Source organism: Lathamus discolor, chromosome 3 (genome assembly GCF_037157495.1).
Source record: "Lathamus discolor isolate bLatDis1 chromosome 3, bLatDis1.hap1, whole genome shotgun sequence".
In the NCBI taxonomy this organism is placed as follows: Eukaryota; Metazoa; Chordata; class Aves; order Psittaciformes; family Psittacidae; genus Lathamus; species Lathamus discolor.
Window position 1 is genome coordinate 58,563,382 of NC_088886.1, and position 54,901 is coordinate 58,618,282.

Below are 54,901 nucleotides of genomic sequence, written 5' to 3' on the forward strand. Positions count from 1 at the left end.
CAGTAACAGTTTAGATGGGGGAGGCCGTGTATATGTGATAAAAGCATGATGTCTCTGCAGTTACACTCTGTGCAGACTTGGCAAGGATTGAGAGAAAAGTATCTTTCTGTACCTCTTTTTTTCTGTAGTCGAATTCAGGAAGCGGTGGCCTTGAAGCAGATCTTGCACTGTTGTGTGTTGATGGTAGTGTTTGTGCCAAAGCACGTATCATTTAGTCACCTACATTATGGAAATTTGCTGAGCACTCATAATTCATAATTTATTTTTTCCATTATTATCCCTTAGAAGACAGTACAGCTTAGAGAGAATGTGTACTTCTAAATATTTGGTTTCTTTGGCCAAGCGTCTCTTGTGCATTTAGCAGAAGGCTTTCTTCTTTTTGAGCCTTGCCAGCACAGTCTTTCTCACAACAGGCTCAGGTCTTGAAACACCAGTTTGGTTATGCTAAAGCCTACTGCAGTGCTGCCAATGGTTTCTAGACTACGGTTAAGCAGTGGTGTTAAGCATTTGCTTTCTCCTATGTGAAATGTGTGTGGCATCCCACATGTCTGTGAATCATAGAAAATAGTCTGCACATTTTTGTTTCCTTTTCACACATTTATAATTTGCTTACGTTTGATGCAGTATTTTTTTGAGTAGGGTGTTTTTTTCTTTTTTTAGATTTGGCTGCTAACAATTTATGCAGAAGCAGGTCCAGTCCCTCATTCACTTCATGTTCAGATGAAAGGCAGAGGAAAAGGAAGATTTCTGATAGCTTTGTGTTCTTTGTCACTGTTGCCATTTAGCATATTAGGTACCTCTGCAAGAGCTGGTTTCTGACCTGCTCTCTCTTCTCAGAAGAGCTACTGTGCGATAACTACATTTGGGTGCAGAAAGAAAACTCTGAAATTCCAGCCCTATTTTGAACACCAGTTCTTTTAAAAGCTTTTGACTGATGGAATAGACTAGACTATTTAATTTGGAAGGGACCTACAATGATCATCTAGTCCAACTGCCAAGTCAAAGCATGTTGCTCAGGGCATTGTCTAAAAGCCTCTTCAACACTGACAGTCTTGGACCGTCAACCACCTCTCTAGGATGTCTGTTGCAGTGTTTGACCACCCTCCAGGTCAAGAAATGCTTCCTAACACCCAAAGACTCCCCTGATGCAGTTTTGAACCATTCCTCTTGTTGCATACCAGGGAGAAGAGATCAGCACCTCCCTCTCCAATCCCCCTCCTCAGGAAACTGTGCAGAGCAATAAGATTGCCCCTCAGCCTCCTTTCTTCCAAATTAAACAAGCCCAAAGTCCTTAGCTGCTCTGTGTTAGGACATTTCTCCTCTGAATGTGTTCAAGGACCTTCACATCCTTCTTAATTGGAGAGACCCAGCACTACATGCAGTATTCACTGTGAGGCTGCATCAATGTTGAATACAGCGGAATAACCACCTCTTTCAACCAGCTGGTTATACTGTAATGCACCCCATGATGCAGTTTGCCCTCTTGGATGCTAATGACTTGTGGACATCTTCCCATTGCCTGGCATCGAGCTTAATGGAAGGATTTCTCCTTATGGGATGGGGCAGGGAAGGTTTCTTCTGCAGCTCACGTGGGACAGGAGGCAGGGACCCTGGCACATGTTGGCTAGGACTCTGTAAGGGAGTTTGAACAGTGGTCACTGGCTTGTTCCTACCCTGCAGGCTGGCACCAGTGCTTGTTGTAAACCAAAGCAGTGGACTAAAGTACCTCAAGAGGCTGGTAAATGAGCAGCCCTATGGTTCAACATTGTGAATAAACCCCTTAGTGTTGGTTGACCTGTAAAATGAGGAATGTGTGAGGTTTAATGTTTGTGGGACAATTATGTACAGAGTAGTTTTGCTTAGAAAAGCATTTGTTGAACCACATTCAGCACATAACCGAAGCTTCGAGGCATGTTCAGAAAACTACTCAGCAAGTGGCATGTTTAGTCCTCTGAGTCCCTTGTACTGCAGGGTTTGGGGAGAGAAAGAGTCAAGCATTGTTTCAAGAAACAACCTGTAAATAACATGATTTAAGGGAAAGCAGTTCTTCCCAATACCTGTTGTTTTGCATCTGTGAGTTGTTCCATTGAATCCTACTAAGTTCCTGGCTTTGAGACAAAAGCTGAGATTTAATAGAATGTATTTTCCTTTTTTGTTTGGGTTTTTTTTTTTTTCCCACTGTGGAAGTGGTGGGATTTGATCATGTTTGCAAGTAAAGGCTGATATTTTCATTATGCTTTCTTGCACCTCTAATTGTTCAGTGAGGCCGAATTTCTTACTGTTTCTTCTCTCTAAGCCAGAGCTGCAGGAGGCTGATGCAGACAGGAGTGATGTAGCCTCTGCTTGCTGTCAGTCTGCACATATTCATGGGGACAGGCAGGAAACAACGGGAGGCAGAGGAAAGGGGAAAGGGGTTTGATGGCCTTTTCACTTTTTCATGGGGATTCAGTGGAATGTGCTTTCTATATGTTTTCCATCTGTCCTCACTGGAGGTGTGTACAATATGTTCCTGGCCTGCAGCACAAAGGCAGGGAAAGGTTCATGCCACTTGCACTCTGTTATGTATACTAACTATACGGTATAGTATGTATGCATAGTTAGATGTGTAGTTCCTATTGAAAGGAGCTCATGTGGCACCACAGCCTAGGTTTCAACCAAGTGAAGGGAGAGCCCCTGCTCTGCCATTTCCTTCATGCCATCCTCCCTCTTTCCACCGGCCATCTCTTGCTTTCCTCAGAGGGCTGAGGCTGCACCTTTCTGTGGCTTTTGTCTCTATTTTCTGTGCCTTCAGTGAAAGGTTTAATGGGCTTTTGGTGACCAGCATTTGCTGTGAGTTTAAAAATGTCTGTCTTCCTGCCTGAAAATGGAGCTTATTGAACTGGTTATTTTATAATGTGGTATGCTTATGTTTCAGACTCCTCACACTTATTAATTCTTACTGAAATTGAATTGATTAGAATAAATACGACACTGATGAAGTTGTTATGAGCATTTATCAGGCCACATCCTTTTCCTGTTGTTTTCCTGGTATGCAGCTCTGAAGTCAAGTATTCAAACATATTAGCATAAAATTTTTCTGGTCTTGAGCATTTCTTTGTAAATAACCACAACCACTGAAGCCAAACTAAGTAGGCCTGTAGCTTTGATGCTTATTTAGCAGTTAGGCTTGAGAGCTTAAGTACGGGGGGAGGGGGAGAAACTGTTAAAATACCTTTTTCTCTAACTACGAGATTATTCCTGACATAGTTCAATGTTTGCAGAGTTTTGCAATGGTGACACCTGGTTCTTCAAAGTAAATTGTTCCAGGATCCAGAATATTGTTTCTTGCATTCCTCTGTATCTCATAAACTTGTGAAACTTAGGTCAAATTCAATATTGAGATGAGTCGAAGTTTCTTAAACTGTAGTTTAATAGCATATACATAGCCTGTCACATTTCAGACAAATCTCTTCCTGAAGCTTCTTTTAAACCGACCTGGTTTATCAAACTAAGAAATATTGACCAGTTTTGTATAGGATAACTCTTGCTTTCGATTCTGGATTGAGGGGAAGCCCATCCATGCTGATTTAATTGTATTTCCCCCCACAAACAAATGTGGCTTCCCACTCTTTTGCTCAACAGCACCTTCCACACCAATCTCCAAAGGACCCATGGTGGAGGGAGCTACTACTCAGCAGGACAGAGATTTACAGGCAGTGCATGATGTCACTGTAAAACCTTTAGTTTTTGTCACCTTGATGCTAGTTAGACCATGGCACTTTGTGTACAGATGAACCACAGAGTGAATGTGAGTGCTGGGTTTTGGTTTGAGTTCAGCTGAGTTTTCACAGCCAGGTTGTGCCTTGCCATGCTGTGTGGCTGTGGAGGAAGCACAGCTTCTGTTTAGTGCCCTCCAGCTTGTAGGGGTTCCAGGGGCCAGTTGCTATTCAACAGAAGGGCAGGAAAATCAGGCAGGGCCTCAGAGCTGGCAGCCTAAAGATTGCCACCTTGTGCCTTCCTTCTAGTGGGCCATGCTTGGTGGTGGGTGATCTCCTCTTCAGATATCTCTCTGCTTGTAGTAAAAGGCTGTGTTTTAAGGTGTCTTCATTACTTACAGATGTTCCATTCAATTTCATTACATTTCAGATAGGTCCATCTTCTATACCAAGGTACAGGAGACACCGAGGCTGCATCATGCTGCTGAAGGTGAACCTGGGTGAGTGACTGAGAAGGGTCTGATCGCTGTGCAGCAAACCTCCCAGCAAGAAGGAAACCCAGGCAGTATTTTTGTGCTCATGTCGTTTTCATGTTGTGCACCAGTTACTTCATTACCCTCTGTTCTTCACTTTTTACTTAGCACCACATTTTCCACCCTGAGGCACACACAGTGTTCGGGACTCCCAGCTCACAGAAATGAGAAGACATATGACTCAATCCCACGCTTTCCAGTGTACAGAAAAAAAGCAGCCTTTTCCCTCTGCTGAGGGAAATCTGGGGCAGATTCTCTGAAGAGTCTCAGCTGTGGCTTTCTAGCAAGTGTCAAGCAAGGGAAAGAGCCCCATGGCCAGGCAACTCCCTCAATGGGCAACACGAGGTGGAGGAAGGCAGAGGATGTCTGTGGGGTAAGAGGGGGGTGACTGCTCAGGGTCACCGTCATGGGTGCTGGAGGGATGTTGTTTCTTTTCCCTAGCCTGGAGGATACCTTCCTACCTTAGGTGGAGGTGAGAGGACAAGCAAAGTTAGAAAGTTTGGTAAGGAGCCTTTCAATTTAAGCAACCCAGGAACAAACCAGTTTTGAGAACTGAAATGTAAAGGTTAAGAAGCGTGGAAGGCTTGGAAATGGAAGAGGGTTTGAATTTCAGCTGAGGCCGTGCTCAGGGACAGAAACAGATTGCCTGGAATGTTAAAATTCGAATAACTGGTATTACCTTAGGGCCTGGAGGAGGATTGTGATGTATCTGGTACTCTACACGGTACAGCCGCTTACACATTAAGAACTTCTGGTCGAAGAGCATAGCTAGCCCAGCGTTTGTGCCATAGGAAACTCTGCACCTGCTAAGAGACTGAAAATGCTTCTGGGATCACTCTACCAGTGTGCTGGTATCTTGGCTGTCTGTGGTGATGGGGAGCAGACAGTGGTTTATTTATATTGTTGTATAATAGGCATACCATCTGACTTACTTGACCTTTGCAAAGCAGCTGGTTTGAAGCTCTGTGCCAGGTCTTGTAAATGCAGCAAGTGTGTGTTATGCGTGCTGTCCTTTAGGGACTTGCCTTTCAACATGCCCCTACTTCAGTGCTGTCTCCAGGCTGTGCTTGTGTTAAAGAACTATGCAAGCACATCACAGGAAAAGAGTGGAGCTGAAATCTTTAAAAACTTGAAAAAAAATCAATACTTTGTCATTCATGACAGCTGCTGTTAGGGAGGTTTCTGGCCACACAAGAGAGTCACAGATGACAGACAACAGCTGTATGTGATGCACTAGCAGGTGTATTTAAAAGGACCATACCTCAGCTGTGAGCACCACTGTTGTGGCCCTGTGTGCACCAACGGCCTCTGCTGAGATGCCTCCTGCTAATGTTATCTCTGCTTTTTAGGCATTTACAGATCACACTGAAGCTCATGGATGCACTCTCCACCTTCCTTCCAGTCAAACAAATTGAAGGAACAGTGATTACTGGAAAAACAGGGACCAAAAGGCAAAACTAATGACGGTGAGTCTGTGGTGCAGATGCTAACTCTGGCACTGACAGAGATTGGCAATGCTATTAGCCACATTAAGTTCTAATTCATTTAGAATAAACAGTATTTGGTGTTGCCATTGAAAAGGGTTTTCATCAGTGGGTGCACTGGGTGCAAACACGATGAAAGATTTAGCTGGTCACACCTCTTGTTATGTCCAGAAGTCAAATTGTAGGAAGAATGCACCAGAAAGTCAAAGACAGCAGCGTAAAAGGAGACAGAAAAACCAAGCCATTGATGCCTGACCAAGGGTGTTTCAAGGGCAAAAGGCTGGAAGCAAGGTGGAGCTAAAGGCTGAAAGTAAGGAAATGTCTCCCTGCTAATTCTCACCTACTGGATGCTGGGAGACAGAGCATGATGCATGTTCTCTGTTTACAAACTAAGGTTAAGTCTTGTCAGGTTTTCACAGGAGAAAATTCTCACTGGTTGGTTTGCTGAAGGTGGTGATAGCAAATTCTGTCTCTAAAGAGCTACTTGGACACCTTTTATGTGCAATAGACTTGGTACTTGGTGCACTTGCAAGATACTTTTATTGATGGTAGGACTTTTTTGCTTCTGTTTTTCTCCTGTCTGCAGTATTGAGCCAACACAGGGGCAATTCCCACTGAGTTAGACTGAAATCCACAAGTGATGATACCAGAAGCATTAGGGTGTGTTCTAAATGAATAATGGTGTAAGAGATAGCAGGGGTTTGCTTTCCAGCATGAGCGTGGAAATGGAACATGTGCTCATTCTCTCACGTTGTCAGCATCCTTGCTGGTGAGGCTCTGGCTGTAGCATCAGCTTTGGTCCCTTCTTATGCTTGTGTGTTGCCGGAAAACATCTGTGAAATGGACTTCTAGGGAGTTTAGCCAGCACAGAATTTGTTTGACAGGGATGTGTAACTAAGAAATAATCCAGCTGAATTCCCCAAGCTGAATTTCCAGTGCTGGAAGTCAAAACAGGAGAAAGAACAGCTTTTGCTATGTAAATCGGGCAAATGTGGTTTAGATTCATTTAGGGAAGTTTGTGACTCAAAATGAATCACACTGTCTACTTCTAAGAAAAAAGATTTAATTCTCAGGATGCCTTTGTGTTTTTACTACAAGAGCCTAAAGAGAAACAGGTTTTGAAGGTGTTATTTCCTGGTAATAATTTTACTGTCTTTATTGAGTTTAGTGCTTGTTGTTACATGGAAAAAAGCCAAAAGAATCACAGTCGTATTTAAACCAGTCGAGTGATCTCCTATGGTTTAAAGGCAATTGTGTCACAGGCTCTACTTTGCAGTATGATTTCAGTAAGTTAGAAAGAGATAGCTGGAGATATTCAGAGTTCTCTGATTTTACTGAAACTGTAATGTGCTGAGCACACTTAAGATGCTGCAGTGCAGTGGAAGCAGAGAAAAGGCAGTGTTCTGTAGAAAACAAAAGCTCAGGTATGAGGATCATTTTAAAAGAAGTGGTATATTCCACAGGCATTGATATAATTGTAGGAAATACTGAGCAAAATTCCCCAGCCAAAGTATACTCAAGGAAAGGAGAAACAAATCACAGTTATGCGTATTTGGTAAATAAACAGAAGGTTTCAGCAAAACACTGGAATCTTAATTTTTCCCAGTAACACCATTCAATTAGTCGATTTAATAGAGATACTAATGACTGTTTGGATTCCTATTAACCTACAAGGGTAGTCGTGCATGATCTCCTTTCCAGAGCTCAGCTAGCTTCTGGAATAATTGCTAGCTACATCTTTACCAGTAATGAGGTGACTGGGGTGGCAGAGATGCCTAATAAGCAGCTGTATGGTTTCATCTGCAACATACAGATATGCAAGGGTCCAACAGATGTGGAGGACACAGATAGGTGATCTGAGAGCCCAAATGTCCAAGTAGCCTTTTGTCCCGCAAGAGGATGGAGTGACTCTTGCTGAGGACAATCCAGACACTAAAAAGCTGACATGCTCACTGGAGATGCCACAAGCTCTTCAGTGACTGTTGAGGGAGCCTCAATAGTTTATTAGGCATTGCAGGAGAGGGTGCTTTGCTTGAGGTCGGAGCAGTTCACTCAGGAGATAGTGTGGTAAAATGCAGCTAAGAAACAGAGCTGCTGGGAGGACCTCTGAGGAACCGAAAAGTGACACTGAGCCCTGGCACTGCTCTGGGGGGCCCAAATGAAACCTTACTCTCATTTCAGCACATTGTACAAAAGATAAGATATCTCTATATCTGTAATATATATATCTGTATCTCACATAACCAGACAGCCTACAGCCTTTCTCTGCTCTTTCTATTAGCTTTATCTGGAATGTCTTGTGTTTACTTAAAGCTGCATTCTTTTTAAAAGGAGGACAGTTTGTGGTGTGCGATCTTGATGTGGTGTTCATATCCATCAATGATGTTGTTTGCAGTTTCAGAACTGCAGCAGCCCTTTGCCCATGCACTGAACTAAGTAAAGGCAGTTTTGATTGGAAAGAAGATTAACTGTGGAGCAACATCTCTTACTCACAAGAGTAGTTTGCCATGTCTCAGGAAATATGAAAAAGGAAGCAGTAACTATGGGCTTAAAAATGAGGAAGAAAAGCAGATTTCCACTTTATTCTTTAAATATGGACATCTGTCTGTCCTTGAAGTTGTTGTGCTTCAGGAAATGGGGGGGGGAAAACCAACTGATTTTTCAAATCTCCTGCAAACCTAACAGCTCACAAGCAGCAGCCTGACTTTGGCAGCACTTTTGGGTGCTATGGAGCAGGCTGCGAGAGGGCTGACATGGATAGGATCTCTCATACCTGTGGGATGATGCTCCTTGACCCATGGGAAGCTGACCACAGGGTCCAGGGCTGGGGCCCAAAACGCTGGCTAAAAGAGGACTTGGTGAGGTGGGGTGAGGAGAAGATAAATGGCAGGACATAGTTGCTTCAGGACACCTGCATCTTGCCACAAGGCCTTCAAGCATGTCTTGTCTCACCACGGCACTGCCTGTTGTGGCTTAAATGAGTAAGCACTGTTCAGTACAGGCAGTGTATGCAAAAGCAGCTGGCATGGTGTGGAGGAGGTTCCAGCCACTGGGCGAGGGCTTATTTTTAGAGTCAAGTATGTCAGTTGGTATAGATCTGGCAATGTTGACGACATCCTGGTGCTCCAGAGCAGATTTACGGCTGGTCTGTTTGAGCTGGGTGTGTGCAGGCTGTTGGTGGCTGAGTTCACTCCTGAACAGACGAGTCTTCATCTTGGAGTAATGGGTGCTGGGGAAAGCAGTGCCATCCCTATGACCTGTTGGTGAGGTAGAAATGGCAGCAATTTAAAACACAAGGTAATTAAAAATTCATGGTTGCAGCATGAATTTGACTCTGGTGATTACTCTGCAATGCACTATGCTGCAGTGAGTGCTGCCAACATTTTTTTTGTACATTTTTTAAAGTTAAATAAATAAGAGAAAAACAAATAGGGCCAAAGGCAATTAACTGTGCCGATCCAGGGACACAGGATCGCTTCATGGGACCAGAGCTACACTGGCTGCTCAGCCAGCACCTGTCACCATTTTTGCTTCTCATATTTCCAGCACTAGATGGAGAGCAGTCTGTGCAGCGGAGGACTGTGTGTCTTGTCTTCAGTCATTCTGACTTCCTCAGATGAAAAACAATATACAAGTACAGCTATTCTTAGGCTGGCGAGGTTTGTTTCAGTGCTAACGCTTGCTTTAGTCTGTGTATTGGCCTGATGTCAACAAGATAAACAGAAGATTGCTTCTATGAACTTGACATACCCATGCTGAAGGGATGAGTTTTATCTCTCTGGAGCTTTCTAGCTACTACTGAGGTAACAACTTTAAAAACTCCTCATGCAGTGAGAAAGTTGGGGCTGTTCATCCTGGAGAAGAGAAGGCTGCGCGAAGACCTCATAGCATCCTTCCAGTATCTGAAGGGGGCCTATAGGGATGCTGTGGAGGGACTCTTCATTAGGGACTGTAGTGATAGGACAAGGGGTAATGGCTTCAAACTGAAACAGGGCAAGTTTAGGTTAGATATAAGGAAGAAGTTCTCTACTGTGAAGGTGGTGAGGCATTGGAATGGGTTGCCCAAGGAAGTTGTGAATGCTCCATCCCTGGCAGTGTTCAAGGCCAGGTTGGACGCAATCTTGAGTGGCATGGTTTAGTGCGAGGTGTCCCTGACCATGGCAAGGGGGTTGGAACTAGATGATCTTAAGGTCCTTTCCAACCCTAACGATTCTGATTCTATGATTCTATATTACGTGGCAAACAGTTCCTACGAGTGATTCCAAAGCAAATAGCTCTTTTGCCAACAAAAACTCATGTCAACAACAGGTTTAGAAGTAGCACAGATTCCCTCACATGACACTGTCTATAAAATGATGTTTTCTAACTTCAAAAATACAGGTGTGTTTTAGTTTTGGATTTGTGTTCTTCTTGCTCCCACATACCTTTACTGGAGAAATCATTTTAACTGTTTCAGAAGTGGTCACTGTAGCTGAAGGAAGCCCCAGCCTATGCAGACCTCTCTCAGCATCCATCCCTTGCTACTCCACTGAGTAGCTAGATGGGCACCATACAGTGTTTCAAGCACCCAGTCCTGCCCTGCCGTGTCCTGCTGGAGCAGCAGGGTCTGTCTCCTGTGTGAGGGCCAGGTGGAAGCTGCAATGTGAGATGCAGTGGCAAAGAGTTTTAAGAGTGCTGAATGGGCATGCACATGCAGGGCAGCTTGGGGACACTTATGGGGAGATGCACAAAATCTTGCCTTGGGCAGGGGTAGGTGTTGACAGGGTTTTCTGTGCCTCCTATGGTTTTTATTTCAGGAGCAGGTCTGCATCTTTGGACTGAAACCATCTTGAGCTGCTCAGGCAGAGCCTTCTCTTGGCAGTGGGCTCAGCTCTCCATCTGCAGTAACCACTTTCCACCTCTGCTGCAGCATCCTCTTTTTATCTTCGTCTTTCCCCGTACAGAGACAGAGAGCTAGGGAGTGAGAGAAGAAGCCACCACCACTTTTGATAACTGAGCTTTTGAGCTATTCTCTCCATGCTTTGTATTTCGGCAGTGTTAGGAGAGCAGCCAGAGCAAAGCATGTGTGTAGCTTGTCTCTCTGTTTCTCTACATGCTTTGCAAACACACTAACTTGAGAATAAACCAAGACAGCTTTCCCATAGGTACTCTTGTATAAATAACAGGCATATTTCTTTTGATTTTGCTCAGGGCAAGCACATGTCTGCCTCTCTTTGTAAAGACAGTTCCCCTTGGAAAAAGTTAAGTCCCTTTTGGTGTGTGGCAGCTAAGGTGTCATTGTCCTCCTGGCTCCATAAAGGATTTGCCTGAACTATCGCCATTTGCTGCTCTGCTATTGAGCAGGTGTCTGCAGCCTCTCAGGATAGCTGCCAGGGACATCTCGGGAGGTTCACACGTAGGGCTCCTACTAGACTTGCCAGATCCTCAATGGATGCTGCCTTTTCACAGCTCCTCTCCTTGTGCTTGGGTGCAAGTGTGGAGAGCACATACAGATTTGTAGGAATGAAGTAATCTAAAGTGGAAAATATCCTGAATGTGAGTGAGGTAAAAAACCCTGCAAAAGCATTTTGCTCAGAGAGGAGGAAATGTGCACCCTTGAGTAGCATTGGTCTATCTTTTGTTTGTGTGCATTTTGGGCAGGTCAAGTTGTGGTGTTGGAGAATGACATTTGAGTGAAATATTGCTTAGAGCAGCACACAAAGATGTCAGGTTTAGAACGATCTCTCTGAAGATCAGTTTCGGTCTTCAAATCCGTTTCAACATCATTTTAAGATCTGCAGGCTGCCTTAGGCAGCAAGGTAGCTGCTTTTCTCACTTCAGATTTCTGAACACTTGAAACTACTTGATATGATAAACTGCTAGAGTGACATTTATTAGGCTTTCTTTGTGAGTAAAACTTTGGAAGAAATGTGGCTGATCATTCTCACACAGAAAAACTGTCTAGTTAATGTTTGTAACTAAAGTATTTAATCATAATGAAATGATGTTAGACCTCTATATGGTGCGTGTCCACCTATGCTCACCATAGCACCTTGCTAGAAGGTAGGAGACTATTGGTGCTTCAAGCTAGGGTTTTCTAGCTTGTAAATTATATACCCTAAAATCAGTTTTATGAAGGCTATAAGATGCTCTGTGACAGATTCTCTACTTGTTATTAGATCATTTTAATTTACTTTTTTTTTTTTTTGTTAAATATCATTTAGATATGTTATTTCAAAGAGATTTCTGGGACAATATTACTTTTTAAAAGGTTTGGCATTGTTCTGATGGTACTTCTATATATACTTAGTGGAGTGGCACTGAGCTGAAGTGAAGATAGCATAACCCATCAAACAAAGGGACACAAAAAGAGTTTGAGGAATAAACTATGGAGTTGTTTTGTTTTTAATTGGATTGTATTTCTTTTTCTTTTGTCCAAACTACATTTATGCCTTACAGTCTTTAAATTGCTGAGTGAGTCTACAAAATACAGCTTGGGGATCATATTGCTTGTTGCACAAATGCTACTTGTATGATGTTGGTGGACTAGTCTTCTATTGATAAGAATGCCCCTGAGAGCAGCCAGCCCTCTTCTGGGTTGGAAAGACCTGCAGGGAGAAGTTTGACTGGATGAAACCTGTGTGTCCTGTAACAGCCCTGTCCAGAAAATATAAAGTTAAATATAGCTTCTCTTTAAGGACAGTGTATATTTGCATCTGGTTTTGTTCAATTCGTAGAAGAGAACGGAACTGAAAATGTAACTTTGAAAGGCACTATTTTGGGTGGTTTTGGGTAGTACTTGGTGGTTCTTTATTTTCTTTACCTATTTTTGTTTTTTTCCTCACTAGGACAATGCTGCTTTGACTTTAAAGTGCAACTGAGCTCCTGGGAGGAGACCTGGGTATGTGAGGGGTTCACATTCAGGTCCTTACCATTTTTCTCTGTATTAATAACAACATCAAGAGGGCAGAAACATTTTCTGTTGTGCAGTCTGAAAACAGAAACAGTGAACTTGTGTATTGACACAGAAAGGCTTTTGTTGTTGTTTTTAAAATATCAGATGCTCTTCAGCTTTGTTATTGACAGAATTGTGCACCTTCTCAAGCTGCACAAAGCTTTACATCGATTTTTGTGTCCTGGTATAAAAATAACACCAACTGGATATTCTCCAGAGCTACGAGTAAATTTCACAGAGGAGCCTGCATGTAAAATTCTGATTTAAAAAGACCTGTGATTTTAGCTGCAGGTTAAAGGAAGAATTTAAGTGTGTTATTTAAATGTAAGTACATCTTGAAAAGCAGCTAGTTGAAAATGACACCTTCTTGCTCAAAAGATCTCTTTTTGTGTTAAAAGATTTGACTGTTGTAATAGCCCTGTAAAACCAACATGGATGGGTTCCCCTCCTCTCCCCACACTCTTTCCCTCAGATTTCAAGAATGCTCAGACAGTTCTTATTTACATATGTAACAGGCAAAATGTAGACAAATTGAGTTATATATATAATCACTTTTGGTCAACAAAGAAGTGGCACTGGTGGCAATAAATGGGAAGAAAGTAGTCCAATTTAACTTTTGGATTCTGTGCTATGAGCCTGCTGCTGTGTATGGTATGAGCAGACTAAGTCTGTAGAGCAGCTGTTAGTAGTGGGCCTCACGACTCCCCATTCTTACAGATGATTTTCATAAACTGACTTCTGTTTCCTTTATTGATAAAATCACTTTGATTTCTGTATGTAAGTGGAAGTCTCTCCCTGCCTGAGTGTGCTGGGCCTCTACTACTGACCAAGCATTGGCATGAGTGAATGCTGTCTCCCTAGCCCTGGCAGATCAAACTTCTCACTCATCCATGCATAGGAGAGTCCCTACATGCTTTTCCTCTCTCTCTATTTCATATGTGCACTTATTCCTTTGAAGTTCAGAATATGATCTTTTCCAGACTTCTGGGTGCGACCATCTTTCCTGTTCTTACCTTTTCTGTTTATTATTGCTTAATCAGTTATTCTTGCTTGCCAGACTTACAAACCTGATGTAGTTTCTGTGAAAGAAAACCTCCAACTAAGTCTTGGAGCTTTTTTAAGGAGAAAATGGTACAAATTTGTGATGAAATAGGTAGATAATAAATATATACTGCAGTCTGGGGAATTAAAATGTATTTTCAAATCATACACTTCATATATACGCAGCTTATTTAGTAGGACATGTTCTTTTTCACACATGTTTCATATGCAAAGTAATGTGAAAGGTGCAAAGAAGAAAGGTTAACTCACAGAAAAGGCTGCAAGTTTCTTAATGATTGAAGCACTAGCAAATAATGTTTTGAAAACAGTCTTGTAAAACTCTTTCTCTTGCTCCTCTGCAGATAATGGCAAAGATGAGGATAAAAACCTTGCTTTGCTTCTGAGCATTTTGCATGCCTCAGCTGCCGTCATAGCTTTAATACTAAAAAGTTATAAATCACACATTTAGGCCCAGTATTAGATATGTGCAGCTGCCCACTTGCACAATCTATCATTTCTATGGAAGTTAATTTGTACTCTCAAATGTGGGAGTATGAATTATACTCTCAAAGCTGACCCCTTTCTTTTTAATTTGCTCCACAGAAGGTACTTCCTTTTCATATACTGAACGAAGGGAACATCTGCCCCAGAATGAAGACTTGATTACAAGAAATCTTAGACCATTTTTACAGCCATTTTTGAAAGGTACAGAAATGGATTTCTTGATGGGAAATGTTTCTGGCTGAGAGCATGAACTGTGCAACATAATGGTATGAGAAATTGTAGGCTTGATTGCAACAAGGAAACCTTGAGTTTAGACTCAGAGCCAAACTTGCAAACGGTGTAAGAGTGTTGACATACCAGAAGTGCTGACAGAGAAGGGTTGAGGCATGTCCAGAGATGTTTCATGAGTGCAGTGCAGGCTAGATGCACTTCTCTAAGGAATGAGTTGAATAGAGCTAGTTCAGAATTCCAGCTGAGGGTAAGGAGTATATCAGACAGGACCTCCCTGTTTTAATGTGATGCAGGGCTTACTTCCCTAGTTCCCCTCCTCCAAGAAAGAATGAAAAGACAGGCAGAATGGTTTTGTACATCTGTCATGTTGTATCTTTGCTAGAAATACAATTATGTAGAAATACAGTTCATCACTTACACTCTTTCATTAAATGCCATATTTGAAGGGGTTCTTTTGGTTTTCATATGCAAAAACAGATTTAAAATTGAAGCAGAAAACCATGCTGACTCCTCAGCAAAGATATTCAGAGATGTCTGTTGCTCAAGTAATTGCTGGTACCAAGACATTCTCTTGGGGTTGTACATTTGGCAGCCTGTCCTCCATGAAAGAGCAGAGGCTGCTGTCCCATGTAGCAGCCCCAGCCAGTGTGTAATGCTTACAGGAGGTAGGATTCACTGTTATCTCAGGCTGGTCAACCTGTTTAGAGCAAATGAGCTCCAACAGTGACCTTCTGAAAGATTTGCAGAAGGGAAGAGCAGAGTCAGACTTTTGTCTGGGTACTGCTATTCAACTCTCAGACACCTTCTAAGTTAGAAAGAAGGATTTGAATAGTTATTTCTCTATCTGGCTCTTAGCAACAACTTTCTGATCACACTGGCAAAAAGAAAATTGGTGCAGCAATGACAAAGGCTGATTTTCAGTGGCACTGCAGTGATCTGGGTAGTTTTCCTCTGTCAAGCCTTTCGCATTTAGTAGATACCATCAAGGCTAATGCTTCTTTTGGTGTCACTTTGTCACTTTGCTAATGCTGTTCCTTTTTTCCAACATTTTTCCCTTTTTAGCTTTAAAGAGAAGGAAAATATGGAACAGGTTCAAATTCATCAGAAAATCATTGTCTCTCCCCTGCACCCTCCCTGCCATGGCCAAGGTGACCCTACTGCTATTGCTGTTGGCATCCTGTGAGGCAAGTCGGAGCCAAGGAAGAGGTGCTCTCCTACTGCTGACAGTCCCATCATGTGGTACAAGGCTTAAAAACAGGACACAGTTCAATCACCTTTTTAAGGTGTGTCTTCTCACGGAATTCCTTTGCAGCAAGGTAGTAAAAGATGGCATCCAGGCAGCAGTTGAGGTTGGCTATTATCATTGACACCTGAATGAAGAAGCTGATGGTTTGTTTCAGACTGCAGTCCACTATCACGTGCTGTCTTACCAGGTACTGCAAGCAGATTGCAAGGTGAACAGGTGTGAAACACACCAAAAACACCACAAGGTTGATGATAATGACTCGTAAGGAGCCATTGTCTTCTACCTTCTTTTTAGCTTGACTTTTGTGATTCAGAAGAATCCAGATGTTTTGGGCAGAGCAGAAAATGATCACTGCAAGTGGGATCAGAAATCCAAAGATTTCTACAGAAACAATGAGGGGGGTGCTCCACGCCTGTTCTGACATGTTGTGAAAGCACTTAAAATTATCTTCCTCGTGAAACACATACATTGGGGTGCTGCAAAGCCACGCTACTGCCCAGATGAAGCAGCAAATCAAGATAGCCCATTTGGGGGATTGGTTAGCTCGACCTTCAAATGGGTGCCTTATGCAGATATATCTGTCGACGGTAATGCAGACAATGATGAAGATACTGCCATACATGTTGACGAAATAGAGAGACTCTATGAATGAGCACAGGAGTCTGGGTGCTTTCTTGATAGAGTAGTACAGCTTGAGTGGGAGCGAGAGAAGCAGCAAGACATCTGCAAGTGCGAGATTGATCATGTACACTGAAGTTTTGGTTTGTTTCTTCCAAAAGCAACAGAACACAGAGAGAGCCATGGCATTGAGAACCAGCCCGAGAATGAAGGTGGGGATGGAGATCCCCAGCAGCAGAGTCTTTGCTAATCTGTCGATGTCTGCAAAGTTGCATTCCCCACTGCTGTTGGACGTTTCTCCCCTAAAACGACAGAGAAAACAGGTTGGAAGTGTGTAAGGCTCCCTGTGAAAGCCTTGATATATCAGTGCGAAATACTTCAAACACAGCTCTGGGATTTTTTGGTTTTGAGCTTGATGCTTGATCAGTCTTTGGTAATTACTGGAAGCAAATCCTTATTTCAAGCACAGAGCTTTCTATTTCTGATTTACAGAGTAAAGGGTTATAGGCATCACATGTTGTACATATTACAGAATCCCAAGGGTTGGAAGGGACCTCAAAAGATCATCTAGTCCAACCCCCTTGCAAGAGCAGGGTAACCTACAGTACATCACACAGGAACTTGTCCAGGCGGGCCTTGAATATCTCCAGTGTAGGAGACTCCACAACCCCCCTGGGCAACCTGTTCCAGTACTCAGTCACTCTTACAGTAAAGAAGTTCTTCCTGATGTTAACGTGGAACTTCCTATGTTCCAGTTTACACCCATTGCCCCTTGTCCTATCACTGGATATCACTGAAAAAAGCCTAGCTCCATCATCCTGACACCTACCCTTTACATATTTGTAAACATTGATGAGGTCACCCCTCAGTCTCCTCTTTTGCAAGCTAAAGAGACCCAGCTCCCTCAGCCCCTCCTCATAAGGGAGATGTTCCACTCCCTTAATCATCTTTGTGGCTCTGCGCTGGACTCCTTCAAGCAATTCCCTGTCCTTCTTGAACAGAGGGGCCCAGAACTGGACGCAATATTCCAGATGCAGCCTCACCAAGGCTGAGTAGAGTGGGAGGAGAACCTCTCTTGACCTACTAACCACACCCTTTCTAATGCACCCTAAGATGCCATTTGCCTTCTTGGCCGCAAGAGCACATTGCTGGCTCATGGTCATCCTCCTATCCACCAGGACCCCCAGGTCCCTTTCCCCTTCGCTACTTTCCAGCAGGTCAACCCCCAACCTGTACTGGTACATGGGGTTGTTCTTCCCCAGATGCAAGACTCTACACTTGCCCTTGTTAAATTTCATCAAGTTTCTCCCCGCCCAACTCTCTAGCCTGTCCAGGTCTCGCTGAATGGCAGCACAGTCCTCTGGTGTGTCAGCCACTCCTCCCAGTTTTGTGTCACCAGCAAACTTGCTGATGAGTGGCTTGATCTGTTATAAAGGAGCCTGATTCTCAACAGCAGGTAGTCAGCATCCACTGACTATCGCACCCTTTAAAATACTCCAGTTCAGATATTGAAGAGACTGACTTATTCAAACATAGGTTTTCGAAACTCTGAAGTGTACTTTCCATCTCTAGTAACTTGTACATCTGTTGAAACTTCCATAACACTTCTGTTCCTTTTCCTCATGAAATTATTGTTCCATATTAAGGTGGGTCAAACTAATAGCTAGGTTTTTATTCTTATATCCATGATTCCCTATGCACCAGTAGCTCTTGCTGATGTCTTTTTACTACACCTGCATTTATATGGGTATTATAATTTCATATAGTGCTTCTATCTGATGCAGTTTTTTAGAAGGTAAACTTAAGACTGATATTTATGTAGATACAAACAGAGTAAACATGTTTTCTAGCTTGTGCTTAACTTCCAGCATTAGATAAGTTTTGGGTTTGCAAGTACTTTAGCTGATTATCTTAGATAGTCTGGTAAAGATCAGCAAATAGTGGTTGGAACTAGATGATCTGATGGTCCTTTCCAACCCTAACTATTCTATGATCTTCCTAATACTGTTCTTTAATAAAGTATGATTTGTAGGGAATAAGTGTTACCACTGGTCTTAAAAACCTATGTATTCTCTAACAAACTATGCCTAAAAGTGATTTTTGATAACATCCTTAAATCAAAATCACAAAATATCCTAATGAAAAAGAAGATACTGGTGGATAAAATTCCCAGTCCAGCTCAGCCAACCAAGTAATTCAAAAGAAATTTTAGGAGTAAGTGAAGAGGTTTTAAGAAGAATTTGATCAAGAGGGGAATCTGTGCTTTGGAGGACAAAAAGTGAAAGGTCACTCATAAGTGCTACCAAATGGAGCTGAACTTTGCTGAAGAAACAATTCGTTTACATGGCTAAAATAAAATATAAGATAAAAAGAGAAAAATGGAGAACAAGTAGATCCACTAAATATTAACTGAGAAAATAGGCTTGGGTTTTGCCAAATCTTATACCTCTGCTTTTCAGAGGGATGCTGATACTGTGCTGGAGGTCAGAGGTGGGATGACTTAGAGGAATCATGAATGATAATGGAAACAACTGTATCTGAACTCAGAAGCAACTCAGAGCTCAGCATGTTCCTATTAGTGAAAACAGTAGCTCACACTATGAAAAGAAGAGGCACGTAAAGCTTGAAGGCCCAACATATTAATTGTTATGAAGTGTATATGTTATTAGTGGATCTAGAAAAGCATTAATCTAGTTTATCTGTTGAAAGAAAGTATGGCATTGAATCACAGAATGGTTTGGGTTGGAAGGGACTTAAAACTCATCCAGTTCCAACCCCTGCCATGGGCAGGGACACCTTCCACTAGAGCAGGTTGCTCCAAGCCCCTGTGTCCAACCTGGCCTTGAACACTGCCAGGGATGGGGCAGCCACAGCTTCTCTGGGTAACCTGTGCTAGGGCCTCACCACCCTCATAGTAAAGAATTAATCAAATGTGATTAAAGGAATTCTATAGCTGTTGAGTCAAATCTTCTTAGAGATTTTTAAGGAAAACTGTTCAATAATGGTTTGACACCTCGTGTCAGACCATTGTCTTTTTCAAAGTGTCTGCTTTTACAGATAAGGGTAAGGCTGAAGATTGAAGGCACTTGCATTTCAGTGAAGCATACTAGCTGCACTAGTGTGCTAGTGAAGCACCAGGAAAACCGGAGGTCAGAACACGAGCTGTTAAGTAGGTGAGAAAATGGTTACAAGAAAGCTAATAAGGACCACAAACAGGCTGGATGCAGGCTACTAGAGGGATGCACAAATTCACTGAGACATCTCCTTGGTAGTGTTTCCCCTAGTGACCACACCATAGGAGAAAGCGTGACCTGCTGTTGGTCAGGGGGCAGATCCAACTGCAGCTTCCAGACAGCTGGACCGAGCCACGTGAGTTGGACTGGTGCAGCTTTGTGAACTCAGGAAATAGCAAAAGGAAATCTGATTGTTATCAGTGAAGGGAGAATAAAAAGAAAACTTTGATTTATTACTCAGTCTGAGATTGAGTCAATTCCTTTGAGCCAGCAACGTGTGGCAGCTGCTTAGAAAACCATGTGATTGTGGTACACGAGAGGTGAGATAATTCCACTAAATGTGGAGATGCACTGGGGCCATGTGTTCAAGGGGTTATTGTAGGCAGATGTTGCTGTCACCTGAGGGCAGGACAGGTAATAGGAAATAGAGGAAATAAGTGCTGTCCTGTTGTGTGAACATGTGTCTTCTGTGACCAAGAGCATCCTTTCAGCTGGGGAAAAAAATCAGATGACATGAAGCATTTTAGAGGTGTGATTCCTGTTAATCCAGCACTTTGTACTTTAAATGTATCAGAAAATTGCTTGTGATGTCTCATAAAAGTCCAGGTTTAGATTCTACTTTTACCAGGTTTCTGTCTTCACTGAATGCTTTTTCTTTAGTACCAAATAACGCATGGCATTACCCCTGCAAATTGTTAATGTTAAGAAAATGTTAGCCAGCCTCTAAACTGGTAATTTCCAGTACTCTTAACAGAGTGCCTCATTCTCATTGACATTTTTGATCGTTTTACCCTCTTCAAATTTAGATTTCTCATCTTGAGATATCCAAGGGAAGTGTTCACAAACAGTCCGCACTCAGTAATACGTTTGCTCAAAATTATTCAAGATGCATTTTCATTGACAAATAACCTTGCAGTCATTTCCTAAACACCATCTTTACTCCATTGTCCAAATTACTAATACTGATGGTATCCAACCTGCAAGATACTGAATTGTACCAAACACATCTTTCCTATATGGTAGACACTGATTATATATCAGTTGGTAGTCATTAATCATATAGAAGTTTCATATATGTTTCCTTTGTCTGCTTATGAAAATTTCTTTAGAGATGGTGTTTGAAACCTGCTTTCCCCCTCCTTCACTCTGTCCCCGACTGCTGTCTACTTTTTACAGAAGAAAGTCGAATTACTTCTATTTTAGTCATTCTTAGATTAATCTGTGTGGATTGTTACTTACCGCTGCATTGTCCTCTGGGTGCTTGCAAACAGATTCTTCAGTGGGTGATTCCAATAGTTGCCCAAATGCTGAAGCCAGGCTTAGTGATCTCTTCCTTTTCCACTTTCTTAAGAGACAGGCACCAGGTTTGCTCTTTTCTAGTCTTCTGAAGAAAACTCTTCCATCTTGCAGGAGTTCCTTGAAGGAATTGCCTGCAGCTCTAGGATTGTTTCAGACAACTAGAAGCCAAATGTAAGAGCCTGTAATTAATTCAAGGAGTTTTTCTTCTCTCGTCCAGATCCTGTGTCCTCACTGGTCCATTTGTTCTTGATTTTTCCTATCTAGTGAGGATTTTCCACTTCCTAAGGACCAGTCAAAAGCTAACTGGGTTTACTGATAGCAGGAGTTAGTGCTTAAGCTAGCAGCAAGTGCGTACTGACATAGGAAATGGAACAGCAAGATTTTACAGAATTTGTTTTGCTAGGGATTTTTTGTGGCACAGCATGCTATGAATGGTTTCCTCCTTGTAGCTCGGATCTGAGTTCATCTGGCACTAGCTGGGCTTTGCACAAGTCTGCATGTTAGCACAGACTGGGGATGACAGATTAAGGATATTCTTATCCATGAATACTTCATTAGAAGGAACATTCTGTGCACAAAATCTATAACTTACTGTAAGCGTAGTTGTAGCTTTAATAGTAAGGAAATGATAATCAGATGACAGAACACAACACACCAATGATTTTTAATCTAGCTATACTGCAAAAGAGGAATGAGGAATATTCAAATCACTGCTTCAGCAAGGAATTTTACAGCATTTACCATAATCACCCTCCTAATAATACAAAACAAATAACGCTATTGCTGCAGAGCAGACTTTGCTGATATTAACTTGCTAGAAGTTTATTCATGTTAGAGATAAATTATTCACTTGTGAACGCACAGGAGAAGAGTAAAACGGCTTCGGGCGATGCAGAGCAGTAAGTTTTGCCCATATCTGTCATATATTTCCTCTGTGGTTGGATAATTTCTTATAATTTTATTCTAAGTATTTTGATTATAACAGAATATATCTATGCTTATCACTAGAGCAGACCTCTTTTTTCTGCCCTGTGCTAAGCAACACTACATGTTTGATCTTTTTCAAACTAGCTTAAAAATACTGCTTTGCAATCAATGCTGCTATTAAATTATTGGGGAAAAAAAGTTATTAGTTAAAATAGGAATTACTTTACCTGAACCCAGCAAGCAGATCAGCAGCGCTGCTTCAGTCCAAGTTGTTCTATAGAGCATAAGAGGATTTGCTTATAGACCATACCCTACCAGTGCTCTTAGTAAATGGCATAACCACATCCTCCTTATCTTTTTTGTTGGTTTTTTTTGTTTTTCCTTCCTATTTCAAAACACATTTTGTGCTTCTTTATATAGACAACTGAAGGTGAAAGAGTGCAAAGACCTGAATCCTCAGCTGTTTCCACTCAGTAGTCAGTATAGGGCAAGGAGTGGTTTGTCTCTGAAGCCAGTTGGCTTTGGACTGGACATTACCTGGTGTGAAGAAGCTGAGAGTTTCTATGGTGGTGTGGTGGCTACCTCCAAATGCCCAGTTAATTCTTGAGCTGGAGGAGAGATGAGGATGTGGCAAGTTGGAGGAGAGGCTGTCATAGAAATAGGGTTTCCCCTCTCCCCCCCCCCCATTTTCTGCTCAGTTTGCATACTGGAGATCAGTAGTTCAGCACTCAGATGCTTTTGAAAGATACAGCTACTTATATGCACGCAGCTGTTAAACTACTTAAAGGGTGTGTGCCAGTTTTAGCCAGTTGAGGTGTTTGGTTCATAACTGCAAGTCAGCAAAAAAATGTTTATTTGTGAGAGCGGTGAGGTGTACAGAGCACTAAACTAGTGCCTTGTATGCGAGTCATGCAGTAGCCAAGACACATTTTCAAGGTTTTCCATCAACAGCACTTTCCTGATTGAAGTCCGAAGGTCTTCCTCTGCCCTGGGAAGTGTCATGCAATGTACACCTTTCACAAAGGTAACAGTGCTTGCAAAGAGTAAACAACAGGAATATGAGGGCATTCATCCACTGCTGTCTTCAGGAGAGAGCAGGCAAGGGTGGGACACAGCAAAGGACCTAAACCTGCTGGTCTCCTCAGGTCCTGGCCAGCTGTGGCTTGGCTGGGACTGGCATTAAATGATGTTCATGGTTACATAAAGTGACATCTTTTAGTGGGAAAAAAGTTAATTGCTGTTTGATGACAGTGTAACATTCGCATACGTGATAATTTCATCTCCAAGCAACACAACTGGCAGAAGAATCAAACCCCAAGTAGCTCATCTGTCTATATCATATGGACACTTCATACAGAATCACAGAATCTCAAGGGTTGGAAGGGACCTCAAAAGATCATCTAGTCCAACCCCCTTGCAAGAGCAGGGTAACCTAGAGTACATCACACAGGAACTTGTCCAGGTGGGCCTTGAATATCTCCAATGTAGGAGACTCCACAACCCCCCTGGGCAACCTGTTCCAGTGCTCTGTCACTCTCACAGTAAAAAAGTTTTTCCTGATGTTCACATGGAACCTCCTATGCTCCAGTTTACACCCATTGCCCCTTGTCCTATCACTGGATATCACTGAAAAAAGCCTAGCTCCATCATCCTGACACCTACCCTTTACATATTTGTAAACATTGATGAGGTCACCCCTCAGTCTCCTCTTCTCCAAGCTAAAGAGACCCAGCTCCCTCAGCCTCTCCTCATAAGGGAGATGTTCCACTCCCTTAATCATCTTTGTGGCTCTGCGCTGGACTCCTTCAAGCAATTCCCTGTCCTTCTTGAACAGAGGGGCCCAGAACTGGACGCAATATTCCAGATGCGGCCTCACCGAGGCTGAGTAGAGGGGGAGGAGAACCTCTCTTGACCTACTAACCACACCCTTTCTAATGCACCCTAGGATGCCATTGGCCTTTTTGGCCACGAGGGCACATTGCTGGCTCATGGTCATCCTCCTGTCCACCAGGACCCCCAGGTCCCTTTCCCCTTCGCTACTTTCCAGCAGGTCAACCCCCAACCTGTACTGGTACATGGGGTTGTTCTTCCCCAGATGCAAGACTCTACACTTGCCCTTGTTAAATTTCATCAAGTTTCTCCCCGCCCAACTCTCCAGCCTGTCCAGGTCTCGCTGAATGGCAGCACAGTCCTCTGGTGTGTCAGCCACTCCTCCCAGTTTTGTGTCATCAGCGAACTTGCTGAGGGTGCACTCAGTTCCCTCATCCAGGTCGTTGATGAAAATATTAAACAGCACCGGTCCCAGCACTGACCCCTGAGGAACTCCACTAGTCACAGACCTCCAGCTAGATTCTGCCCCACTGACCACAACTCTCTGCCTTCTTCCCTTCAATCAGCTCTTGATCCACCTCACTACCTGATCATCAAGCCCACACTTCCTTAGCTTATCTATGAGGATGCTGTGGGAGACAGTATCAAATGCCCTACTGAAATCAAGAAAAACCACATCTACTGCTCTAAATACAGATGAGTGCAAATAGTCTCTCTGGAACCTTTCATGTTGAAGTGTGAAACTTGCTGTTTAGTGCTGAAACCAGCTCTTCTAACTTGTGGACTGCTCTTTTACCTTACCCACTGCAACCCTTTGCTGTGGCTGTAACTACAGGGTGTGGGAAGCTCAAAGTGACATTTTAGAAGTTACCACCTGGCTTTGGAGGCAATTTGGTCTTTCTGGGGAAATCAGTAGAATCACGGACTGGTTTGGGTTGGAAAGGACCTTAAGATCCTCTAGTTCCAAACCCCTGCTGTGGGAAGGTGCAGGTTACACTCCTTGCAGAAAAAGTAGCACCAGCATTTGTTTTCCAGGGCATGGAGAAAAAAATACACACCAGTCTCTTAACACATTTTATATTTCCTGTCTCTGAGATTTGAAGAAGTAAAAAAAAAAAAGTTTGGGTAAACTTTGGCAGCAGATCATGTAGGAGAAGAAATGAAGGCAGACTGATTCATATAATTTGGGAAATGTGTTATGGAACTGGGAGGTTTCAAGAGCTTTTCAACTTCTGTCTTAGAGCTGTGGGCTTGTTACAAGTCTCGGTAATGGATGAAATTACTCTGGGGTCATGAAAAGAAATCTAAGAGTTCAGCTAAGTATTAGGAGAAAACACATACACTGCAATTATGTGTGACCTCTGAATGACTGATGTTGTGTCCTTTTGCAGCTGAAGAGGGGTTGTTTCTTTAATCCTCTCTCCTCAGACATATTTCAAACTTAGTTTAAAATGAGTTTTAGTACTTAATGCTGCCTTTACTTTCAGCAGCAGCTTCATTCCTTGGAGATCTGTGAACTTCCTACCTAGTATCAATTGGTGCAGCAGAGCTAAACACATTGTGTTTGCCAAGTTGGCAACTTGCTTGTGATATGTGTGAGTTCACCACTGGTAGGTGAATGTGCCATTTGCTGGTGTCCACATAAGCCTTTTGCAGGTTGGATTTTCTGGTTTAACTTAGGACAACTTTTATCTAGAGTGAAGTCCTTTGTGCTTGCAGCGTCTATCACCCACCACTGCTGCTCTCTAAATGCTGAATTCAGAGACCCAGGCACCTGCGTGGCTCTGAGGTTTTCAGTGGGTAGCAGGGCTTTGTTTGGTTTAGTTTAATTATTTTCTTATTTAATTAACAGTAAAATGTGCCAGGGTTCTTGTCTGTTTCCTTGTTGGGGGGTGGGGGGGAGGCAGGGAGGGTGGGTGTGGTTTAGAGCTTGGTGAGCTTTCTTCATCTTTTATCCTCTAGGTGCAATAATTGCTGCTCATGCTAGGTTGGGCAACAGCAGCCAGCATTTGTCATTCTCAAGGAATCAAAATCTCTTTCAGAGGAAACGTTCATACAGTGCAAAACCACATTCATTTGCATTACAGAATCATGAATTCTGCTGTTCTCTTTTTAGTAGAAAATATATCAAAACAGCTTTGCAGTTCAGCTTTCACAAATGTCTAGAATATGTGTTTGCCAGAATGGAATACTTAATGGCCAGAATGGAGTAAATTGAATCTTCAATCTAGAATTAAGATACTCAGATGCAAACTAATCTAATTTCAAAGGTGGGGTCCAGTGTGTTTCTGTGACATTCTGAAGGCATGTCTGACTTGTTCTTGCAGACAGCTATAAAATATCATCTCTGATAACAGGACTTAATCAACCAGAGCAAAAAGAGTCAGGAAAAAGACATTGCCCATTAGAGAGCTAGGAGGTGAGTGAAAAACTGAATGTCTTTGTCCTTGAGAAAAGGGCTTGATGCAGTGGGGAAATGGAAGTCTTACCAGCCCAGGCATAAGCCCATGTTATCTTCTGTGTTGTGCTATGAATGGTTTCTGATACTTGTGTGTGTTTAAAAGTTTCAAAAACTGGAATGCCAAAGTGAGTTAAGCTGACAAGTTGTCTTGTTCCAACCAGGCTATAACAGCTTGTAACTCCAAAAGGGGCTTCTTAAAAGGACACTAATTTCTCCTTCATGTAAATTCAGCTAAGCAGCAACACGCTTCTGGAGAGGGGAACTATGCTAAGAGCTTGTGATGCCATCACCTAACTGAAACTGTACCTTGATGCTCTTTCTGTCTAAAGAACAGGTAAATTAAAGAACAAGTTCAATTTTCATTGGTGACTTGGAAATTGTTGCTTGTGGTTGGGTTGGAATATAAGCAGTGTTTTTTGGAGGCCTTGTGCTTCACACTAGCGCTCTATGGGTTGCTCAATATTCTTTTCCTCATCCTCATAAACAACCAAAGTCTGGCTTACTGTGGCCTATTGTGCAGTTGGGAACTTTGTATGGTGAGGAGGTTGTGTTTTTCTTATGTAGCCACTTGTTTGCAGCAAGTTCAGGACACTGCAAAACTGGAAATCAGGAAACTCGGCAACTGCTGTGTTTTATGAGGAACAGCCACATTCAGCACCTCCAAGATGAGGTAGACACCATTAAAGGCAGCTCAGGGCAGAGGAAAAAGGTGCATTTGCTCTTGGAGCTGCCCAGCTATGAATGTAGATTTGTTTCTGACTGCATTTGAGAAACCTTACAAAGGTTTCTCAGGGTTGAATGTTGAGATAAAAGGAATTGGTGAGCACCCGGTCTCACACTGGTATGGTTCAGTGAGCAGAACTGTGGGAGCAACATTTTAAAGTACAGAGTATCTTCAGCTGTATCTGATTCAGAAATTCACCAGCAGGACACCAGGCATGCAGGGTGGCATCTCCTTCATAGCTTCAGATACCCACAGTCTGCAGCTGAGCTGAAATGATCTAATTCACCATAGTTCAATTGGGTCTTCCAAAACCAAAAAGACCGGTGAGATACAGCCAGTGTCAGTCAGGTGCCAGTGAGGATATGTGTTTCATGGCCAGTCCATCCCTCCTCCAAGGCAGGGACAGAGCAGCTTGCATCTGGCCAAACGCAATTCTGGTCATGGCTGTACCAATGGACTATAATATTTATTGGGTATTTATAGGAAGGAGCAGCCAGTCAAGCTGTGAGCTCAGCTCTAGTGAGACTGTGTAAGAATAGACACAGAGCTTCCTGCACAAATGTACTTTGCAGCCCTTTCCACAGGATTCACCATCACACCCCACCTGTGCCAGGCTTTGTGGCTGCTCAGCCCACAGCCATTGCCATCCACCAAGATGCATGTGATTCTTCTGGTGTTTCTATGGGATGTCTACAGACTGTATCTTTTGAGGAGCCAGCTGGAAAAGGAGAAATGCAAGGCTGCTGTGTTGATTGCCTAGAACAGAGAAAAGCTTTTGTTTAATGAAAAGTCCATGCTCACTGAGCAGTGGCACTACCAAAGGAAATGGTAGGTGTGCACAAAACTAAGGTTTTGAACAAAACTATCAGCTAATCTCACAATCATCCAGTAGAAGGACTAATGGTTAGCAGTGTGGATGCAAACCTGCAACCTGAGCAGTATGTGGTTAATGCACACTATTCTTTATCTTGGCACAAGCAGTGATCAGATCAGAGAGAGTCATATTATGCTCACCTATCTACACCATATAATGTAATACTCTGATAAATGGTTTACCTAGATTTATTTTTTTCCAGGAAAAACATTTTCTTCTCAGCCTTTGCATTGCACTTGCTGATGAAACACATAGTGAAAATTACCTTCTGTGCAATTTTATGATACTGAGTATGCAGTGAGCACTGTTGACTGGACCTTCACCATCTTCCATCTGGACTGATGCACATCAAAAATCATCACTACAGCCTCGTGCGGAGGGACACCAGTGCAGGAAAGCAGCAGCCGCTGCACTGCATACTTGTGCCTTGCACAGTCATTCCTATACCTTCACACAGATGGCCCTGTACAAAAAGTCAGGAACTGCCCCATCCGTGGGGTTTAGGCACTCTCGATGCCACAACTTTCTGATAGACCCATCTCTTGTTGAATGGCTTGGACTGATGAAGAGCTGACTTGTGTGGAAACTGCATTTTTTTCCATTTTTTTTATTTTTCCTCATCCATCTCTCCTTAGTGTAGAAACTGCCGTTTCGGGAAAGGAAGCCCTACACACTCAAGCCTGTAACTGATGGGTCAGAGTTGGATGAGGATCACAGACTGGTAGGTCTCTTACTAGAGGTAACACTTTACATATCTGAGAAGTGCCCTGTTCCATTAATGCATGTCATATTTGCACTCATGGGTCTTCCCCATTTTATCTTATGTTTTGCCAAGTTGCCACTACTTTTTTTTACTGTTTTCAGACTGGTGTGTATCCAGCTGTGCATTGATAAGACCTGTCTCAAAAGGTTGCAGGAAAGTGGGGCCAGAGCTGGCCCCTTGCAGTATGGCCAGATGAATGCTGCTGTCCCAGGGACAAGGCTATTTGAGAATCGGCTGGGCACTGTTTCTCATACTTGCATTGTCTCACCTGGACAGTGGCAGTCAGCATTCCCATGGCTCTTGTGTCTGCTTAGCTTGGTTTCTCTTGAGGTTTCTGCAGGCTATAGCCCCATCACAGCCCAACTGTACTGGCAGAGTGTACTTGTCAGTGCAGACTCTCCAGCCTGTATCTGTTCATCTTGGCACTTAAATCAGGTATGAGAATTGCCGTCAACCTTGCTGCTGCCTGTGTCCTAACAGATCCCAGGGCACCAAGGTCCCAGTTCTTCACATGGAGATGCGGCAAGTGCTGCTGAGAAGTAGAAGTGCCCAGGAAGAGCCAGTCAGAGGAAGAAAAAAGGAAGAACAGCAAAAAAAAAAAAAAGGAAATTTCAGAAAGTGTTTACACTGATAGCTGCATTTACTTCAGAGTCATAGTTTTGACTGATTGCCAGTGCTGGTAGAGGAAACACTACCTGACAGTGCTGCCTTGGGGTAGTTCATGAGTCGGACAAGGGACATCAAGGTGGAACTTGACTTTTCCCTTAAGTGGTGCTCGCTCTCCTCATATATATGTGTGTATATATAAAAGTGTATGTATATTTGTGTGTTCATCAGTATAATAATGACTTATTAACAGTCATTACACTGTACACATGGGTTGCATGCACACTTACTTTATGAGCTTTATTTTGTTGTCATCTCTCCTAATCTGTCCTGGCCAGCCACCTTTTGTTTTAGTAAGATAGCTAGTCTCTTAGAGAGAGAGCTCTAGTTTATGCTGCTGAAAAAAATGTCTCTTTGTGAAAACATGCCTTTGTCTATCTTGGAAAGAACAACTGAGTAAATCTCCTTGTTTATTCCAGTGTAAAATGGGTCTCTGCCTTGAAGAGAATTGGTCGTCTTTGAACCTGGTGTCTGAAGAGGATAGTAATGGAGCTGTAAGTTCAATCAGCTACAGCATGTTTTTTCTGTGCCTATAGGTTATCTGCCTTTGCTATCAGAATATGGTTAGTATTTAGAATGTAACTGGTGGATCTGGCAAGTTGAATATGAGCCATAAGTGTGCCCTGTCAGCTGGAAAGGGTGCTAGGCCATCTAGTCTAGACTGTGCTTTTGCCAAGCAAGTTTAGACCAGATGAACCTTGAGGTCCTTTCCAACCTCGTATTCTATGATTGATCCTGATCTCAGGCTCTTGGATGCTGTGAAAAGTGGGGATGCTGTGAAAAGTGGGGATGCTGTGAAAAGTGGGGATGCTGCAGCTGGCTCCCAAGAGGAAAAAGCGTTCTGGCTTGTTTCACAGAAAGTGGGAATTCATCCTCCTGTGTGTGCAGAGAGGTTGTGATGTCTGAGCCTAACAGTGACTAGATATTTGATTCCTGCTGATGTGTAATGTTAGTCTAGGTGAGTCAATATGGTTGTCTTTGTTCTGGCTGCCTGCCATAGCCAAGTGTCTTTACACAAAAGTTAGAGTGAACGAATGGCATTGGAAATAAAACTGACTTCATGACATGACTTTATTTGACTTCATTCAATAAAACTGACTTCATTGGAAATAAAACTGACTTATTCATATAATCATGCCACTTACAGTGATAAACTCCTAGCTTCCCACTTCAAATCAGGTGCTGGAGGTTGAACTGAAATGATGAAAAGGTCCCTTCACTTCAGTACAGGTGCATTCCTATAAATAGCCTCTATAGAAAAGCCTCAAAACATGAAAGTGATCAAGAAAGCAACTTGCAGGAAAGTGAAGAACCTCAAACAGATTAAAACCTCTCAAATTAACCTTACCAGGTTATTGAAACACCCTTCTGAGATGACAACTTTTGGATTTCTGTGAACACCACCTCTGAATTAACCCCATTTCTTCCTGTGTTGGGTGGGAAGCGTGATTGTTAAGACCAGGATAGTTGTACAGGGCTTGTACTGATGTGGCTGAGAAACTTGTGGCGGTAGCTTATCATATAGGAATTGAATGGTATCATTGCTTTGAAGCTTTGTGCTGCTGGACTCCTCACTGATCCCAGGGATTACTTTATATGCTTGCACCAAGACTGACCTGTTTTGGTCTTTGTAAAAAGGGGCTGTAAATGCGATGCTGTGCTCAATAGTTTTTAAGCCAGAGTAAAATATTCCTTTGCAAATCATTTCACTGAGCCTAAACCTCTGATTCGAATTGTTCTGGAACACCCAGACAAACAATAGCAACAGGCCAGATGTGCAGGTATTTCTCCAGTTGCAACTGAAATCTGCAGCATTCCTCTAACAGCAAGCCTTTACCCCCCACCCTGAGGGTCATCTCCCAACTTGGAAAAAGCAAAGCTTCCCTAGAGGTGCTTTCAGCTAATGGGGGAATTGGAGCTTGACAGGGTCTGATCACAACTCAGGCCTTTGCCACTCTACGGTGGGGGTCTTCCCAATGTCAGAACCACTGCTCCTATGGGATGAAGCTGCAGCCTGCAGTGCTGCCAGAGAAACCCAGTTGAGGGAACTCCAGAGCTCTGCTCTGGGCCATAGTGGGAGAAGATTCAGGGCCTTTCATGGTGCTGAGCAGCAGAGGGCAGTTTTGGCAGAGGGCAGTTTTGGCCTGGGGGATGTGTTAGTCTGTCACTAGTTAAACATAAAGACACAGTTTGGTCATCGCTTTAGCTCTGACAGAGGTATCCTAGCGCCACCTGATGGGTTCCAGGGTGTCTGGCTCTGACATTATGTTGCGTCTCTTGCACGCATGTTGTTCCTCATTGTTTAACAAAAAGGTCTTAAACTGAGATTAATTTAAAACCAGACCCTGTGGTCTTTCAGCTTTGGTGTTCTGAAGCACAGCAGCAGTACTGCTTGTGTTTGCATCACCTGTTGCTTGTAGAAGTGCAGCATTGTGTCTCTCTGATCTTGGGCAGAGGTGGGTAGAAGCACCTAAATTTTGTAGCCGTTGCAGCTTTACCTTCATGCTGCATTTCATAGATCTCTGACAATTAAGTCAAGAAATTGGTGCATAAAACAGAGTTCTTGCACGAGAAAGCAGTAGCGTTTCCAGGTTCTTGTGTAGGCTGTCTGCTAATAGGGACTAGAGTAATTCATAGTGGTATAAAGAAAACGGCTGTAGTTTATGACTGGGTGAACATACTCTTTTAGATTTACATTTCCCCGTATTAAGTGTTACGGAAAGTGTTTCTGTGTTTGCAGTCTCCTAAACTAAGACTTAAGTCTATTTACAACGTGACATTTGTTTCAGTAATGAGAGTCTACAAGATGGTGGGAGTGAAATTCAGTATTTAAAATATTGTTGAAAAGTTGGATAAATGGTTTAGAAAGAAAGAATTCAGAGAGGCATAAAGACATATGCAAAGTTTTGTACATACATAGGAATAGTTGTGAACACATGTGAGATATGGGTGAGCTTGATGTGCTACAAATGTGAAGGGGATCTGGGCTTAGAGTAGGTAGAATAGGTTTCAAATGGAGTATGTCTGGAAATGAAATGGAAGATGTAGAAAAAAGTCAACATATTAAGGGATATGCAATTGTTTAAGGCTTTGGAATATTCAGTCTTAGGCATCTCTTTAAAGAATTAAAGAAAGAAGGAAGAAAACCCAAACCAGCTCAATCCAAGAAAGAACCTAGAAAGAAGGAGCAAACACAGTGAGTTACATCTGAAGCACGGAAGTAGCTGGGTATATTTAGGGCACAAATGTTGAAGTGTGGAGGACATAAATAGGTCTTAAAATACATAAATAGTAGCCATGAAGGAGAATGGAGTAAATAGTTTGCTATATCCACTGCAGATGGGAAAAGAAATATGGATTCAGACTGAATTACTTTTGAAGGTCCCTTCCAACCCAAACTATTTTATCACTCTATGATTTAGGCTGAAGTTGGAAACTGTCTGTCTGGAGATGAAAAAAAGCCCTTCTAATGCTGAAGATAAATGAACCTTGTCACCTAAATAACACCTTGCTGTGAGGTGTTATTAAAAGCAAGTTAAACAAAATTCTGCTAGCTATGACATGGGAATACTTGAGCTTTCATTAGTTGATCTCTTCCTGCCTCTTTTTTGCAAACCTGTGCTTTCAGATGCAAAAGATTGAAATGAATTAGAGATAATGTGACAGGAACATGTGTGTTACCATTGAGGGGGGGCAGAGAAGAGCCAAACTGACTGCACACTCTGAGTACAAATCAATGCAATCCCAGAGTGGCAAAAACCCTCACCTTAGTATGAGTCCTCCTTCTTTTCTGCAAGTTGACAGGACCCCTTTCACCAGGTGCTATCACCACCAAGTTTCTTTACCCCCTGCCTAATTGAGCCCAGGTTTGTTCCCTGATCTCAGCAGTGGCCACAGCTGGTTGAAAGTCGGGAGTTCTCCCATAAATCATTGCACACTACAAAAAGAAATCCAGCAACAGAAAGCAGTAAGAAAAGGTGGTTGGGAGAGAAGGGTAGAGCAAAGTGTTTGAAAAGTCCTGTTGTTTTCTTCAGATGAGTTTTTGCCTTCTGTTATCTGTAGGCAAGAATAAGCTTCCCTGAAGCAGTCCTTTCTGGGTTATTGTCTGGAAGTTGAGGTAAGGGAGGTTGTACCTTTTTTTATGTCAAATATTTTAGGCTAAAGAGTATTCTGAATTTCACTGCAAATTCTGGTATTACAAAATATCCATGACCCTGGAGCTTTGTCTAGCAAAAAAAGATAGATCATTGTATCTAATGTTGTATCATTTGGCTAAACAATGTCTAAATGTTTTAAAGTACATTATTCTGCTGCCAAAATCACTAGTGTTATACAAAGAAAAAGGTAGAGCAGTCATCTAGCTGCAGTTAATGCAGATGACAAACCTGGAGCTTACTACTCATTGTTGACTAGGCCACTCTTCTCCCAGTTGTACACAGTTTATTTTATCTAACATGGGAAATAATCTAGTAAACCTGCACAAGCAAGATACCTGCTTAACAGTTAGAGAAATAATGTATTTTTGCTGCTAAAGAGAATCACTTATGATAAACACTGTGAGATTCTGCTCTGAAATAAGTGATGAGAGCTTGCCCCAGTGTGCTCATTTGTGCATTGCAGGTAAATTAACAGTGGTCAGAGCATTATTTCTAAGTATTACTTAAAGAGCATTATTTGTAAGTGGTGTCCCTTCATCTGGTGTTTCTAGCGTTTGAGCAGCATCTTCACTGCACCTTCAGACCTAGACCACATGAGGGAGTGTTGAGAGGCACAAGAGCTCCTGGGCAAATGTGGGTGGGAGCCAGGTTTAGAGCGGGGGTGAGCGTTTGTGCAGAGAAAGGTGCAACAGCAGAGGCTGCATTGGTGCTGGCTGTGTGTGAATCCACACATTAACCCAGCTTGCTGCAGTGGTTTCAGCTGAGGAGAGCAGCCAGGGTAAAATACTACTTTCACAGTCTCTTAACAGCCTACACAGCCCACTTGAGTGTTCTTTTTCCTGTGTGCAGGATGTTTCTTATCACAGATGGAAGTTTTTCCAGAACTCAAACACATTGGTTTCCCTCTCCTCCTCCAGCAAAGGGGAAGTGTGTGGCCAGTTGCAATGACAGCACATGGAGAAGTGTTGCCTTGAAACAGGATGAAATGGCTGCATCCTTCCAGGAGGCTGTCTCCAAAAGAGGACTTGCCCTGTGAGCTGGAGTGCTGGAAGGGGAGAGCTGCCCCTGCAGTGAGTGCCTGTCCCCAGAGAGGGGTAGGGAGCTGGGGACTTAGCACCTTCCCGCCTATGACCAGGAGTGGAAAAATGTCATATGAAACAGTTTGGGTTGGAAGGGACCTTGAAGCTCATCCAGCTCCAACCCCTGCACACAGGCAGGGACACCTTCCACTAGAGCAGGTTGCTCCAAGCCCCTGTGTCCAACCTGGCCTTGAACACTGCCAGGGATGGGGCAGCCACAGCTTCTCTGGGCGCCCTGTGCCAGCACCTCAGCACCCTCACAGGGAAGAACTTTTGCCTAAGATCTCATCTCAGTCTCCCCTCTGTCAGGTTAAAGCCATTCCCCTTGTACTGTCACTACAGGTCCTTGTCAAAAGCTGCTCTCCAGGTTTCCTGTAGACCCTTTAGGCACTGGAGCTACTCAAAGGTCTCCCCTTAAGGAGCCTTCTCTTCTCCAGGCTGAACCAGCCCAGGTCTCTCAGCCTGGCTCCAGACCAAAGCTGCTCCAGCCCTCGCAGCATCTCCATGCCTATGAGAATTGTTCTTATGAGCCCTCTGCAGCTGAATGGGAATTCCACTGAAAAGAAGACATTTCTTGTTTAAATCAGTCCCTGCTTCCCATCCCAACTCCATAGGAGTGAACAGAGTGAGAAAGTGAGGGGAAAATGGCATTTCAGAGGAGCTTCATACATTTAAAATGCATCAAACCTGATACATGGATAGTTTGCCTCACAACTATGTTTCTTTCCTCCCTCCCTTCCTTTCATTTAACCCCAATTTGTTTCCTTCCTCCTACAAATCCCCCTTGTTTGGCTTCGAGGTGAGCTGAAGTTCTGTTTCCCTCTAGTGGTTTGACACTTTCTGTGCAGCCCTGTAGTAAGAGCAGAGCTCTGGCCTTTTGAAGTTCCAGAGCAATCTTTAGCTTTTGGCAGCTCTAGGTGGGTGCAGAGGTTTTCCATTCAGAGCAGTATCCAGCTCAGGATTTACCAGGAGGGTGCTGGCTGTGCTGGCTCCTTTTACTCTGCCTGGTGTCACACTGCACCAAGCTCTGGCAGGTACAGTGATATGCTGACTACACTGTGTACAGCGGTTAGATATTGAATTCTTTAAAGTAATTTTGTGGGTATAAAAATGGTTCTGTGTGCTCATGGAAAGCAGAAAAGCCCCAGATGTTCCATATTACATGAAGGAGTAATCTGTGGTTTAGGAGGTTCATAAACTACAGGCTGTAGTAACCTGGGAAAGTATCTGGTGGGCTTCCAACCTGCCGCAGCAAGGATGGACTTCCAGATTTGTGGAATAGTGCCAGGACCCTGCAGCTCCAACCTGCCCAGGGCTCAGATGCTGTAGATAGTGCTGTGGCTGCAGCAGGGACTGGAGGGCAGTACATGGGCTATGCTGGGTTTCTGCTTCCTATTCAGTGTGACTACAACTAGCAACAACCTGGTGGGGAAGTGACCTGTACTAAGGGAGGCTGATTTCCATGCAGGACTGTCTTCCTCATGGCATGGGAGAGGTGGAGAGGTCGTGCACTTGCACTTTTTCTCTGGCTGCCTACAAACTAGAGCTCTGTACTGATGCGGGAGACCAGAGACTCACAACAGTCACTGATACTGTGACCCAGCCTGTTCCTGAACAGCGACCAGTGGCTTCTGGCCAGCTCCCCCCCCAAGTTTCTATACCGAGCATGATGTTCTGTGGTATGGAATATCCTTGTGGCTGGTTTGGGTCTGTTACCCTGTCTCTGCCCTTCCTCACTGGCAGAGCCTGAGACTGGAAAGTCCTTGGCATAGAGTATGCAATACTGAGCAACAACTAAACATCTCTGTGTTATCAGCATTATTGCCAGAGTAAAGCCAAAATATAGCACTGCACCAGCTACTAGGAAGAAAATAAACTCTATCCCAGCTGAAACCAGGACCCAAGGTGTTTATGTTTATTGAGGAAGAGGAAAGTGTTGAAACACAGCAGTGGAAATAAATCAGCCTGGGGTTTTCTGGTAAAAATAGAGCCAATGTCAATTAATAAACAAACAGAAATGTGCTGGGTTTCATGACTGGTTTCAGTATCATCACCTCAAATCTGCCTCACAATGATCATGTAAATAAATTGCCAGCAGCAGCACAGTCTGAACCTTGGTGTGCCTTTAAGTGCAACGTCTGGGCAATTCCTTTTTGAAGCTGAGTGCTTTTCCTGACACGCTCTCATCTTCATGGGAGGCCTTTTCTCTCCTTGTCTGCTGACTTTATATTACTTTCTGAAAGCCAGTGGGGTGCTGCCTGGTTAGAGTCCCTGTCCTGGGCAGGAGGTGGTGGGATCCACTTCCCTTCTGCTGGGGGAAGGCCGCTGGTGTCCAGGGAAGTGGTTGCTGGAATGGCTCTGCCCTGGGCACCGCAGCAGAAGATGGACACCTAGATGCAGGTGGGTGCATTGCCTCCATGGGAGCTTTTTGGCAGGGCTTCCGTTTCCCAGATTGCTTTATCTTGTGGGGAGGTTGTTCAAGCATCTGCCTCTACTGAGACCTCCCTGATGTGCCTAAAATAGCTCTGAGGTTCCTTATGTGAGAGGTGAGAACAGAGCAACCTGATGCACACCTTCCCCCACTTCTCTCCCATCATGCATACCTGGAGCAGGGCTGTTGTATTTGAACACCCCTGTCTCCAGAGCTGGAACTGCTGCAGATCACCATTCCTCCAGGAGGCAGGAGATGAGATCCCCTCTTGCTGCTCTCTGCCTACGGAAAACATCCCCTTCACTTTCCAAAGGGACAAAATCCACAATTTGTATCCAGCCAGCTGGTAAAAGAGAAAAATTACAGGTATGTTATTAAAGTCAGATACGTTGCACGTCTTATTGCACCTTTGTGAGTTTTCAAAGTTCTGTTGTTTTCAGAATCAAAATAGATGTCAAAACCCATCCCCTCTCTACAATTGCTAAACCAATTAGTACAGCCATCTCACTAGAGGTGAAAATGTGTAAGCACAGTGGCAAAGAGTAGAGCCCCTGGTGACGATATAGGCGGGTGTGTTCCTCCTGGGCCCAGAGCTTGCTGTGACCCCCTGAGTGGCTGGGGGCTGCCTGGCAATGGGCAGAAGTATGCAGTGTTCATCTTGGCAGAAGGATGTCAGCAGGCAGAAGTGAAACAGGAGTTTTGAATTTAGTGATGTTGCTGGCAGAGAGCTGCTGGGCTTTCTGATGGACAGGCTTGCAGATGCTGCAGCCTTTAACAGCTTTGAGGATGAGGAGTGCATGATGTCTGATGCTGTCCTGGGCTGGTGCATGCAGTGCTTTCCCCTCAAGCTTGACTTGATGGTGTTTCTGAGCCTTCAGAAGTTGAGACCTACGGGAGTGCTTCTTTCTGAAGCTAGTGCTAGTGAACCACCCTGGTTTTCACTTCCCCAGGAGTGCCCTTTTTTTCTCCCTTTGATGAGAGCACCTTTGATGTATGTCCCTGTTTTCTGGTGAGAGGTTTCACACTTTCCACCCATCGCTGGCATTCAGCTCAACTCCCATTTTGCAGTCAGTTGCCCTGGTTCAGTACTTGGCAACAGGGTTCATTTAAAGGGTGATAGCAACAGCAAATGGAAAGCCCCAAGAAAGAAAGCTGGTGTGAGCAACAACATCGAAGTTTGTGGAGGTTTGGGTGCGAATCCTGATCTCTGTGTGTGTGTCCTGCCTGTGCAGCCACCTCCAGTGCACTGCAGCAGCTCTACTCATGGTTTCAAGTGACTTGTTTGTGTAACAAGTCCATTCAGTGCTTGTGAAGGGTGTCAAACTGTCATCAGTTCGTAGAAAATGTATGAATATAATGTAGGAGATGCCAACGCAAGGTGTTTGTGCTAGCTGTGTCCTGCAGGTGCTGGGAGGGCAGTGTGACCTGACGAGGGCAGGATGTGGTCATGCATGGTAGGAGATACCTGCCCTCCTTACACCTGAACCCTCATCACTTGGAAAGTGTGAGGTTGATGTTGTCCAGACTTGGCTCCCTGGGAATCTGGGAAGTCTGAAAGACAGAGTGTGTGTCGTATTGTAAGGTGAAGTTGCACATACTCGAAAGCTTGGTGGATTGGAACAGGCTGCTCAGAGAAGTGGTGGAATCACTGTCCGTGGAAGTGTTCAAAACCTTGTAAATGATGCTCTTAGTGATACGGTTTAGTGGTGGACCTGGTAGTGCTGAGGGAATGAATGACGATCTTAAAGGTCTTTTTCAGCCTCGCTGATTCTCTGCATCTATGTGATCAGATAGCTAGGTTTTTGCAGCAAGATCAAAGCAAGCCAGCCAAGGCCTGTTCCACTTTCCTAGTTAGAGTCTGTTTGTGTATGGGATGGGGGCTGTCTGCCTTCCAGGCAGTGGTGGGAAGGGTTGGTATTTGTTGGCGTGTGCTCAGATCACCCTTGTCTCCTGGAGGCTGCTGAGCCCACCAAAAATGTTTACTATTGTAGACTGCTGCTGCCTCCTTCCTACTTAGTTCAGCCCTTAGCTCTTCTCTGTAGGGTGTGGGAGAGCTTAGCCTGATGGGTTATGAATTTAGACCTACCTAATAAACACCTACCAAATCAGTCAAAAGCTCCAAAAAGCCTCCCCCTGCAAAAAAAAAAAAAAAAAAAAAAAGAACCCAATTTTCCTGCTGGGAAGCCAGATGGGGTTTCTTGGTCCTTGTGCCACATTTTTCAGCCCCCAGCATGTCTGAATCCCTGACTGCCTTGTGCTTGGATAGACCCTGCTCAAATGAAGGTTTCGGTCCTGAGTCAAAGGGATGGTTTATCTTTTCTGAGAGTTTATCTTTACAGAGGGTGAAAAATACTCTCCTGCATCTTTACAGTTACTAGGAGTCATTAGGAGCGGTGGTGGTCCTTCTCAGAGCTGCTGTGGAGGCTGGCTGTGCAGTAAGGACCATCCCTTCACTCCATGCTCAGTACCATCTAACATTTTCACAACACAACTGTCTCCTCCATGGCCCCTCTGAGGCTCCCTCCCTCTCCAAACCTCAACATCACCTAACAAACTCAGGGCTATATGGAGGGTTTGATGTGAGGTTTCTGTGGGGAGGAAGTTTGGCCATCTTTGGCCAAGCATTCATCGTATGTATTTCTGTACACTCTATATTTTAAGCAAGTGGCTGATGGAGGAAGGGGTGTTACTCGAAGTGAGGTGGCTTAGCAGAATCTGCTTGGAAATGTTTTGTTTGTAGGTGGCCTTTTATCTCCTCCACCCATTTAATTAGCAGCCACTGGAGGTGAAGTATTTTTTCCCTGCACACCTAAAATGGCTGTTTGATTTGGGCAGAGCTTTCACCTCTGAAGAGCTTGCACCCATGCTGGTGAGAATCAAGGAGTACAAAAAGCACACTGGCAATAGGCAATCTCTCACATCACTGTACTCTTGGCACACAAATCCCATACTGGGGAGGAAATCTTAAAGGCATGTTTAGCCTTATTGGAGAACAGTCCATCAAATTAAAGTCTGAATTATTAAACCTCTTTATTGCAGAACAGTTGGAGCTGATGGAGTCCATTATGAAGCAAAGGAGATGGCTGAGGCAAAAAGGTAAAAAACATATGATGAGCACAGCTGTATTTGCTGACACAATGTAGATGACTTTACTGAGTGCCTTTTCTTTGTGACAGTCTTCATTCTTCTTTCTCATGAGTTCTGCAGTGACTTGTATGGAGCAATAACTCAAGATGATCAGTGGTGCATCACACAGATGATGACCGTCCAAAGAATTCCAGTGGCAAAAGCTGCCTTCAGCAGCGACCTCAGCACCTTGGCTTTCAAAGGGTGCTTGACTGCAAGGTACCTGTCAGCTGCAATGACAGTGATGATACTGATGCTCATTAAGTGGTTTATGAAATAGCCACCTTCCAGAACCAGGTACCATGTAGCTACCTTCAGCTGATGGAACTAGGATCAAGTTTTAAAAGGCAAAGAGCAGCAAGCAGTCAGCCATAGGAATGTTGACCATGTGTACTCTTGTTTCTGTCCATTTGCCAAGTTTGCAGCAAAACACCCACAGCGCCAACACATTCAGCAAAATGCCTGGGATGTAAACACACAGCTGGACAAGTGGAAAGCTTTCACAGGCTGTGATACTGCAGCTGCTGAGGTTCATTTTGGGAGTATTAAGAGGCACAGTTCCTAGAAAAGCAGATTAAACCTTTAAGAAGCTAGACTCTTGACTGAATCAGTGGTTAATTTAGATGGTTCAGGGCTTTACCGACAGTGACTGTGAAAATGACTGCAGAGCAGAGCTGGCTGAAGGATACTTAGTAGGAAAGGAATGGAGTGGAACATGAGCTTGATCACTTGTGGAGGAGAGAAAAGCATTGGGTCCCATGTGGGGAAGGCTGCATGTGGAGGGCAGCAGGGGAAAATGCTTGGGCCTGAGCAAGCAAACCATAGGACAGTGCTGCAGCATTTATGTGCATCTGCAGCTCTTGGCTAGCTTTGAAAATAATGCTGCTGCAGGAATCATGCCAGGAGACCTCTTCAGAGGTGAGGGAATGTGCTATAGCCAATACCTGCGGCAGTTCTGTGATTTGGACAAGGAAAAAGTTAAGAGGCCAGAAAATACAAGAATCAATCGTAACAGACAACAGGAAGATCTAGCAAAGGTTCTCTCAGTCTAATGGGGCCAGTATCAAAATGAGCCTTTGAAAATACACCACTTCCAGCCCTCTCAGTTTCTCCACCACTGTTTCGGTGTCCCACCATGGCTGGGGAAAGGCAGTGCCTTGCAGAGCTCAAATAACCATGTCCACAAATAGCCAGGAGGAATTACCTGCTCACTCACTGCCCTTGGAGAGAGTGCATGTTCCTCCTCACCAGCTGTGGTGTGATGTGCAAGCACCATGAGCACTCCTAGCAGTGCTCCTGGTACATGACCAGTGAGGTGTCCTGCGATGTCTATTTGCTGGTGGTTGTGAGAGCAGCGATGCTGGTTGAGGAAGCACCCCTGGCCTCCTCAATGCATTTCCCAATGGATGAGCTTCCGCTGCCACCAGTGGCGTGGTTCATGCCACCGCCTTTTGGCTGAGGAGCCTGCAATAGTGAGGTAAAACTCTCATTTGCTGGGCAGCCCTGCAGCAGTTCCTCTAGCAATGGCACAGCTTCGGGTTTCCGGTGCCTGCTACCTCACTGGGCAATGCCCACTGACCTTCCTTGGTCAGCAGGTTGTACTCATTGCTTGGAGGGGGCTCATTGGCCTGAAGCATCCTGAGGTCTTCTCTCTGCCTTCTAGGCCAATGTTCCTGCTGGAGCTGGCATGGGGACTGCCCCATGCTGTCACCCAGCTGAGCCCCCAGTACCATTCACAGGGCTGCTGGAGAGGTGAGCCTACTTTGTAGGCTTTTCCTTGCATGTTTTTTTTTTGCTTGCTTTTTGTTTGTGTGTACTTCGTCCCCCTTCCCCCTCCCCCTCCCCCACAGCCTAAATTTGTGCTGCAGAATCAATTTCCTCATTTAAAGTTTAAGCCTTTGTCAGCATCTTTTCCTTTTAGGGGACAGAGAGATTCTATCTTGCTGGAACATCAGCAGAATGCAGTGGTCCAGCTCTGCTTGTTGGAGCTCTGATGGACTGTGGCTTCTGCCTCCTACTATTGTTAGCCAGGCTTCTGTGCAAGGAAATCAGAAAGACGTGTGGGTAGCAGCGTCGCTGTCCTCATGGTTTGCTATTCCAGTGCTGTGTGATGGCTGCTAGTTTGCTGTGGCCCAGGTTCCATGGTTTGTTGTGGCAAAGGTGCTGTTCCGTTTACTGGGAGCGCTCATGGAGCTGAGGTTTTGTTCTGACTGAAGGCAGGTGTCAGAAACCCACCATTAGCATCGTTCTAACTTGACATGTAAAGCAGATACTAATGTTTGTCCCAGGCAGTATCTGCATCTTCAGGTAATCAGAAAGTTGCTTGCTCATCCTAGGGTTACACTGTAAGTAGCCTGTTGTAAGGCAGCTTTTGTATCGCGTTAGCTAAGTCTCTTTTCAGAATCTCTGGTTTAAGTTCAGCATTAATAATAGAGAACTCTGATGTATAATGGTGGTGAATCGATATTTATTTATAGATATAATACTATGAAATAGCTTTGTTATCACTTGCAAAAAATGCTTCCTTTTCTGTTTCCCTGGCAGTCAGTGCAAACAACATCTATTCCTTCATGATGACTGGGATTGTGAACTCAACAAATTCCTATTTTACAATGAGGAAAAGAAACAATTTTTTTAATGTAGAACATGGTCAGTGGAGGCCTCACTTTGTTTCCTACAAGAGAAAAACACTCCATACATCTCTATATGCAGCAAGCTTGGCTATGTGTAGAAATACCAACTGTAAATGCTTTAGTACATTTGTACTGGTTTTGGCACCGACAGGGAGTAAGCGGGCGGCTGTGTGGTGCGTAGCTGCTGGCTGGGGTGCAACCGTGGAAGCTGTTTAGGTTATTTAATAGAGTGCCTTGTCTGTGATCCTTCCTGGATTTGAAAACTCTGCGCTTGGGGAAGAAATTGCTCTGAAATTCCTTGGTTATAAAACAGTAGCAAATGGTATCTCAACAGCAGGTTTTATTTGCCATCCTATGAGGCTTATCCATGAGGCCACAGGAACAAAAGTGTTACTGTTTTGTACTTCAGAGTAGGCAACTTCATTGGAGCTCACTGGAAATTGAGCAAGGTGCCCCATGTCAACAGGCAGAAAACATGAACATGACAGGGTTTGCAGAACAAGTGTGTAGTTTGCTTTCTGGGTTAACAGTAGGGTAACAGGTTGATATGGCTCAGCCTTCATCTCTCTTCAAAGTAATTAACATTTTCATAATACTCTGTTTGGAACAGGCATTCGTTGTAATCAATGAGATGCAGAAGCCCAGAAGGGGATCGGGATCCTACAGCAAAGAGTGTTTTTGAAGGCCCTTTGTGCTATTCCTGAAAACAGATGATGTCTTCCTTGGTGAACACCTCTTGCCTGGACACGTAAGTGATGCCTATCATGGGCATTGAGCACACCATAAAGGAGGATGGGCTAACAGGGACCCTGAACCCCTTGATCTCTAACAGTAGTTAATAGCAGTGTATTTGCTGACAGCTACAAGGATGACAGCACTCACGCATCAGCTTGAACAATGGATGATTCTTATGATCAGGCACAATTTGTGTCTGGTTTCTTTTGCTGTCTTTGAAAAGAGACTTTAAAAGGCAGAATGAGGGCCAAGCAGCGTGTGCTGTGATGAAGTTGGTCACACGCACTCTGCTTGCAGTGAAAGACCATTAATGTCAGGGCATTAAATAATACATCAAAGAAAATTGGGGCATAAATGATCAGCTGAGTGACCTGAATGGTTTCATCCATTTTTATGCTGAGCTTCCATCATGCTGGGACCTGTGCCAAAGTATTGACACAAAGCAGTTAGATCTAGTGTTTGGATGAGGAGAGTTTTCTGTGATGGGAATAGTTGTTTCATATGTTGTTTGGCTGGTGTCTAGACAGTGGTTTCAGCACATGGTCTGCAGACACTTGAAGGTGACAGGATGCTTTTAGGGAAACTATTTGTGAGTTGTCACCAAGAAAGCTAGTTGTCTGTAGGTTTAAATGAGCAGGAATATGGATTTGCATTCCCTGGAGGAATGTTTAGGTATTTACAAGACAGAAGATGCGCAGAGTCAAGGGCCATGAAGCCAAAGGAGATACAGCTATCACATGCATTTCAGCAACTCTATAACGTTTCCCATGCTGACTCTATGGGACACTTCCTTCTAGTGGGCCAAGATTTCCATTTGTGGTTTAACTGTTTTGAGCTGCTCTGTTGTCACCTCCCTTTGGGGTTGGAGGATACGCAGTACATAATCAGCAAGTATTATAAACGAAATTTGTAGTTGAAAAGCCAGACATTTACATGTGTGGTCTGGGATCCAGCTAGGAAAACTTAAGGTTCTCTGTATAATCATAGAATGGTTTGAGTTGGAAGGGATCTTAAAGATCATCTATTTCCAACCTTCCTGCCGTGAGCAGGGACACCTTCAGGGTTAAATGTCTTGAAGTGCAGGAAAGCTGTTGAACCCCTGCTGTGCACTGTCCAAGCAGCTGAAAGAGAAAAAGCACCAAATCCAGAGCAATGCTTCATCACAAAGGGCAGTGCCAAGAAGCCCTCAGCTGTGGGTCTGCCCTATCTGTGCAGAAAGGGCTCACACACCTCATTGTCATCAAACCTGCCCTGAAAACTGTGCATGGATTGTAAGGCAGGGATCATGGCTGCATCTGCTTCATGTTGCTCGTTGCTGTTTTCTGGGCATCAACATTCACGCAGTGTGAGGCTGTGGCAGCTTGAGCAGATGCGATCCCTTCTCACCAGTCAGGATACTTACTGAGGAGTTGATCCCGTTGAAGTACAGCAAACCTGTCACCAGGGCTTACAGCAGTTCCTTGGGTGAGATCAGGATCACAGATTTATACCTGATAGGCACAATGCAAAAGTTCTGTTCTGGGGTCTACAATGCTTTGCGGGGCTCATTTTTCGTGTGCAGTAATGGCTTTATTTATACCCACAATGGTTTTAGTCTCCCAAATGCCAGGGTGTTGCCACAAGCTGAGACAAGTGTTAAATGGCAGGAATGGGGCAATAGTCTCAGGCCACTGTATTTACTCCATGCACAGCAATAGCTGTGTCCTGGGGATAGCTGCAAGCTTTGACATGTAGGCTGGCAGGGAACTACCAGTGTATGGTTTGGTGTGAGCAGTACAGATGTATTAGGTTTGGCATTGTAGTACACGGGTTTTTTCTTGGTTTGAAGTGACCATCTATATAACAGTACCGGAAGTGGATTTGTGTATTGCTGTATGGGTGCTCAGTTTCCTATGTTCAATTGCATGTTATGTACAAATAAGCGCATGGTGGGAACAGTGGCCTTATCATCTATTCTCCATCCCACATGGCTCTCCCTCTTGAAGCTGTGATACAGTGGTCTAAGACTGTGGTCAAAGCTGGAGTCAAGTCACTGAGGACAGAAGGACAAAATCGAAGTTAGTATCAGACCCCTTGGAAGTGATTGCCCCTTTTTGCAGGTACGCCTATAGCTACAATGATTGCAAATACTGTAGATGGTCCTATTCCCTCTGTCTCAAAAGTGCAGCAGCCTGTGGCTCTTAATACCTGTAGTGTGCTACACCTTGTTTATGTCATGACTTGATCTGTGGGTGACTGGGATTCTTGGCTTTGGTTCGTCTTGCACCTCATTGATAAGCAAGTGGGGAACAGAGAAGGAAATTCCTGGAATTCCTTAGCTGCAAAGTAATAGCAAAATGCATCCAAACAGCAGTTAGAGTTTGCTAAGCATGCACAGATGTGAATACAGGCGCTAACTTCCGAGAGCAGAGAACAAGCTCCAGCAACATCCACTGCAAACCGCAAGAGCAGGGCAATGTAAAAGGGTGCAAAACATACAGTGAACACGCACAGATTCACAGAAATAATGCGGATTGCTTTCTGGATTAATTGCGTTTCATGAGGACTCGTGACCATCTTCTTCTTGAGACGTTTGATGACTTGTACTGAGCAAAAAGTCACAATCACTAAGGGAATAAAATAGCCAAAGATGACGGACACTAGCGACGTATAACTAGGTTGAGTAGATTGTTTCCGAAAGCAGACTTTTTCCTTTTTGTCATAAAATTGTGGACGCAAGTAGGAATAAATAATTAGTATTATCCAAAGAGCCCCACAGATAGATGCTGATTTCAGTGGGGATCGAAGAATCTTTGCTTTTAGGGGGAGCTTGATTGCAATGTATCGATCGATTGCTATCAGGGTGATGATCAGGATGCTCATAGGCATGTTTGTAAAGTAGATCCTTTGTATGGTGAAACACAGGTTGTCTATGGGATGCTCATATGTGGTAAAATATAGCAAGAAAGGCAGGGCAAAGAGCAGGAAACTGTCCGCGACTATGAGGTTGATCATGTACACCCTGGTCTCTGTCCACCTCTTGAGTTTGCAGGAGAAGACCCAGAAGGCAATCATGTTCAGTGGGATCCCCAAAGACAGCACTGGGATGTAGACTATAAATTGAAACAGCGCGATGCCATTCCGCAGGTCGTTGTCTTCTGTGCAGTTCTCCATGCTGGGTTGTCTCTGCAAGACAAGGGGGCAGGCATGAGACCAAGCTTGGGGACAGGTTGTCTGGGCTGGGGCCTGCTGCAGTGCCCCACTCTCATAGCTCTGGAGCTCCTCATGCCCTTGCACTGCAGATCAGCTCATGAGCACTGAACACAGGATTCAAGGTGCGGCCTCACCAGTGGCCAGTACAGGGGGATGATCACTGCCCTGGCCCTGCTGCCACACTACTGCTGATACAGGCCAGGGTGCTGTTGGACTACTTGGCTGCCTGGGCACAAGCTGGCTTATGTCACGCTGCCATGAACCCACTCTCTCTGCAGGATGCTGGGGAGGAATTGCTCAGCATTAAGTACCACCAGCCCTAGCAGACCTAGTCCGATGTCTCCAAAGAGAGAACGGAATGTGAGCACAAGTTTGATCTCAACCTTCAAAGACGGGAAGCCAAAATGTTGCTAAAGCAGAAAACACAAAACCAAGAACTTAGATTCTCCTGGTATTCCTTTAAATGTTCAGGGTGTCTTCTACCAGCAAGGAGGCTATGAAAGATGAATCGGACTTAGTCTGCAGCTCATAAAGGAAGTGTTTACATCGAGGCAGGAAAAGAAAACACCCAGATTCCTACAATCTCTTACAAATACATTGCCTTATAAGTCAGCATCTTGTAAGCATCAGCATTTAAACTGCAGTGAAAATGCCCAGTTGCATGAGCTAACTGAACTGGTGTTAGTGTTGAAGACTTGGAGATGGAGCTGGCAAGCACAGAGGAAAGCACAGCACCTGCTGCAGCCCCAGAACTGGTATGTCATTACTGAACCACAGGGATGCAGTCATTTGTAGGGTGGAATTTATGGAGGAACGAATATAAAGCTGGTGTCCTGGCTCTCTTGGGCTTCCAGCCTCACAGATCCTTGGCTGCATTGTGGTACCACCTACCTTGCAGCTGTTCCCTGCTAGCCTACAGTGTGCTAGAACATGCCTGGAGCTGGGTATTTCCTTGTGCACAGAAGAGGAACTGGTGTGAAACCAAAGCAAGGGTGAAGACCCCCGCTGAAGACACAGGTGGCTGCAAAACAGGAGGACACCAAAGCATCTGTGTGCGGGTGAGGACTGACAATGGTTTGGTTTGGAAGGGACCTTGCAGGTTATCCAGTTCCAACCCCCTGCCACGGGCAGCAATGCCTTCCACTAGAGCAGGTTGCTCCAAGCCCCTGTGTCCAACCTGGCCTTGAACACTGCCAGGGATGGGGCAGCCACAGCTTCTCTGGGCACCCTGCGAAAGTGCCTCAGCACACTCACAGGGAAGAATTTCTTCCTTACATCTAATCTCAATCTCTCCTCTGTCAGTTTAAAACCATTCCCCTTGTCCTGTCACTATGGGCCCTTGTCATAAGTCCCTCTCTAGACTTCTTGTAGGTACTGGAAAACTGCTCTAAGGTCTTCCTGGAGCCTTTTCTTCTCCAGGCTGATTCTCTCAGCCTGTCTCCATAGGAGAGGTTTGTTACAATAATCTTGGGTCTTGTGCATATTTGTTAACAAGCAGGCTAGCACTTTAGTTAAGAGGTAAGAAAGCATACTCTGTTTTGAGCAGAGCACACTGGCGTGGGAAGAATTAAAAGCCATTACCTGCTGCTTGTGGGGCCGTCAGGGTGGTTTGATCCTCCTTAAGGTTGCAGTGTAGACGCAGGCGTTGTGATAGGGGAGAGGATGTGCCAGGTCCGCAGGTACCAGCGCAGTATGCTACTCCATGAAGGGCACAGCTGCCCCAGAGCCTGCTGTCGGCAGCTGCAACACAGCAACGAGCCCTTGTTCCCCCAGAGCGCTTCATTTATCACTTAGCTTTTGGGACAGTCGAGTCTCTGGTGCCCTCTGTTGTTCTGCTCGCATCAGCTGGATGCTTCACCATCTTTACCCACCCAGACTGTGCTCCCCCACTTGCCTTACACAAACCCCAGCAATTAAAATTTAATGTTTTCAGGCCTGGGAAAACAAATAATTTCTGAAATACAACCCATAATGGTTGCAAATTATCCTTCTGGCAGCGAAAGGTCCCACAGGGAGCACAGCAGGGCTGGGCAGCCTCCAGTGTGGTTGCAAAGTGTGCGCAGCGGGGGGGGGGGGGGGGGGGGGGGCAGACAGCCTTTCTGAGGGGACACGTCAGCGCTTGTGCACCCTGTGCTAGTGAGCCCAGGGTGAGAGGTCCCAGGGTGCTTCTCCTCAGTGTCTTTACAAGAAGGGTGACAGACAGTATGGGCTGGCTTATCCTCTGCAAAGGAGTCAGGTGTCCAACACCACTCATCAGCGCCACTGCAAAGCCCGAGCTGGAAATGATGGTCACTGGTCAGAGATGCTGGTGAGGCAGTGAGCACACTGTCAGGACCTTTAGGAACTCTTTTAAGTGCATTCCCCAGTGGGACGTTACAGTCATTTTGATGGGTTTTGCTGTCTGTTGGCTGCAGCGGTTGCAGTTCTATCTATGGGAGTCAGCTTCTAGCTTCCTCAGGGTTTGTCCCATTAATTTGTGTCTCCTGAACTGACATTTCCAGAGGTGACAAGAGCAGATTGAGCAGCACCAGATGCAGGCCACATGCATGGGTGGCAAAGGCCTTGACAGAGTTAAAAGGGCTTCCTTGGCAGGGGAGAAGCAGCCCCTTGAGGTTTCTGAACCAGGGCTCAGACCCAATATCTCCTGGACTTTGTGCTTTTATGTCTTGCTTTCATCCTTCACATCTATCTGATGCATTGACTTGAAGAGGAAGGGCAGTTAGCAGAGTCTAGGGTGTTTTGTAGGGCCGTGTCCTTAGTAAGACGCTGTTACTGCCTGAACCCTCCCCCTTCCCCACCAAAACAATATGAAGTAAATAAACTGGATTTAATAAAGCAAACAACCTGAAATACACAGTGAGGTAAAACATGATATATTCTTTTTTGTATGTGTTGACAATAAGGATCAATAGACTTTAGAAGTGAAAGGGTGGAATGGAGACATGTTAATGACCAGAGATTACATACACACCTTGACACAGCTCTGTGAAGTTAATAGAAGCATAGAGTGTAATTTACAATTAACTTAGTAATGCTAAACCTAACAAAGACCTTGTGCCATCCTGGAGACATTCCAGGCCAGGCTGCATGTCGTTCTGGGCAACCTGATCTAGTTGAAGGTGTTCCTGCTCATTGCAACGGGATGGAACTAGATGAGCTTTGAGGGTCCCTTCCAACCCAAACTGTTCAATGATTCTATGATCTCTTCAGAGAGAAAGGGCATCAGATATCCTGATAACACTGAGGGTGTCTTCTCTTGATGTTGCAGAGATAATGGGTTTTATTTTTTTGGGTTTGCTGTTTTTCATCCCTCTTGCTTCCCTCCTTCCACCCCTCACTTTCCTTTAGCAAGTGTGTGTCTGCAAGGGGTGGATTTGATCTGTTTTATCACTGCTGGTTTTGGGCGGTAGAAGGGCTTCATGGAACTCCTTGGTCACAAAGTAGTAGCAGACGCTATCCAGACAGCAGTTAGATGTGGCAATACACCTTGTCACGCAGGAGATGTTCTTCATAACCTGGAGCACGAAACTGGTAGCTGCAACGCTCCCTGGCAAGTAACCCAAAGAAGGCTGGCAGAAAACATACTAGACATACAATCAGGTTTGTGTAGATAATGTGAACAGCTTTCTGGATTGATTTCTCTTCTGGTGCACTGGTGTTCAGGCATCTCTTGAGGCTCCTGATCACTCCTGTGGAGTAAAAAGTTAAGATTGCTAATGGAAGAATAAAAATGAAGAACATGGAAAGCGGGCTCAGAGCAGCAGGCACGGTGGTATCCTTCTGGAAGTGGAGGGTGGATTGGCTCTGCCAAATGTGTGCAGTGGCACCCACTACCACAGAGACCCACAGAAGCCCACAGAGAAGGGCTGCCTTTGATGGAGACATGAAGGCCCTGGCTTTCAAGGGGTGTTTTATGGCAATGTATCGGTCAGTGGAGACAAATGTAATTATGTAGATGCTCATTAACATGTTGATGAAATATGCTGTCTCTGTAAACTGGCAGAGTTTGTCTCGGGCTGACTTATTCCAGAGAAAATAAGCCATGAAAGGCAAGGTGCAGATGAAAAAGCAGTCTGCAAAGACTAAGTTGATTACATACACCCTTGTTTCTGTCCCCTTCTTTATCTTGCAGAATGCCCAAAGGGCAAGGGCATTAAACAGAGCTCCAAACAAGAAAATGGCACTATACAGAGCAAGTTCAATGAGGCGGATGTGGTGATCAGGTTCTAGATTTGTGATGCTGCAGGTGTTTGACATATTCAATGTCCTGTTGTGTAGATGTTGTGTGATGTTCTGAGACCTGAAACAGGAAAAGACATGGTAACACTTTCCTCCTATCCCTTAACAGGTGCATATCCCATTTAAAAAAGGGTGTTTAAGTAAATATTTACTTTGCTCATCACAAATGTGAATTCGAGCCTACAAAGCTGGCCTTCTCAGTCAGCCTCTAACTGGGATGCATCCTTTGTCAAGCTTTGTGCTTACTCAGTTTAGGAGTAAATATCTCCACGTACACTTCCAATAGGACATGGCAGACAGTCTTTATTAAATAGTGGTATCTTGAATGGAGGGGTAGAATAGCAGTGAGAAGAACCCCCATAGATAGTGAGGGCATCCTGTGACAATGGGATTCTTTAAGCCAGGCTGTGCAAATGAGGCAAGGTTACCCTTAGCCTGCTTATGAGCTAGGCAGAGATTGCAGCAGCCAAACTGAAAGCCCAGCACAACGCATGAGCAAAAGCTCTTATACCAGGTCTGCTGGCTTCGGAGACAGAAGAGTGGTGTGAAGGCCTGCAAGGGCTTAGCAGATGTCTCCTGGGGGACGTGCTCGTGCTCTGGCTCTAACTGGGCAGGTTTCTGAGCCTTTGGGCTGCCTTGTGAACCTGGAGCTCCTGCTCAAAGCTAAGGAAGAGAGATGAATCTTAGTTCCTGCGTCCCAAAGGCATGCTTGAAAACCTAAGTGAGTGAGTGAGGCATGGAGTTGTCCACTCCTTGGGAGGGCAACAAGGGGTGCAAGGATTAACCTGATTTTAAGCCCATGCATTCCAGGAGAGAGTTCAATTCTGTGGATGTAAAGCAGGCAGACTCACCTGAAAGTGCGAACACTAGTGCAAAACAAGGAACTTGCCATTAGGGGCTCCATGAGATGGCTCCTGCTCAGGGCAGGCTTTTAGCCACCCTGGGAAGTCCATGAAATGTAAGTAGTAGCTACTGAGTCTGTGTCACACCTGCTGCAGGATGTTCTGCAAGAAAATTGGTTATGTGAAGAGTGTAAGTTCATGGGCTGATAAAAATCAGCTTTTATCAGACCCCATCCTGTGCACAGTGTCCGTTTGTGGCCTGCAGAAGGAACAGTTCTCTGAATTTCTGCTTGCATCTAAATGCACTTTGGAAAGAATTTTACCTTTTAATTTGAAGTATGTTTTTTTTTGCCATTCTAACAGGAGACAGAAGTGCTGAAACCCTGCAGCTTTCAGAGATTTAGGAAGGAATACCGTGACCGCACAGGCCTGGTTAAGCAGCTGTTTGCCTCTGCAAGCAACTCAAACCTTGTGGTCAGCTGGTGAGAGCACTGCCTGCAAAATCAGACTTCAGTGACTGATAAACATACAAATAAGTCAATTGCTAGGGGATATGTGCGTGTCTTAGGCACTCACAGGCACTAATGTGACTCCTGCACAGAGCTTTCTCTTCTTGTGTGCTCAGCTCTGGGATTCCCAACAGAGGCTTGCTGCTTGCTGCATGTACCCTGGAAGGAAGCTGTTGGCTGCCACTTGAGGAGAACCTCTCTGAACTGCAGTAAGTAGCAGTAGGGAAATACCTTACATCGAAGGCTGAAGCTGTCACATTGTTATGCTCATTAACTGCATGAGGCAGATGTCTTTGCTGGCATGGTTGATGCCAGGGTTGCTTTCATCAGCCCTGATCTGCAATGCCAGCAGCAGCCTCTGTGCTGAAGTACAAGGCAGGCAAATCGTGCTGGTGTGCTCTGCTGCACAAAAGGACTGTGGCTGACACCACCCTTAGAGCTGGTGATGTGCCCCAAATGCTGTTCCCAGCATCAGGGCTCAGAAGTGCTCCAGGCAGATCAGAGACTGGTGAAAGTAGTGAGGAAATGAGCAGAGAGTTTTAAAGCAGGCCATAGAGCACAGATGGGGTATGGCTGAGCACAAAATATCTTTACAGAGATGCAGTTTGATAAGCTAGCATATCCTGTGCTGCTGGAAATGCTTACGGTAGGTTAGATAAGGTGGCTGCAGCATCAGAGGAGCTAGGCAGCAGCATGTAGCTGTGAGAAAAGGATAGCGATGGCTGTAAAACGGCATCTTGCTGCTGCTGGAGGACCAGGAACAGGCTGGAGCTCAAAGGACAAGTCACCAGTATTGTGGTGTGTGTCCTGCTTTACCCCCACCATAGACTGGGGAGAACTGGGCCATCCCCCTCCATGAAAGGCCAGGGTGGGTTTGTTTCCTCCAGCAGCTCAACAAGTATCAGGCTTCTTCCAGATCCTTAGCAGAGCTTGGAGGAAGAGAAGCAAGGCAGAGGCTGAAGGAGCTGTGAGTGCCACAGTAGCACTGTGTTGGCAAACATTCAGTGTTTTTCCCAGCAGGATGCCCGTGGAGAAGCAGATGCACCAGACCCCTTGCATGTAAAATCCTCTTTGTTCCTTGTGCGGGAAGCTCAGAAGTGAGCAGGTACTGGAGGGGTGAAGGGTGACTGTGGTGGATGAAATGATTAAGGACAGCACAGGAGCTGTGGTGGGTGAGGGAGGGGACCTGAACTGAACAGAGAGAAAAGAAGGAGACAGGGTGGGAAGCATTGTGTACAGCATAGCACTTTCTGCATTAACTGCCTTCAAACCTGCCACATCTGTGGCAACAGCCCTGGCTTTCCCTCTCAAAAGGGTGGGTAGTTGTCAGCAAAGATGTAATACGTATGCTGCACAGGTATGAGACTGGACTTGGGCAGGACAGTACTTCACAGGGGTGTTAATGTAACCATGGGCACTGCTGGCCAGTCCCTGGGCAGCGAGCTCACCTGGGACGGAAGTGAAGCACAACAAGAAAGAGTGAGCGGACACACTGCCTCTAGGGCAGAAGAGCTCTAGGGGAGGGCCACAGCACTTAGGTGAGGGGCTTTTCCTATCTGTTTCCAAACAGCATAGAGAAATCTGGAAACTGCCTGCTCTGACCTTGCTGCTGGTGGTCACAGCTCTCAAACATAATGATCTAAGGCACAGCACTTTGTTCTTTTCCGTGTTTGGAACTTGTGTTCTTTCAGGCTCATCTGTCACTGCATCCCTTGAAAGCAGTAATGGCATCACCCTAAGCACAGAACTGCTTTGAAAGACCCTGGGAATGGATGCAAGGGTTCACTTGGTAAAAAAAAAGAAAGTTTTCTGAATCAGTTGTTTCCCATGTTAGGATGAATTTAGCTTCCCGTTCCCAGCTCCTGTTAGGAAATAATGTGCTGTGATCTTCCAGGAAAAGTGCCCAGAGAATACCGCGGAGTAAGAACAGAAACTGAAAGAGATGACAACCTACTGCATGGACGTCTGCCCAGCAGCAACCAGGTACCTGATGCTCCTCTGCCTCCCTCCAGCCACAGCAGGAACCTGAGCAGCAGTTCACAGAGAGCAAGAGAGAACAAATCCCAAACCTGTAGGTTTAGGACCGCAGAATCAACAGCGGGTGTCAGCAGAGGGAGGACACGTGGGGGCTGTGCAGCCACGCATCCTGACCAGGAGGAACTGGGCCAGCCTGTGGGGCTGCAGGATGGGCACAGGCTACATGTGCAGGGCTGCTGCCCAGCACCAACAGCTTGCTGGTACTTAAAGGTTTCTCTGGCACCTCCTCCTCCTGCACAGGAGATTTTATTTCGGTTTGGTGTTGAACGTCGACCTGCTGGCTAAATAAATGGTGGCAGAACTTTCCACTGAGGTCTAGCATCTCATCACTCAGCACTTCCTAAACTGGTGTGTTTGGTGGCTAGCAGTGGTGCTCAGCAGCTGTGCTGAAACCTAAGCTAAGCAAGCTGGAAGATGTGATATCTGGTGTTAGATCATCCGGTGCAGGGCCCTCCAGCTGAGTGCTGGATTGGGTTGTGCTTGCACAGCTCTGGGCAGGGAGGTGGGCGCACCAAGCACCTTGGCACAGAGTGTAGACTCTCTCTAGGCTGAACAAAGTCTCCTCAACCCTCCTCAGACTGAGGCTGCTGCACCGAAATGGCCTCTTGAGATGGGCTGGGTGCCCGGGGTAGGGATGGAGCTATAGATGGCCACGATGGGGCCAGTGGCAGGGCTGCAGCCTGCACTCCTGTTTGAACACAGGCTTCAGGCTGGCAACTGAACCAAGGCCTTGGCATCTCACATGGGTAGCAAAGAGCCTCACTTCTTGTACCCTGCATTGACAGAAATAGAGGGGGTAAGAGAGAGCTGTAGGCCCTGAAGGGCTCGGTGGTGGGCTATTTAATTGGTGTGGATGAT

General features: G+C 44.7%; 3 protein-coding genes, 2 long non-coding RNA genes and 1 pseudogene across 10 annotated transcripts; 2 read left to right on the plus strand and 4 right to left on the minus strand.

Moving 5' to 3' along the window:
- Nucleotides 1-3,305: 3,305 nt before the first annotated feature.
- GPR55 (G protein-coupled receptor 55) lies at nt 3,306-22,438 on the minus strand. 4 transcript variants are annotated; one of them, XM_065675468.1, is made up of 4 exons: nt 22,283-22,435; nt 21,973-22,019; nt 20,759-20,976; nt 14,769-16,588 (listed from the first exon to the last, which is right to left on the minus strand). In XM_065675468.1, exons 3-4 carry the CDS (start codon nt 20,764-20,766, stop codon nt 15,655-15,657), a joined length of 942 nt encoding a protein of 313 aa, XP_065531540.1. In that variant the 5' UTR covers nt 20,767-20,976; nt 21,973-22,019; nt 22,283-22,435; the 3' UTR covers nt 14,769-15,654. The 4 variants fall into 4 exon arrangements, 2 of the variants coding, with proteins under 2 accessions (XP_065531540.1, XP_065531541.1); XR_010611670.1 differs by lacking the exon at nt 14,769-16,588 and adding an exon at nt 3,306-8,969 and having other exon boundaries at nt 21,973-22,438; XM_065675469.1 differs by lacking the exon at nt 21,973-22,019.
- On the plus strand, nt 4,124-17,180 carry LOC136012329 (uncharacterized). 3 transcript variants are annotated; one of them, XR_010611673.1, is made up of 6 exons: nt 4,124-4,195; nt 4,337-4,601; nt 5,578-5,694; nt 12,540-12,592; nt 14,291-14,392; nt 15,485-17,180. It is a non-coding gene; the product is annotated as an uncharacterized LOC136012329 (long non-coding RNA). The 3 variants fall into 3 exon arrangements; XR_010611672.1 differs by lacking the exons at nt 4,124-4,195; nt 4,337-4,601 and having other exon boundaries at nt 5,521-5,694; XR_010611674.1 differs by lacking the exons at nt 4,124-4,195; nt 4,337-4,601; nt 12,540-12,592 and having other exon boundaries at nt 5,521-5,694.
- Nucleotides 22,439-39,650: 17,212 nt separating the features above from the next.
- On the minus strand, nt 39,651-41,103 carry LOC136009971 (G-protein coupled receptor 35-like; annotated as a pseudogene).
- A 4,150-nt stretch (nt 41,104-45,253) lies between these two features.
- Nucleotides 45,254-48,155, minus strand: LOC136012327 (G-protein coupled receptor 35-like). Its single transcript, XM_065675467.1, has 2 exons — nt 47,998-48,155; nt 45,254-46,389 (listed from the first exon to the last, which is right to left on the minus strand). Exon 2 carries the CDS (start codon nt 46,375-46,377, stop codon nt 45,433-45,435), a length of 945 nt encoding a protein of 314 aa, XP_065531539.1. The 5' UTR covers nt 46,378-46,389; nt 47,998-48,155; the 3' UTR covers nt 45,254-45,432.
- Nucleotides 48,156-49,313: 1,158 nt separating this feature from the next.
- On the minus strand, nt 49,314-50,946 carry LOC136009972 (G-protein coupled receptor 35-like). The gene is given in 3 exon segments (XM_065670527.1): nt 49,314-49,962; nt 49,964-50,756; nt 50,931-50,946. Coding segments are annotated over 3 exon segments (1,011 nt in total). The 3' UTR covers nt 49,314-49,760.
- A 650-nt stretch (nt 50,947-51,596) lies between these two features.
- Nucleotides 51,597-54,335, plus strand: LOC136012330 (uncharacterized). Its single transcript, XR_010611676.1, has 3 exons — nt 51,597-51,979; nt 52,123-52,215; nt 53,024-54,335. It is a non-coding gene; the product is annotated as an uncharacterized LOC136012330 (long non-coding RNA).
- The last annotated feature ends 566 nt before the right edge of the window (nt 54,336-54,901 follow it).

What these genes read in the sequence shown, in the direction of transcription:
- LOC136012327 (XM_065675467.1), bottom strand. Translation starts at nt 46,377, where the DNA reads ATGGAGAACTGCACAGAAGACAACGACCTGCGGAATGGCATCGCGCTG.